At 43.8% G+C, this 70911-nt stretch overlaps 3 protein-coding genes across 4 annotated transcripts in view; 2 read left to right on the top strand and 1 right to left on the bottom strand.

Annotated features, from left to right (window-relative positions):
* DNAJC8 (DnaJ heat shock protein family (Hsp40) member C8) overlaps nucleotides 1-21030 on the bottom strand; it is a 29009-nt gene extending 7979 nt beyond the window's left edge. The window contains exons 1-4 of the mRNA XM_069078839.1: nucleotides 20877-21030; nucleotides 16234-16335; nucleotides 6176-6232; nucleotides 309-375 (exon numbers count right to left, since the gene is read on the bottom strand). Of these exons, the coding sequence (XP_068934940.1) occupies nucleotides 309-375; nucleotides 6176-6232; nucleotides 16234-16335; nucleotides 20877-20960 (310 nt within the window). The 5' untranslated portion in view covers nucleotides 20961-21030. The remainder of the gene's footprint in view (nucleotides 1-308; nucleotides 376-6175; nucleotides 6233-16233; nucleotides 16336-20876) is intronic.
* A 6685-nt stretch (nucleotides 21031-27715) lies between these two features.
* Nucleotides 27716-31357, top strand: ATP5IF1 (ATP synthase inhibitory factor subunit 1). Its single transcript, XM_069078840.1, has 3 exons — nucleotides 27716-27965; nucleotides 28057-28163; nucleotides 31069-31357. Exons 1-3 carry the CDS (start codon nucleotides 27867-27869, stop codon nucleotides 31211-31213), a joined length of 351 nt encoding a protein of 116 aa, XP_068934941.1. The 5' UTR covers nucleotides 27716-27866; the 3' UTR covers nucleotides 31214-31357.
* A 12159-nt stretch (nucleotides 31358-43516) lies between these two features.
* On the top strand, nucleotides 43517-66546 carry SESN2 (sestrin 2). Of its 2 annotated transcripts, none has more exons than XM_069079552.1 (10): nucleotides 43517-43922; nucleotides 56874-56939; nucleotides 58037-58231; nucleotides 59794-59976; nucleotides 60773-60985; nucleotides 61147-61297; nucleotides 62514-62632; nucleotides 63003-63193; nucleotides 63938-64082; nucleotides 64610-66546. In XM_069079552.1, exons 1-10 carry the CDS (start codon nucleotides 43839-43841, stop codon nucleotides 64694-64696), a joined length of 1434 nt encoding a protein of 477 aa, XP_068935653.1. In that variant the 5' UTR covers nucleotides 43517-43838; the 3' UTR covers nucleotides 64697-66546. The 2 variants fall into 2 exon arrangements, with proteins under 2 accessions (XP_068935653.1, XP_068935651.1); XM_069079550.1 differs by having other exon boundaries at nucleotides 64577-66546.
* The last annotated feature ends 4365 nt before the right edge of the window (nucleotides 66547-70911 follow it).

Here is a 70911-nt window from a genome sequence, read left to right as displayed (position 1 = left end):
GGGACTCTTTGACAACAGTCACCTTCCACCTCTGAAGATGATGGCAACCTGAGGGACAACAAATGGAGAGAAGTGGGAGAAGTAACAGAAGACAAAAAGACCCCTGAGAAGCCTGGTATGAAATGCTGCAGGTGAACAAAGGAAATGCCTATCACAAGTTCTACAACTGGGCCCAAGGGCAGCACATGCTGCCCAGAATGTGAGGTAATGCTGGCTGTGTGACTGATGGGCTGACTTGGCTCTCTCCTTCAGAGAGGCACGAATGAGATCTCACTCGATTGCCCAGGGTGGGTGGGGGCCACAAATACCTTCAAAAGCCTTCTGTGCTCTCTCTGCATCATCTTGGTTCTTGTCAGGATGCACCAATATGGATAACTACAAGACAAGGGGAAGAGATCACTAAATTCAGTCAAATACCCGCTGAGCCTTCGCAGCAGCATGCACCCAGCACCAGGGAGGTCTGAAGCCCAATGCCCCAGGACAGGAAACCACAGCAAAGCCAAAGGCCTGCATTCCTGTCTGAGTCCTGCCCCTTCCCAGCTGTGTGGTCTGCTCGGAGCCTAGGTTTCTTTGTCTGTAAAATAAGGTGAATAGCATTTGCACTAGCTACCTGGAAGGCTGCAAAGAGAACCAAAAGCTTTCGGAGACTGCTGGGCAGGATCCAGGTCTGTCTATATCACTCCCTTACTCAGAATATAGGGAGCCACTGGAGTTTACGAATAGGGAAGTGACAGGGACAGACCTGAGTCTTGGGAAATTCACTGACAAATATGAGGATGAATCAGAGAAGGAAGAAACAAGGGAAGAAGACCAATTAGTGAGCTGCTGCAAATGTGGGAGATAGCATGGGCCTGAACAAAGTGGCAGTCTGTGGGTGGAGAGAGGCAGCTGGACACCAAATATATATGGAATCAGAAATGGCAAGATTTGTCACATGATGAGACGGCCAAGTGAGGAGTCAAGAATGACACCAGGATATGAGAACCTAGATGACTGGGGAGATTGTGGTGTCATCAACAGGAATCAGTAACAGGAAGTTCAGTGAAGGATACAGAGGGAGAGATACTATTTTGCACATGTTACATATGAGGAGCCTACGGCATATCTAGCTTGAAATGTCCACTAGGCAATTGGTAATGGGGAACTAGAGCTAAGGAGAGAATGCTATATAAACATTAGCTATTGCTCTTACTATTCTGAGTAAAGACTTGAGTGTGAGCTTGTAAACTGAGAGAAACTGCCAACATCTTAAAAACAGCAATTAAGAAACAAAGCGGTCAGGCAAAAAGAAGTCCAAGTTGGGGCAGAGCCAAGATGGTGGAGAAAAGGCAGCGACTTGCCTGAGCTCTCCTCCAAACCCCTTTAAATACTGCTACAAGACAACTCCTGGAGCAGCAGAACCTACAAAAGGCCAGGATGAAGCAATTTTCCCGCCAAAGACAACTTGGGTCAGCAGGAAAGGTCCGTCACACCTGGCTGAGAATGGAGCACAGTGCAGGGCGGGCTGTGCCAGAACAGCCCCAGTCCCAGGTGAGCGGGGACCCTCCTCACAGTGCCAGGGCACTGTGCTTGTGCTCGTGCTCATGCTCACAGACTAGAGCACAAGCCAGGAAAGTAGCAAATACACCTCTCCTTAGATCATACCATGTTGGAAGAACTGGAAACTTACAGTCCCTAGAAGCACCTCTGAAAACAGCTGTACAAAACCTTTGAAGCTAAGGACAATGCACTCCTCAACTTGGGAAGCAGAGAACTACTTTTAAAAAAGAGTTAAAAGGGGCAGAGCCAAGATGGCGGAGTAGAAGCAAGACCTTCCCGCAGCTCCAGCTTCCTCCCTCCCCAATCCATGTAAAAAGGGGACTCTAAACAAACTTTGGAGCTGCAGAACCCACAAAATGACACAGAGAAACTAACCTCCCGCTGAGGACAGCCCAGCAGGACTGCAGGAATCCAGCACAGTGCTCTGGGAGCCGAGCCCAGCACCACACAAGGCTTTAGCCCCAGGGCAGGCCTGACCAGCCGCTGGCCAGAGGGACTCCAGATCAGCAGCAGCTGTGGCCGTTTCCAGATTTATCAACACATAGACACAAAGGACTAAGTGAGAGGTCAGTACAGTCTGGACTTTGGGACCTATAAGTGGGAGTACATGGCTTTTACCCCCAGGGCGAAAAGAGTTAAAAGTCAAGGAACAGGGTAGGAAAATGAGCAAACAACAGAAAAAAATTCTGACCAGAGAAAGTTATTATGGTGACAAGATCAAAACACACACTGAGAAGAAGATAACAAAGTCAAAGCTCCTACATCCAAAGCTTCCAAAAAAAATATGAATTGGTCTCAGGCTATGAAAGAGCTCAAAAAGGATTTTGAAAATTAGGTAAAGAGAGAAGAAAAATTGGGAAGAAAAATGAGAGTGATGCAAGAAAATCAAGAAAAATGAGTTAACAGTTTGGTAAGGAGTCACAAAAAAAAATACTGAAAATAACACCTTAAAAAACAGACTAGACCAAATGGTAAACAAGGTCTAAAAAAAACGAGAACTTAAAAAGCAGAACTGGCCAAATGAAAAAAGGGACACAGAAATTCACTGAGGGAAAAAACTCCTTAAAAAGGATAACTGACCAAAAGGAAAAGGAGGTACAAAAGCTCACTGAATAAAAAAATTCCCTAAAAATTAGAATTGAGCAAATAAAAGCTAATGACTTTATGAGGAATCAAGAACCAGTAAAACAAAACCAAAAGAATGAAAAAGTATAAGACAATGTGAAATATCTCACTGGAAAAACACCTGATCTGGAAAATAGATCCAGTAAAAAGAATTTTAAAATTACTGGACTACCTGGAAATCGGGATCAAAAAAAAAAAGAGTCTATAAACATCATTCTTGGTCATTCTCACTTATGTAGTAGGTTCTTCATGCTATTACCCTTTCTGGGAAAGTCTTCCTAATATATGCAAGACAAATAAAAAGACCGTATCTAGAATTAAAGGCAATATTGTCCAGGCTTGCAGGAAAGCCAGAACACAACATTTTCAAATGTGTTCTACTTTAGGGTGATGGTGGAGTGCAAACAAACCTCTTGTCACAAGTTCTATAGAGCATACTGCTCATTTTGGTTATAGATATAATTTGTTTATTCTAAAACAGTGAAGTTGCTTACTAGCTGTGTGACCCTGGGTAAGTCACTTAACTCTAATTGCCTTGCCTTCCCCCTTCAAAAAAACAAAAACTTACAGAGCCATAAAACAGTAAAGTTGGCAGATACCCCAGCTAAAATATTCTAGAAATAAAAATAAGATCTCTATAGTAATTTGCTTCTTTCATTTGCTTTGGAATTTACTTTTTAGTTTTCCACATATAGTAATATTACTCACTATTAATTTGTCACAATGACAACTTTATAAATACAGAAATCCTCTTAACTACAGTTGCATAGCTATATTTGCCTAAGGTAAAAAATGCCCAAAGAGATTCATATCTAATAACTATTCTGCTAGTTTAGTGATTAATCTATGAGTTCAACCACAAACATCAGATACAATAAAAATCAGGGAAAAAATAATACTAATTTGATATTTTCCTCACTAAAGTCAAAGACAGCAGGAATTATGTTTACAACAAACAGCTACTATAGATTTATTAAGACATGATTCACATTTCCCTCCTTTTAAGATTTTCATTTCCCTAGACCTTAGCTTGCCATAGGGTAATCTGCAAGTTAATCTTAATGGCATACCCATTAATCTTAACTGGTATTTAAAACCAGCACTGTTTTGACAATGAACCTCTCCCCCATCTTTCTGATCTTTTAGTCTTTCTGACCTAGGATTTCAATCATCCAACCCCTCCTATGTGTCCTTGGGGGTCTACATTTCAGGTTATACTGCTTTTGTGTCAAACAGAAATACTTATTATGAGGGGGGACAAGTTTAATAAAGTGCTGGGTTTCAAAACAAGGACAGAATGGACCACTTAGGAAGGAAAACACACACAGACAGACAAAATGGGAAATAATTGAGTAGGCTCTAAGGAAAAAATTTGGCTTAATCATAAAATGAGTCAGCAACATATTAAAAAAGCAAGAATGAAGCCTGGAGCATGACATCTAAGAGATGGGAAATGCAGTGTGTTGGTCAGGCCTTTGTGAAAGTACTAGATGCACTTAGGAAGAAGTTGGAAAGTGTCCAGAGGAGAAGATGTGTTAAACAGACTGAAAAATGAATTTACAAGAAGAGGTTAGATGGAATGAGATTATTCAGTCTAAAGAAGACAATGATGAGGTAACCACAACCAACCAGGAGGTGCAAGATTTCTGTAAAATAACCTGAAAAGCCATATGTGTGAGAGCAACTGTATATGAGAATAAGTGACCAAAAGGATATGTTTAAGTGAAAAAGGACTAGATAGCTTTCTATAAGGTGCTTTCAGGAAGGACCTCCAAGAAAGGATGTAGATATTTTGCACACACGTGCACGCACAAACACACACACACAAAACTTCCTACATCTATAACATATACAGATACATAAATATTTCCCATATAATACAGAAACTAACATATATGTGGATATGTACAATATCCATATCCTTTCTTGGAGGTTTTCCCCAAAGCACCTTAAGGAAAGCTGCCTAGTCCTTACATTTACACTGGTAAAGGATACAAACAAGAGCCTGGAGGATTAAGAAAGGGAGAAAGAAAGGGGTGGCTAGGTGGCACAGTGAATAGAGCGATGGCTCTGGAGTCAGGAGGACCTGAGTTCAAATCTGGCCTCAGACACTTGACACACTAGCCATGTGACTTTAGGCAAGTCACTTAACCCAGATTGCCCTCCAAAAAGCAAAAAAAAAAGGGGGGGGAGAACTTAGAGGGGGGGAAACCGTCACATTTGATATATGGAAGCATGTTAAAAAAAAAACCTCAGTAACACTGGAATTATTAAGAAACAATATTCCTCTGCCCACAGGAAGGTAGGAGTCAGATCTAGCTAGACTAGGAGGAGGAGAGGATGTATCCCAGGGAGTCCGTCAGGCTTTTGAGTAAATACTGGTTAGTAGGAAGGCTAAAGGATGGTGTGGTTCTCTATGCTGTTGCAGTTTATTAACTTCTTTGCTATTATGATGGAACCAGCTTACTGGGTTTGGGAATTGGTTTTCTGGTGTCTGAATAAATGTTTTGCTTCTGTCTTCTAAAATAATAACAGGGGCGGCTAGGTGGCACAGTGAATAGAGCACCAGCCAGTCAATGAATAGAGCACCAGTCAGGAGGACCTAAGTTCAAATCTGGCCTCAGACACTTAACACAGAAACTAGTCATGTGACCTTGGGCAAGTCTCTTAACCCCAATTGCCCTCCCAAAAGAAAAAGCAAATAAAATAAAATAATAATAATATTTCTCTGGACTAAAAAAAACTCTAATCCAGTTTTCTGAGAAAAGCTATTTCCCAAAGGGAGAAGTTTGGGAACAAGGTGATGCCCCAAACTGAACTCATGTCCAGAGAAGATCTTCACCTCCATGGTCCAGAAGTGTCTGGCACGAGGACCCACTGAAGTGAAGTGCCCTGCCTCCTCATCAGTAAAGATCTCCAATACTGATCCCCCCTTCTCCCTTGAGGAGAAAAGCCCAGGAGGGAATGGTGTGGTGACTTGATTGCCTCATTATTCTGGAACATTAATTAACCCAACTTGCATTTTCACATATTGGGAATTATTCTTCTTCAGGATACCTCTAAATGCTACTGAAAATTGTCTTGGGGCAGTCACATCAGAGGCACGAGGGACCAGGCCAGGTTAAACATCTATCTCTCCCAGCTAGAAATGCTTAAGATTTCAGATTAATCTTAAGTTAAACAAAATTGTTTCTGGAAGATGTGAGTCTAAAATACATGGTACAGTATACAGCATTTTTTCAACAAACAAACTCCCACTGAAGTTCAACCACAAGGAAACCTTGAGTCCTGTGGCTCTAATGACTTCCATGTGAACCTTTCAGCTGGCAGGGGTGAAGCAAGGCTTATCAAGGGTGCTTTATCAGATGCCCACATTTTGGCTTTACAAGGCTTCATACACCCCTGAAGTGATGCATCCCTAAGCCCATCATGGCAAACAGGGCTATGCCATGCATCTGGGACTCTCATCCAGACCTCATGTGCCACTGACAGCACGTAAATGGTAGCTTACCTGCCTGAACCGCTTCTTGATTTCTTCATCTGTCACTTCTGGGTCTATCTGGAGAACCTATAAGCACCAACAATGATCAGGTTAAAGCAACAAAAAAGGATTTCTGAAAATAAGAAATCCATTACCATGTGGTTTCTCTGAGCAAACTGGTCAGTGGGGGCACCCAACCAGGCCGCAGCTACCCTTTCTCCTAGGTCATTTCATCTCCAGTGGCTTATTTTACCAGGAGAAGGCACTCACCTTGCACCCAGAGCCTGGCTTCCAACCAACCCCCTCAAAGTTACTTTTTTTTCCCTTCCTCCATTTATATAGAAAAATTCTTCTGCCCCATAGATGTTTAAGCTGCTGTGCAAATAGAGAGGTGTGTTCTTAGGCATCACTGAGACCCCAACTCCCTCCCCAGTGGCAACACTGACCAGGCCAAGAGCTGGGACTGGACCTCAAGGCTTCACTTCAGCAGTAAAGACAGCAGCAGCAATTGTGGCCAAGTGTCTCACCAGCATGCTGGTCTCACTATCCCAAACCAGAGGTCCAGACAGTGCAAATCCTGACCTTGTGAACTTTAGTTTCCTTAGGTTCCCTAAGAACAATAGTTTTGTGAGGATCAGAAAATGTCCGCCAAGGTCGACAATGATCAGCATCACCAAAATGATGGTGTTTTCTAAGTGGTCAAGCCTGAAATAAGGAAGATTTCTGTTGTGCAGTCCAATGTCTTCAGCAGAGCCCTGGTGGTTACCTCATCCTCGAGGCCAGGAAATGGCACTGGATGAGAAAAGATCAAAAGGAAGGGTGGCATTTGGGTGGAGGAGAGGCAGACTCCAAGTGGAGGGTCACAGGACCACAGGTGCAGTCAGATGGCACCTCAGAGATCATCAGTCCAAGCCCCAATCTTTACAGATGAGAAAACTGAGGCCAAGACAAGATAAAGGATGGACCCAAGGTCAAGCAGGTCGTAAGAGACAGATCTGAGGTTTGCATCCAAGTGATCTGCTCTTTCCACTGTACCAGGGTACTTAGGCCTATGAGAAAGGACTAGTTTTTTTATGGGAGCTAAGGAAGTCACATGAGGAATGAGTCTGAGAAGGAAAAGAAATAATGGTTATGGAAGGAGGAAAGGAAAGGGATAAAAATGAATCTGCAAAACTTCCCCAGGTTCCAACAGAGACTGACACAGCCCTGGCATGGGCCTATGCTCATGCTCCTAACAAGTCCCCCTCCAAGAGGAGGGGCTGTTGCAGGCCAGAGAACCCAGGAAGGGTGGGGGGACGCATCATCAGCAGAGTCAATAGCAACTAGATGGCTATGATGGACCCACATCCTAACAAAGCACTTCAAAGCACAACCTATTTGAAGAAGCTCAGGACCTCTGACAGAGGAAAGGAGCGGCAAACACAAGTTCAAAAAGTAAGGATGGGCTAGGTCACAGAACAATATCTCCTGAGCCAAGAGCTGAGTGAAGGTATGAAGGTCCAGCCTAGGCCTACAAAACAATATGCAATAAAATTATTGATCCAGGGAAATCAGCACAACCGTAATCAACTAACAAGCTAGAAAACTCAGTAACTATGATGCCAACGAAAAAATGACCAACAAAGACAAGCTCTGAGGAGCTGAAAACTCAACAGTGGTCCCCAATACTGACACAGAACTCCCACCTATCAGCAGAAAGGTGTGATATCACTAAGGCAGAAGCTTGTATCCATTATCTGATGTGGTCGTTTTCTAGTGTTTTTTACTGAACTGCTCTATTTGGAGACATGTTAGATTTTGAGACATGACAGTGATATAAAAACATCAATAAAACACTTTTAAAAAATCTTTAAAGAATTAATGATTATGGCAATAATGTCCAGAAGTAATGGGGTATAATGGAAAGGATACTGAGTCTGGAAGACCTGGATTCATGTCCCTGTTCTGACATTAGTTGTGCAACTATGAACACCACCTCTGGACATTTCTGAGTGTCAGTTTTCCAATACGGAAAACAGGAATACTACTTTTAGTATCTACCTACCACAGTTGTTGCAGAGAAATTACTTTGTAAGCCACAAATTACTATATAAATTAATTACAATGTAACATTACCAGGGCAAATTAGAGTCCATCTAGTCATAAAAAAGGGACTCCCAATAAAAAAGGACTCTTTAATGATATGAAAATTTAAGGCCAAAGAGAAGGTCCTCTGACATTCAGAAAGATATCTAATGAGAAGGTTTCCCCTGACAGTCTCCAAGACCAGATTAAATGACTACTTGTTTTGTTGTTAAATTAAATTTTTTTTCAATCTGCAAAAATCTGCCTTCTCACCCTCCCACACCCAGCCCCCCACCGAGAAAGAAAAACAAAACTCCTGTTACAGTCAAACAAATTTCTACATTAGACCTATTTTTAAAAAGTCTCCTTCCAAACTAAATCTCTCACTTCTCCACCAGAAGGTGGGTAGTATATTTCATCATCAGTCCTCTAGATTCAGGGTTGGTCATTGTACTGATTAGAATTTCTAAGTCTTTCAAAGCTGTATTTACGATACTGCCGTCAACTTACATAAATTGTTGTGGTTCAACCAGCTCACTTCTTACTACTGAAATTCTTATAAGGCTCCCCAGACTCCTCTGAAACTACACCCTTCATCATTTCTTAGAGTACAACAGCATTCCATCCCATTTATAAGCAAGAACTTTTTCAGCCATTCTCCAATTGATGGGTACCCCCTTGGTTTCCAACTCCTTGCAACCCCTAAAAGAATGATATGCTTGGGGGCGGCCAGGTAGCACAGCAAGTAAGAGCACCGGCTCCAGTGTTGAGACGACCTGGAGATCGAATCCCGGCCTCAGGCGCTCAGCACCACACCCAGAAATAACTGGCCGTGTAACCTTGAGCAAGTTACTTAACCCTGATTGCTTAAAAAAAAAAAAAGAATGATATGCTTGTACAGTTTGTTTTGCTTAGGATTATTCCTGGCCTTAATCTACTCTCTGTATTCCCTTCTCTTCCTCCAGTATTCCTGTTTAATGAAATGTACTTATGTACCCCAATGTGTATATCTTCCCTTCTCTGACAAGTTATGAGTGAGGTTCAAACGTCGGTCACTCCCCTACCCTTTAGTCCTTATTTGTACAGACTTCAATCTGTGCACCCCAATTAAGTGAGATAATTTTCCCTCACCTTCCTCTCCCTTTCCTCATCCCCCTTGTGCATTCCTCTTTTCCTCCCTTCTATTCTTCTTTTAAGATCATCAAAACTAATACAATTACTCCTAGGCTCTCTCTCTTTCTATAAGCCCTAATGATAATACAGTGCAGAGCAGACACATGTATCATCTTCCTATATTAGAATGTCAACAGTTTATCCTTGTTTTAATTTTTTAAGATTTTTCACTCACTTTTAGCCGCCTTTTATGTTTCTCTTAACTCCTGTGTTTACACTTCAAAGTTCCTATAAAATTCTGGTCTTTTCATCAGAAATGTGAAGAAAATCCTCTATTTCTTCCCCCTGTAGGATTATATTTAGTTTTGCTGGTAAGTTATCTTGGTTGTAAGCCTATAACTTTGCCTTTTGGAATATCACATTCCATGATCTTTGCTCTTTCACAGTGCTGACTGCTAAATCATGTGTGATCCTGACCGTGACTCCTCTGTACTTGAATCCTTTCTTCCTGAATGCTTGAAGTAGTTTTTTCTTTGACCTGAAAACTCTGGATTTTGCTATGATGTTCTTGGCAATTTTCATTTTGGGGTTCTTTCAGGAAGTGATAAGCGGATTTTTTTTTTCTATGCTACTTTGCCCTCTGGTTCTAAAAGATCTGGCCAATTTTCTTCTATGATTTCTTGAGATATGATGTCTAGGCTTTTTTTTTTTGGGGGGGGGGTCACGTGTTCAAGTACTCCAGTGATTCTTAAATGTTCTCTCCTTGGTCTATTTTCCAAGTCAGTTGTTTTTGCTATGTATGAACTGCCTTATATTTTCTTCTATTTCTTCATACTTTTAACTTTAATATTTCTGGTTATATCACGGCATCATTAACTTCCATTTATTCCATTCTAATTTTCAGGTGATCTGTTGCTGAGGCACCATTTTGTACCTCTTGTACTAAGCTGTTGATTCCCCTTCCAATTCTTTCTTCTATAGCTCTCATTTCTTTTCCATTTTTTTCCTCTAGAATTCTCATTTCATTTATGAAAATATTTAAACTTTTTTAAACTCTTGTTTCATCTCTTCCATGAATTATAGCTGAATTTGTGCCCCAGCTCTGCTTTTCTTCAAGATTTTGCTTGTAAATGTTTTGGCATCATTCTCTTCTTCTGGGTTCAAGCCTTAAGCATCCTCATCGGCATAATAGCTTTGTATTGTTGGATCTTTTTTTTTGTTTGCCCATTCTCCCAGACTACTTCTTAACTTTGCACTTAACAATATTAAGTCTGGCATTTCTGGAAGGGATGCTAGGCTGGTCTCTCAGTTACTTTCTTTGGGTATTAAATATTATGTTACTCCAGAATCTCAGGGACAGCTCAAGCTGGGGTCAAGAAAGTTTTCAGTGCTCCCAAAGTGGTCTGATCCAGGGCAAGTCTAATAATCACTTCCCCCTAGATCTGAGCTTTGCAATTTCCTAACTTGGGTTTAGGTCTGAGTGTTGCCTGTGGGCTTACCTCATTTGGAGTTCCAGTAGACTGTTGCTGGATTCAGCCAAAATCAGACATCTGGAAAGCACTGTTGATTCAGAGTGATGAAACTGTAGGATTCCCTTTGGTCTGGGATTCCTGCCCTGGTTATTCCTCCGCATGCTTCAGACAGGGCTGGGGACTGGAACTTAGACCCCGCTCTACTCCTGGGATCTGAGCCACAGCTGCTGACTGCTTCTGAACTTGTTCTTTGCTCATGATACAGTCTAGGGCCTGCAACCCTGGAATGCCACCCTGGCAGGAAGGTCCTCTCCTCAATCCACCCTGGATCTGTGACCTGGAACTGGGAAGTGAACAGTAAAGCCACCAGTTGGCACCTGTTCCTGCATCCTACACCAGGGAAATGCCCTCTATGCTGTATCTGGGACCTCGTCTTGCCCTGGTGCACAGCCTCTCCCTGTGCTAGAGGCTCTACAAAGGGCGATCCTGGCTGAACTGTGTCACTGATCTCCACAGATCAGTCCGTCTGTCTCCCTATGCTGACTTGAGCTGGAAAAATGATCCACTGTGATTTTTTCCCCCCTAGATTTCCCAATTAGGATTCAATGTGGTGCACTTTTTAAATGTACCTGGAAAATCGGGGGTTGATATAAGCAAGCTCACTGTCCTTTTTTCTGATATTCCACCATCTTGAGGCAGTTAGGTGATACAGTGGATAGAGCACCAGGCCTGGTATCTGGAAGACTCATCTTTCTGAGTTCAAATCTGGCTTCAGACACTAACTGTGTAACCCTGGGCAAGTCACTTCACCTTGGTTGCCTCAGTTTCCTCATCTGTAAAATGAGCTGGAGAAGGAATAGCAAACCACTCCAATATCTCTGCTCCAAAGGAGTCAGGAAGAATCAGACGCAACTGAAATGCATGAATAACACCACTACCATTATCTTGGCTCTGCCTGTCCACTTTGAAAATTTTAAAGTCTGGATGACCCTTTGTTGAAAGTCAAACACAAAAGGTCATGGTGAGGTCTAAGTTTGATTAGATCCCTTACTGGGTTCCTTCCAATTCTAATTATGTGATTCTATAAGATTCTGAAACTTGGGGACTCAAGTTTCTAAAGATGAATAGGAGGGAATCTAAGATATGTAATTTATGTAATTCAATTTCAATTCAAGTCAATGAATATTTATGGAGTACCTATCATCCCAACAAGGAAAAAGTCAACCATTAATTAAGATTAGACTGGTGACAGCAAACTGGGAAAGATAGCAAAAGATGGGACAGTCAATGATAGAGCACTTGTGGAAAGCTAAGTACACAATTGCATTTTTGGTGAAGCTGTGAAGTGATAAATCCATTCTGGTAAGTAAATAAAGTAATGTATATGTAAATAAAGTAACTAAAATGCTCACATCCTTTGATTCAGCAATTACACTTCTAGGAATGGAGGTCTTTGTTTAAAAAAGCTCTCTATATACCAAAACATTTATAGCAGAACTTTTTGTGGTAGCAAAGAATCAGAAACAACTGACTGGAGAATGGCTAAACAAACTATAGTACATAAATGTAAAGGAATATTACTGTAATGCAAGAAAGGACAAACATGATAAATACAGAAGTATGAAAGATTTATACGAACTGATGGAAAATAAAGTAGTTAGAAAAACAACATACACAATGACTACCACAACATAAATGGAAAGAACAATCCACAGAACAATCAAAACTGAAGGTTGTAAAATCATAAAGAAAAAGCTTGGCCCCCAAAAAAGAGATATAAGGCACCTTCCCCCACTCCGCCTCTGCAAAGGGTGAGGCACATGGAAAATGCCAAATATTTTTCAATGTACCAAGTGATTTAATTGAACTTTTTTCTCTTCTTCCTTTCTTTTTTTCTTTTAAAAAATTATGTTATAAGGGATGGCTGTCCAGGGCAGGGAGGAATACAGAAAGAAATCTAGGTGACATAAAAATTAACTATAGTAAATATAATCTATTCTTAAAAAGAAACATTTTAAAAATTATAAGATTGGGGCGACTAGGTGGCACAATGAATAGAGCACCAGCCCTGGAGTCAGGAGGACCTGTGTTCAAATCAGGCCTCAGACACCTAACACTTACTAACCATGTGACCTTGGGCAAGTCACTTAACCCCAACTGCCTCTATGAAAAGCAAAAAAAAAAAAAATATATATATATATATATATATATATATAATAAGATTGTATCACTGACTATAATAATGAAGAGAAACCAAACTTTAAATAACTGTCAGTGATCAATCTTAACCCCCAAAAAGATATAATACACCTCATTCCATCTGGTAGAGAAGTGGGGCAGGAAGGTAGGGAGAGAATATGGATGTGGAACATTGTATATATGATCAGTTTTGCTTCACTGTTTTTCACTATCAGAAGTGAAGGCTTATCTGGAAATGACTAGTGTTAAAACAAAAGATACCAATTATATTTTTAAGGCTTTATCAGAAGAGCTATGGTTTCAGGAAACATTCAATAATGGAAGAAGTGTAAGGAATAAAGTGCTGTACTGGAAGTCAGAGGACTCAGTATCAGAGAAGCAAAGAGAAATTGTTTCTATCCCTGAATAAACCCCTTCCTTACTCATAGCCTCAGTTCCTTCATCTCTCATACTGTAGATCATACTTCCCCCTTAACCCTCCACCCAGGGACCTCGGTCCCCTAACATTTCTGTAATTCTATGAAGCTCAGAATAATAATAAAGAGAATACCGTTTTATAGGATGTCTTAAATGTCTCGTGTTGTCTACCTCAGGGATACCTCAAGTCAAATATCTTTGAGTCCCTCTAATGTGTGGCACACCCCACTAAGCAGTAGAGGAAATTCCTCTACAAAGAGTAGAAGAATCCTGTGCTTTGTATACAAAGAGAAAACTATTGCCCAACTCATATCCAGGCTGATGTTCTAAGTTTCCCCAACATCAGTGAATAATGGAATTCTATAGATCAGTGGCAGTAGCAAATGTTTAACACACACCATAGACCATACAAATCTTCTGGCCCAGTCTCTGCCTGCATTTGAAGGATTTTTGGCCCAGGTTATAGTCTTTAGGTAGTGGTCACAATGAAGGCAACCTCATGAGCTCCTAATAATCTCCTAGAAATGTAGAAACTATCTTTTCTCTCTTTCCCTTTCCACCAGACTCCTAGAAAAAGTACCTATGGATGCTGACTGACTTACCACCCATCACTCATTACAACCACAACCTAGGAGTTGAAAGGAACTTCAGCCTCCAGGTAGAGTAAGCCATACCTAAAACAGAATACCATTTATAACATGCCCATTTATAACATTCAGCCTTTGCTTGGAGAAGTCTAGTAAAGGGGAACCCACTACTTCAAGAGGAAGTCCAATACACTTTTGGACAACTCTAAGAATTTTACCCTACATCTATCCTGGATCTGCCTCTTCGCAAGCTTCTATCCATTGGTCTTCACCGTCCTCTAGGGCCAAGCAAAACAAGTCCTATACTTCTCCCACATAAGAGACCTTCAAATATTTGAAGACAGCCATTGTGTCTCTCCCCCCACTTAAAGTCCTCTCTTCTCTAAGCTAAAGAGTTCCAATTCCTTCAAATGAACCTACTACAGCATGATCTAAAGACACTACCACCATACTTACCACATCTCTAAATGTGGCACACAGAATGGAAAGCAATGCTCCAGCCCTGGTATATACAAGGTAGATGACAACAAGGCTATCACTGTTCTCACTCAAGACAATCTCCAAGTGTTCAACAAATCTATAATTTTGCTGGTGTGTGTGCTCCTTCCCATGAGCACTGACCCAGCCATGCCTGTGACCCTTATCTAGATTCTCCTTTTACTCATACGGTCTGTTATACCACACTGTATCTCCAGGAATATGCTTAGTAGCCCTGTGGCAATGAAGAAGTCACTTTAATTCTCCAACCTTCAAGATTCTCATCTAGAAAGTATAAATATTCATATTTAAACTACTATGTTTTGAGGAAAGGGCTTTTTATAAACACTGATTTGCAGTTCTGATATTATTATTGTAAAAGATTAAAATATATGTTTCACCTATGAATTTAGCCAAGGTAGTTTATTTCCCTTATTCCAAGCGGAAAAAACAGATTCTATTTTAACATCAAAAAATTAGATGGAAATACTGACTTTGCTTGGATTATCTTACTTCAGGCAGCTTAAGATCTCAACCCCTTGTAATCCAGCTTCCCTCCCCACCACTGGACAGAAACAATTCTCTCCAAAGTCATTAATGACCACCACATTACATAATTTCTTTCCCGCCCCCAGCCTCTTTAGCACATAACACAATGAATTTCTACTCTATCCTCCTACCCTTTCTTGGCACCTTTCTTACCAACTGGCTTCAATAATATCATTGCCTCATGATTCTCAACCTACTTCTCTTTATCCATTCCTAGATTTTCACCCTTCTCCTGAACCTTAAACATGGATATTCCCCAAGGTTCTCCTCCAGGTCTTTTCTTCCCTCTCTACAAACTCCCCCTGTATATAAATATCAGCTATAATTTTTTTCATTAAATTTATAGACAGCATGAAAACTGTACGACAATACCCCTTGAGGATTCTTCTCCTCCCAGGATTTCAATTATCATCTCCACGTAGGTAATTTAAGAATAAAACATTAATCATTATTAGTAATGCCATTTATACCCTACCCCTCCTCAATAAAAATGTAACATAAGAAGCACAGAAGCAGCTCTCCTAAAACATTTTAAAAAATATAATTAGTATAAAATTACACTAAATTTTTTTAAAATAAACAGAACAATGAAGACACCAGGAAAGCATCTCAATTGCAAGATGTCTACAGTATCCTTTCCACACTGTGGAGTTGGGGGTATAACTTCCTGCAATTTGGAAAATCCATATAAAATTTTCTGGCCCTCCCTCTGTACCAGAGAAGAAGTCCAAATTATCATGGTATTAAAAGATAAAATATGTTGATATTATACAATAACTTACATATATTTTATACATCTTTGAGTTTCTAAATTTTTTCTGTGTCACCTGCAGCTTCTGCAAAACTCTCAAAAAATTTCCATGATTAATTTCTTATGCCAATCCATGATATATTGAAACCACAATGGAGAAAGTCACAACTTGGAAGGGATAACTATACGCTGAAAGTTCTGGTTGACAAAAAATAGCGGCAAATACTAAATGGAAGGAACCTAGGATTTCAGAGTATTGCCTTCAACCAAACCACCTAAGGTGAATGACAAATTATCTCCTGATCTAGTGCCACCCATTTTTCAAGCAAGTCCAATTAGGTTTTTAAAATTCTACTTACAAAGTAAATCTTCTGTATGTTCTTCTGTAAAAGTGCTTGATGTGAGGGGGTGGTGAAAAAACAGGCCAGGGCTACTCCAACAATCAGAAGACAAACTCACCTCAAATGGGTTCAAGTTAAAATAAGATGATCCAGGCCGGGTCAGTCTTTCGATCTGATTTTTTGACGTTAAAACTGAATCTCTTTTTTCTATTTGTTTCACCTGAAATAAGGGAAAGAAATTTCATTAGCTATATTCAATAACTGAAATGTATATTTTAATCCTTTACAATAATATCTAGATGCAAATTAATGTTTATAAAAAGTCCTTTCCTCACAATATAGTAGTTTAAATATGAGTATTTATACTTTATAGATAAGGATCTTGAAGGTCAAAGAATTGAAGTGACTTCCCTATAGCCAGAGGCCTAAGTATTAAAAGTTAGGTCAATTACAATAAAGTGATGAAACCAGTATATCCCTGGAGAGACAGCAGGGTATAATACAATTTGTACTAGAGACACAGCAATACCACAACTAAGTCTATACTCCAATAAAGAAAGAAGGAAAAGTACAAAAATAGTTATTAGCTGCTCTTCCTATTGGAGCAAAGAAATGAAAAACAGAGGGAGGTGCCTCCGTTAATTAACTGAAGAATTACCAAACAAGTTATACTATAAAAATATAATGGAATGTTATTTAGAAATAAGAAGTTATGACAGATGGTTTCAGAGAAACTTGGTAAGATAAGCAAAATAACATTTTTGTATATTTTGAAGTAACAAGAACTAGGAGAACAATTTATATAGTAATTACACTCCAAAGAAAAACAACTTTGAAAGACTTAGGAATTGTTCAGTACAGTGACAAGTACAGAGGATTTGTGAGGAATTATGCTACTATAGGAGAAGCAGATCCTGAGAAAGGGGATGGACAAAAGACATAGTTTTTGGACATGATAAACTTGCATGATTATTTGCTTAACTATGCTTATCTGTTAAAAGAATTGGTTTTCTTTTTTCTCCTCACTGGACAGAAGACTGGCTTGGGAGGAGAGGGAAGTAGAAATGGTAAAGCCAAAAAGAAAAAAAAGAAGAGAGAGGTTCATTGAAGCATTTAAAATACACAGAAGAAAAACAATTTTAGAAGGAAAAAGACAAGCAGGACAACTTTGAAATGAATATGTTGAATTTATCATTAACAATTATTTAAGAAGCAAAATGCACAATAAGAAGCAAATATGAATATTTGATATGAAAATATGAAAATAAGAAGCAAAATGCACAATAAATTTTTGGTTTTACATGCAATCTCTTCTGTTCTACTTTGTGAATGGAAATGTTAGTTTTTTAGAGTTTAGATTCAGAATTTTAAGGTGACAGAAAAAAAGACAGAGAGAAAGAGGGACAGAAGTAAACACTGCACTAGACTTTAAGAGAGATCTGTATTCAAAGACCCGATGACATTTACTCATTGTGTGATATTATGTCAATTTCTTACCATCTTGGGGGCTTCATTTATAAATGGAGATAATATTTGTAATGCTTACCTCACCGGGCTGTTATAGGGATCAAATGACACAATGTATATAGTAACATACAAATTCCAGCTTTCATAATTACTCTTATTATCCCTAACTTGAAGGCAAGTATTGGAAAGCAACTACCAAGTCAACCTATGAAACATCCCTCTCATAAAAGACATCCTCAGAAATAGAACTCTGTAGCCCACCTGGAGAACTGTTCTAAACCCAGATGTTATTTATCATCTCAACCCTTTGCAAAACCTAGACCAAAAGGACTTTAGGAATGTAAAATCCCGATCAACATGGAGGATCTTTCCTCCTATAAATCCTATAGTTTATAGTTCATAAAAGTATGGGGTGCTATTTCTCCAGTCAATGCCTAGATAATCAAGTCCTCGTGAGGAAGTAGAATAAAATTCAGTACCAAGGCAGGCCCTTTTATGTAAAAGAACACTTGAGAAAGTGAAGGAAAACTATGTTTGATGTCTCCAGAGTAATTTTGCTCCTTAGGTCAAAGTCACTCTTAAAGGAATAGAATTTAGGGCTGGAATCAATTTCAAAGATCCTTTAGTCAAACCCCTCCATTTTTTGAAGCTAAGGAAGCAGAGGCTGGTTAAGTAATTTTAATTACAGATGTAACAGTGATAAGATCTGAACTCTGTTCAGCTCACTCCAAGACTGGCAGTCTTTACACTATCCTGCCTCCCATTTGAGATCAAGCTAAGTCACTTCAAAGAATTTTGAGCTAAAGTACTTTAGTGAGCACCTAGACCAAAGGTTCTTAACATTTTTTCTAACGTGGATCCTCTTGGTCCCACCTGACAATAAAGTTTTTAAAATTACTGAAGGAAAAAGTAAATTTTGGTTAGAGGTTAAGTGAAAATAAAGATGTAGTTATTTTCCCTATGCGAGTTCACAAATTTCTTGACATTTATCTACTATTAAGAGCCCCTGATCTAGTCCAATCCCCTCATTTTAGGGGAAAGAAATCTATGACCAGAAAGGTTAACAAGATCATATATGGAGAAAGGAAAAGCACTGGGATCTGAGCCCAAGTCTTCTCCGTCTCTGTACACTGCTTCTCTTCAACTGTTCCTTTGGAATTCAATGCTACTACCAATGTCAATTGCCATGGAAACAATTTCTCCTAAGTAATTTTAATGGCTTTAATCTCCACTGAAGGATTCCACTGTGGCCTCCAAACCTCTACCTTTCCTTCTCTCTTGCTGCAGGAATTTTCCTGCTCCCCTCCTCTTCCTCTTCTCCCTTACAAAAATTCCTTAGACCAGGAGCCAGTGTTTGTAACTGAGGAAGCAAGTCTCTATGATATCAGAACTGGGGAGGCAAAGAGGGTTGTTAAAAGAGTGTTGGGTAGTAAGCATAGGACATGGGAACACCCAATGCCTGGGCGACTTTGAAAAAAATCACTTGCATTTGTTTAGCCTGTTTCCTTTTCTGTAAAATGGGGACAATACTACAATATAGTCAACCTCACAGAAATGTTAATGTGCATTTGAAAATAGAAGTATACAAGTTAGTACAGTGTTGAGAATTCTGTTCTCTGAAACATGTAAGTTAAGGAGAATCCTTAACCTTTGTAGGATAAATGGTACTAAAAAAAAAAATGTTTCATTCAATTCTGAAAAGACTGCTCTAAGGAACCCTGAACTTTTCTTCTTTTAGGACAGAGAAAAAATTCAAAAAGCTTACCAAGATTTGGTCTTAAGTTCCTTCCATAGTGAAATGAGGGGATTGTGCCAAATAGTATTTTTCAGATCTAAAACTGTGATACTGTGTTGTCAGACTGCACCTCACCCCCACTACAAAAAGGGAGCTATAACTTAATCTGTGACATGTAGCGAACAGAAAAGAGTGAAGGTCAAATTCCTCCTTCTCCCTCCCAAAAAATATCCCAACAACCTCTGCAAACTTGGTGTAATGCTCAGACTCTTTGACTTCTTTTATGTCTGGACCCTTGAGGCAGACTGGTGAAGACTGTCTGTTCCCCCCTTCTCAGAATAAAATAAATGCATACAGTAAAATTATTAAGATTACAAAGGAAGTCAGTTTTTTAAAATAGTTGTTACCAAAATAAATTTTTTCTTGTTTAAAGTTCATGGACACTAGGTTGCTAAGAACCCCTGGAGTAGGAGATACAACTCTGAACCTAGAGTCAGGAAGAACTGGGCTTTAAATTCCACCCCAAACGTTTATGGGAAGTGCAACTATGGGCAAGTCACTTTACCTTCAGTTTCCCTGATCTGTAAAATTCAGAGCACCTGAGAGGGTCAAATGAGATCAACCAATCAACAAGATGCCTTACCACGTGCCAGGCACTGCGCTAAATGCTAGGAATATAAAGACAAGCCTAAGGCAGGGCTTGCCCTCAAGAAACTGACATTCTACCATTAGGAGGAGCCCAGAGACTTCACTACCATAAAGCTCTTCACGAGTGTCTATTACTATTCCTTCCTCCTCTGTCAAAACAAGGTGAATGTGGAAGCTACTGAGGGTCAATGGCAAACCCGAGGGCCTCAGCCTGAGGCCCTGCTCCCCAACCTCCAGCTTGGCACCCCTGCTTTCAGGGAGAAGGGCTTGAGGGGCTCCCTGAGATGAAGGAGGACGAAAACCACGTAGGAGCTGCTTCCTTCCCACAGCAAGAGGAGAAGAAAGCAGATGGATAGGGGAGGCAGCCTGAGGAGGGGGAATAGCAAGAGGGGGGCAAGAAGAAATGAGCAGGATCATGAGGAAGGAAGGAGGTGGCGGGAGGGAAAGGGGGGGCAACAGCTGGGAGGAAGCAAGTGGAGCAGCCAGAGAAAGGGAGGGGTGCAGCAAGAGAGAATGAAGGAGTAACAGAAGGGACGGGGCAGCAACATGGGGCGGGAAGGCGACAGGAGGGAGGGAACGGAGTAACAAGAGGCGGGAAAGGGGGAGGGAGGGAGCAGAAACCCAGAGACAGAAGAGTGGGACGAAGAACCCGAGGGAGAGCAGAAAGGGAGACTGGGAGAGGAGAGAGCCGAGAAGGGCGGGGGCAAGCCTGGGAAGGAGCTGAAGGGAAAAGGGGTACCCGGGGAGGGAGGCCCCAGGCCCGGGCAGGAGGCGGCGACGCCAGGCTTGGCACCGCTAGCGGACCCCAAGAGGGCCTCAGGCCCTCGCCGGGTGGCCAGGACCGTCACTGCCGCCATGGGCCTAGCTCTGGACGCAGCTACCGCCGCTGCCGGGGCCGCTGCCTGACTCACCTCGCTGTAGAAGGTCATAAACGCCTCTTCGGTGCTGCCGCCACCGCCGCCGCCCGAGGCCCCACTTTCCCCAGAAGCCGCCATTTTCCCCAACACAGCCACCACGTGACCCCCGAGGCCTCGGACGCTGACCACGTGACGGCGGCCTAGCGTCGGATCAGGCTCCGCCCCCCGGCGCTCCGGGGTGTCCTCTTAAAGGGCTAGTTCACACTGCTAGTATAGTCTCCACTTCTTAGTGCCCAGGCAGCTTCCCAGTGCGCAGGCAGGGTTTGAGAGCGCGCCTGCCTGCCTGGGTCACCGCAAAGCTTTCGTGGGACGGGGCTGAACAGCCAGTGGATCTGTGAATAGCAAAAACATCATGGTCCGTCCTTTATCTGTATTCTTAGCTGTGGACCGTATGCACACCTTAGTCCCCTTATAGGTGTGTGTGTGTATGTAATGCCGCAGGCAAGGTTACAGTTTACATCTGTATCTGTGACCCTCAGAAAATATTGTGTAATCTACCCTGTTAGCTTCTTAGTCCCTACTAAGGTTTTGATGCATGAGTCCTGAAGTCAGGAAGACCAGAGTTCAAATTCTAATTTAGCTACTTAGTAGTGTGTGATTCTGAAAAAGATAAACTTAACTTCTCTCTGCCTCTGTTTCCTCAAATCTAAAATGGTGAAAATAATAGCATCTACCTCCCCGCGCTGTGAGAATCAAATGATCGTATTTGTAAAGAGCTGTGTAAAATACAAATTGCTACATAAATGTCAACTATGATTATCTAACTATAACAATATTGTAGAACATATAAAGTGCTTTGCAAATCTTTAAATGTTATATAAATGCTAGCTAGAGGAAATGTTAGTATAGTGAAGTCTGGAAATCCTGGGTGTGAGTCCCCACTTCAGACACTTGGTAGCTAAGTGACCCTGGATAAGTCACTTAACCTGTGCTAGCCAGAACTTAACACATCTATAAAAAGAGAAAAACCTGTAGTACCTCACACATGACCAGCTAGGTAGCAAAGAGGAAAGAGTATCTCATTTGAAATCAGGAGTCACATCTTCCTGAGTTCAAATATGATCTCAGAGCCTTACTAGATGTGTGACCCTAAGCAAGTCACTGAACCCTGTTTGCCTTAGTTGCTCATCTGTAAAATGAACTGGAGAAAGAGATGACAAACCACTCCAGGATTTGCCAAGAAAGTCCCAAATGGCGTCACAAAGAATCAGACACAACTAAACAGCACTTACTTCATAGAATTATTAAGAAGCTGAAATGAGATAAGGGATATAATGTTTGCAAATTTTTCATTGCTTTATAAATATCAGCTATTATTACCTAAGTTACATTTACTAAGTGCCTAACATGTTCAAGACCCTAGGCTAGGTTCTGGTGATACTAAGAGGAACATAAAGGTTTCTGAAGTCTTCCCTGTTGCAAACTGCCCCCCCCCCTTAAAGTACTATTGTGTGCAATCTTCTCCAGAGAAAAAACTGGAATATGAATGCAGATCGAAACATAACTTTTCTTTACTTCATTTTCTTTTGTCTGTTTGCTTTCACAGCATGACTTACATGAAAATATATTTTGCATGACTGCAAATGTGTAAAACCTATGGCAGATTGTTTGCCATCACAGTGAGGGAGGTAAAGAATTTGGAACTCAAAATATGAAAAAAAAAGTTTGTTTTTACATATAATTGGGGAAAAATAAAAATTTCAAGATACTGTGGTGATGACGTATTGTTTTCTACAGTTGTAAGGATTACTCTTATGTAATATTATTCATCATAGTTACCTATGTTAATGTTTTCTATTTTACTCTACTTCCTATGAGGTTTCATATCTTACGATATTTACTTGGTCTCCCTGCCCCAAGTCTGTCTGCATTCCATCTGCCCTTCAGCTATCAGTAATTAGTGACAGGTCTGACCACTTCATTCCTCCCCATCCAACCCCCACAGATTCAGTCAATTCCAGTAGCTTCCTAGGACCTCTGCCATCACATACAAAATCTTCTGTTTGGCTCCTAAGACCTTTTGTAGCCTGATCCCTTCCTGCCTTTCCAGGCTCCCTCCCCTTCCTTCATCCCCTCCACATACTTGGTGGTACAGTAACCCTAGCCTCCTAGCTGGACAAAACAACAACAACAAAACCATCCCTCAGCCCCAGGCATTTTCACTAAATGTCGGTCTTGCCTGGAATGCTCTCCCTCCTCATCTCGGCCTCCTGGCTTCCTTCAAGCCCAGCTAAAACCACCTTTTGCAAGAAAGCTGTCCTAATCCTCCTCTAAACTAATCCCTTCCCTCTGAGATCACCTCCAATTTATCCTTTCTATGCCTTGTTTATAAATAGACTGGTGTATTCGGTCTCCCTCATTAATTAGAATGAGAGCTTCTACTGAGCAGGGTCTGTCTTTTACCTTTATCCCCAGCACTTAGTGGGGATCAAGTAGCTGGCACATAGTAAGAGCTTGATAAATGCTTGTTGATCATTATATACTGTAAATTCCATGAGGGACTGTGTCTTATCTAAACTTTTTATCTCGCCTTCCTCTGGCTCAGTGCTATGCACACAGTAAAAATTTGTTTTGATAAATATTAATTGTTATGGAAACTATGAAGTCTTAATTCCAAAAGACTAGTGATGGAAAATGCTATCCATATCCAGAGAAAGAACTATGCAATCTAAATGCTGATTCTTTCTCATGGTTTTTCCCTTTTGTTCTGATTCTTCTTTCACAACATGACTAATATCAAAACATGTTTAACACGATTGTACATGTATAACCTGTACCAGATTGCTTGCTGTCTTTGAGAAAGGGGAAAGAAAGAGAGGGAAGGAGAAAAATTTGGAACTCAAAATCTTAGAAAAATGAATGTTAAAAACTATCTTTACATATAATTGAAAAAAAAAAGTACTATTAAATGAGGAAAAGAAAAGAAACTGTGGAGTCTTGCACATGGTGAAGCTTGATATAGTGGTTAGAACACTAGTATAAGAGTCCAGGATACTTGGGCTGAGACCCATCTCTAGAACTGACTTGAGTTTGGACAAATCATTTGCCTCTCACTGCCTCCAGGCAACTCTAGAAGACTAAAAGTTGAAAACAGTTGCAAATTTGTGTGATCCAGCTTCCTCACCAGAAAGTTTGCTATGTGGATAAAGTTACAGGTTTGAAACCAAAAAAAATCATCCCAAAAAAGCGCATCAAGATGGTCCCACTGGAGGCATTGAGAATAAAAAGATGAAAAATGATACTGTCCCTGCCTTTGTAATAATGGGGATTCCTTTGCTTTCGATTTTGCTCATACACAACTTTCCAAACTTCTTGTACCTTACAACCTCCTCTCCCACATATTCTTTGATCCAAGAACATTGGCCTTGTATTTCCTCAAACAAGACATATCCCTACTTTGGGCATTTTCATTGGTTGTCCTCCATGTCTAGAACACTCCACCTTCTCACCTCCACCTGAAGTTCCAGTTAAAATACTACCTCACACTCATCAGGCTGGCAAAGTTGATGAAAAAGAAAATGACATATGCTAGAGGCGCTGGGTAAACAGGTGCATTAATGCACTGCCAGTGGAGCTGTGAAAGTGGTTCATTCATTATAGAAAGCAATTTAGTACTATGTCCAAAAAGTCATTAAGCTATGCATAGCCATTGACCAATCAATGCAGCTACTAATTCCATACCCCAAAGAGACCAAAGGCAGAGGAAAAGGACCCATACGGACAAATGGTGGCAACTGGAAATTAGGAAGATGCCCATCAATTGAGGAGTGGCTGAACAAGTTATGTATATGAATGTGATGGATTATGAGTGTACTGTAAGAAATGATGAAAGGGGATGGTTTCAGAGAACCCTGGGAAAACTTGTATGAACTAATTAATGCAGAGTGAACTGAGCAGATTGTTGTTCATTTATTCTGACTTTTCATGACCCATTGCACCATAGCACTCGAGGTTTTACTATCTTCCACTATCTCCTGAAGTCTGTCCAAGTTCACGTTCATTGCTTCCACGACACTATCTATCCATCTTATCCTCTGCTGTTCCCTTCTCCTTTTGCCTTCAATCTTCCCCCAACATATGGGTCTTTTCCAATGAGCCCTGTTCTCCTTATGTTGCCTAAGTATTTAGGCATCAGCTTCAGTATTTGACCTTCCTGTGAATAGTCTGAATTAATTTCTTTAACCATTGACTGATTTTATCTCCTTGCTGTCCAAGAGATCTCAAAAGTTTTCTTTTTCAAAAGTACCACAATTCAAAAGCATTGATTCTGTGGTACTCAGCTTATAATTCACCTCTCACAGCCATACATTACTACTGGAAAAACCATAGCTTTGATCATACAGACCAGGAAATCAATTTATACAATAACAACAACATTGTAAAGATAAAGAATTTTCAAAGACTCAGGAATTCTGATCAAGGCAATAACTGACAAGGGTGAAACATGATGAAACATGGTGCCCACCTCCAGAAAGAGAGATGATGGACTCAGTGCAGATCAAAGCATATGTTCTTTTCTTTATTTTTTTGAACATATCTAAAACAGAAATTATTTTATTTGACTCTATATTTATGACGTCTTTTTTGGAATTTTTGTTTTTGTCTTCTCAGTGGATAGGGGAGGGAGAGTCGAGAGGGAGAGAAATCAGAACTGAAAATAAAACTGAATTTAAAAAAAATTCCACCTTCTATGTGAAACCTTTCCCAATCCCTTTAATGCTAGTGCTTTACCTCTACTATTTCCAGTTTATTCCATATATAGTCTATTTTTACATAGTCATTATCCTGTTGTCTGGCCCTTCAGACTACTCTCCTCAAAAGCAGAAATTGTATTTTACCTTTCTTTGTATCTCTAGTGATTAGTGCAGTGCCTGGTTCAGGAAAAGTGGTTAATCAATGTTTATTGACAAACATTCCCTTGTTTTCTTCAAGACTTAGCTCCAGTACTACTTCCTGTGTGAAACGTTTCTGCTTCCACCCTCCCCCAATAATCCTTTATTTTGGATATGTTCTCTATTTATTAGTGTGTATTTCTCCCCTCAAAAAACATGTAAGCTCCTTGGAGGTTGAGACTGGCTTATTTTTCATCTTTGTATCCCTACTACCAAGTATAGCATCTTGCCCAGAAACACATTAATCATTTTTTTTAGATGAATTAAGGGTGGGATTCAATTAAGAATTTCCAGTTTTCCTATCAATTTGTATAAAAGTTTTGCATTGAAAATCATAGATTTGGAGCGGCCAGGTAGCACCCCAGTGTCGGGATGACCTGGGGATCGAATCCAGGCTCAGACACTTAGCACCCACCCAGAAACACCTGGCCATGTAACCTTGAGCAAGTTACTTAACCCTGATTGCTTAAAAAAAAAAATCATAGATTGAAGAGATATCAGAGGCCTTCTAATCCAGCCCTTCAGTTTATTAAAAAACAAAAACTGGAATTGAGACACAGAGCAGTTAAGTGACTTGCAAAGGGTCACACAGCTAGTAAGTATCGAAAGCAAGAAATTAGAACCAGGTCTATACACACACACACACACACACACACACACACACACGAGACCAAGGATAATTCCCCAATGGGTAAATATTTGGTTAAAGGGTATAATCGAGCATTTTCCAAAAAGTGATTGTAAACTATTAATAAACACATGAAAGATTCTTTTTAAATCTCTAATAATAAGGGAAATGCAAATAAACTATCCTGAAGTTTAACCTCACAATCAACAAATTAGCAATGACCGAGGATGGAAGTGGGGAAGCTAAGTGGCACAGCAGATGAATGTGCCAGGCCTGGAATCAGGAAGACTCATCTTCCTGAGTTCAAATCTGACCTCAGAATCTTACTAGCTGTGTGACCCTGGGCAAGTCCCTTAACCTTGTTTCCTTCAGTTTCCTCATCTGTAAAATGAGCTGGGTAAGAAAATGTCAAACCACTCCAGTATCTTTACCAAGAAAACCTCAAAATGGTCTTATGAAGAGTTAGACTCTATTGAAAACAACTGAACAACTATCACAAAAATGGAAACAGTATTGGAGGGTTTGGAGAAAGGCACTACCCTGATGATCAATATTTGAATGGAAAACCCATTTTGGAAAGCAATTTGGAGTTTTCAAAGCCTTCGATCCTGAGGTCCACTATTATGCATATATGACGAGAGAGAAGAAAAAGAAGGACGGGGAGGAGGGAGAGAGGGAGGGAAAGCAGGGAAGGGTTGTTCATCTGTGTCCAAGTCTTTGTGACCCTGTGGTCACAAGCCAGTGTTGTCCATAGGATTTTCTTGGGAAAGACACTGCAATGGTTTGCCATTTCCTTCCCCAGAGGATTAAGGCTACCAAGAGATTAAGTGACTTGTCCAAGGTCACAGTACTAGTCAGTGTCTGAGGTTGGATTTGAACTCAGGTACTGCTGAATCCGGGCACAGCTCACTGTCCACTGAACCACCCATTGGAAGGAAGGGTGGAACGGAGACAGCCTTTCTTTCTTGAGACAACAGATGGTTCTCTGGGATGGTGAGAAGGAAAGGAATGTTCGGAAATAAGGAAAATATTAAAACAAAAGGTATCAGTAATTTTTTTTAATTAAAAGAATGCCCACCTTCCAACTCCTCCCAGAGCTTTCACCGGCCAGGATCCCACCGGGTTCTGATTGGTGCAAACGCCGAGCCCTGCCTCTCCTAGACTAGCCCTGCCTCGTCCCGCCCCTCCCCCGCTCATCAACAACCCCAGAGCGCTGTCCGCAGGGCCCTTGTTCGTGATTGGCTGTGGCTTGGCTCCACCCCTCATTCCGGAGTCGTCGTTACCGACTTGGACCCCGCCCCTTCCCGATCCAGATTCGCGGTCCTCCTGCGCATTTCGGGCCCCGAGCATGGGATTGGCTACGCCGGTGGCGCCGGGACGTTGATGTCAACGCGTAGGCCCGACATCGCCTGAAGGTCTCAAGGCTGCGGAGAGGTGGGGGCTGCGGTAGCCGGAGCAGTGAGCATGGCGTGTACGGCTGTGGCGGCGACAAGACTTGGACTCGGCCTGTGGGGCGCCAGAACTATGCAGGCCCGGGGCTACAATCTGGACTACCCCCGCCAGGTACTGAGAGCCTTCCCCACCCGCCTGGCCCTGCCGGACCGTACCGGCCCAGCCTCGCTCACTCCCCTCTCCACGCCTCTTGTCTCCGCAGTTCAGCAGTAACCCTGTCGACGACTCCAGCAGCAGTTCCGGGGCCATCCGGGAAGCTGGTGGGGCTTTCGGCCAGAGGGAGAAGGCCGAGGAGGACCGGTACTTCCGGTGAGGGCCGAGCCCATTTCCCCTTACTTCCCTGGGCCAGCCCATCCTGGTAACCCCAGCTCCCCTAGATCCTTGGCCACCAAACCCAGCCAGTTCCCCTCTGGGCCCCTCTTATCCCCCCCATCTTTTCAATTCGACACGCCCTGGGATGCTTCCCGTGGGACCCACACCTGTAAGAAGAGACCCCCCAAACCGGGCTAGGTGGGATTGGACACTGTGTTCCTAACCGTGGATACAAAGTAACCACCACGAGGACTAATCTGGGAGGGGGAGGGAGGGGAGCACGTGGGGACTCAGCCGCCCAAGCCTCTCCCCTTTGGCTTTTCTAGGAGTCTGACTTTTGGCCTCCAGATTCCTCAGCTCCGCCCATCTGGAGGCTAAGCCTATCTGATTTTGGTGGGCAGGGCTGTCAAGATCACAGGCCTCCCTTCCCATAGGCCTCCCGGTCTTCCTCTTGGTGGGCACAGCTTTTGGGTCTCTAACATCTCTACCCAGCTGGAGAAGTCCCTAGGTTCAGTTTGGGAGGTGGTTTGGTGAGGATGAAAAGGCAGTGGAGTTAGAATCAAAGGATCAGCTTTTGAATCTTGGCCCTGCTGCTTCCTATGCGTGTGACCTTGAACAAATTACCTTCCTTTCTGGGTTTCTTCATCTCTAAAGATGAGAGGGTTGAACAAATGAGTTTAAAATTCCTTCTCAACTTTCAGTTTTGTCGTTCTTCCCACTGCCACACCCTTTTGACAAATTTCTTACAAGCCTTATCAGCCACCACCACATAAGTTGTGAAAAGATAGCACTGCAGACAAACAACAGTATTCTGCAGCAGCTTCCCAAGCAAGGCCCATCACAGAAATGGAGAATTGGGCAGGACTAGTCATTTTATTTTGCAGACAAAGAAACAGGCCCGTAAAGGTTAAAGCTAACCAAGGTTACATGCATGGCCTTTTCTCCTCAAAATGTTTTCCTGAGTTCATTCCTTAACTGTGCCCACAGTACCTCCTCACTGTTCAGTTAGGCCTGTGTTCTTTAACTAGAACAGGTTCTGAGCCAGAATCAAGTAGGCAGCCTCCCAAGCTGATTGAGGCTACAGTTAAGAATATTATTCCGTTTTTTATAAAAGTTCATTTTTAAAGCCATAAGAGCCCATTCCACATGGCATGCAGGCATTTATTTTGTGATGAACTGAATTTCTTGGGCTTAAATTTAAATTAAAATTAAATTGGGCTTAAAGCGTATAGTAGACAATGGTACAATTTTAAACACTTACGTGGAGCTTTGTGACATGATGGATAAGGAACTCCCCTCAGATCGAGGGGCTCATGTCATGCTTCTAATACATATTGCTAGTGTATGACCCCAGCAGCTCTCTGTAACAGATTCTGAGACCCAGCATTCGAGAACTTATTTTTTAAATATTTTGGTAACTAAATTGGTTTCTTTTTAAGCCTGTGTATTTCATGCACTAAAAAGTATTCTGAGAACAGGGTCTGTAGGCTTCACCAGATTCCTAGAGGAGTCCTGACCAAAAAAAGGTGAAGAATCCCTGCTCCAACACTATAAATTGCAGGACAGTTGCCATTATGCATTGGTAGAGAGAGTCTCCTTACCTGGAGTTCCTAAACACCCAAATCCTGAGGCACACAAATATTTCTTGTTCTGTGTTAGGAATAAAATTGTCAAGGAGAGGCTTACATTTCCACTCTAGCATATGCTAAGATTTAGAAGGGGCAGCTAGGCAGCACAGTGGATAGACTGCTGGGCCTGGAATCCAAAGACTCATCCGAGTCAGACTGTGGGCAAATCACTTAACCCTGTTTACCTCAGTTTCCTTATCTGTAAAATGAGCTGGAGAAGGAAATGGCAAACCAATGGGGTCAGAGAGTCAGACATGACTGAAAAAAATGACTAAGCAAAAAGGTTTAGAGACCCCTTTTCTCCTAAGCCTATGAAGATTGTATAGTGCATCCCTTATTTGTCTATAACTCCCACCAAAGTCCTCTGATAACTGGTCATCAGGGTACTGGAGTGATTCTAAGGCTGTGACAGGCACAACAAGCTCTGGCTACAACATCTTTTGAGTTTGAACTCCCCTGGATCTAGTGCCCTTGATCTCACTTTTCAGAGTGTTTTATTGATGCTATTTTACTCACTTTCCAGTAATCCTCCCCTCCCCTTCTAGCCCACTCAGAGGTTCTTTACTTCAAAGCTGATTGACACTAAGGTTTAGTGATTGGTCACTCTTCTCAGGTTACTAATATTTTAATAGAGAACACTAAAAGGAATGAAACCCTAATGGTAGGTAGTAGAAAAGGATGCCCTGTGCATTAATAGAATCTTCTTCTCTGTTCTGGTAAGGATATGACACTGAGTTCTTGAAGGCTTTTCTAGTAGTGCTTAATTTTGGGTAGGTCATTCCAAGCTAGAGAGGTGTTTAAAGGTTGTACTTCATGACAGACTGTCTGCCCAAGGACTAGTAACAGAGTTCATCATTAGGAGATTGGCCATCAGGTGATAAATTTTGTAGGGTACCATAAATCATGAAGACCATCTGTTAAGACATAGACTCTGATTTACATGGGTGAAGGAATTACCCACACCAGTGCAATCAATAAAGGTTCTTTAAGTGACACCCAGGTAAGGAAAATGCTTGAGACAGCTCTTAAGCCCTTCAAATCACAGGGTAAAGCCACCTTTAACATACATGCAGTGTGTTCGTAACACCTCACTGGGAGAGCCATAGTATTTTAGAGTTTGGAGAGACCTTTGGAATAAAGAAAGACTAGTCAACAGGAGGATCCAAGAAAGAGACAGACCTGCTCCTGCTGTGTAAGTATTTGAGGCTACATACAGGTGTGGAGCCCTGGGGTGGCGATTGTGGGTCCAACATAGAGGTGGTGTATCATTGTAGAGAGAAGAGCCAAGAGCAACTGGCTTCCCTGAGGAAACACCATCAGGAAGAAATTATGCACCATGAGAAGGAAATACAACGGCTGCAGAAAGAAATTGAGCGTCATAAGAACAAAATGAAAAAGCTGAAACAGGATCATGATTAAGCTGATTTTCTTGTTCAGTGATCAACCTTAATCTATGTATGGAATCATTGTCCACTACTTGTGTGCCCGATGTGACATACTCTCTAGCATGATGTACTTTTTGCTGTGTATTGCAACCAAATGGTAATAAACTGTGATCACTGATTTCTTCTAGGTGCCTTCTTATGCTACAGAGAATGGGGACGGGGTCATAAATACTTTTAGGTGGTTTGGATGAGAATTAGTGATCTGTGGTGCTGATAATCAGTGCCCAGTTTCTTTAATCCATAGTTCCTTTCTAAATTGACTATTAAGGGAAGGAGCAATTATTGAGCACCTGCTGGGGGTCAGGCATTCTGCTGAGTGCTGACAGTACAAAGTAATGTTAGTCCCTGCCCTCAAGCTTACATTCTGACATAGTAACTCCAATTTCTCTTCCTTTATATCCTGTCTTCATGTTTCGCTCCTTGTGACTGGGGACTGGTTTTTTCCCTCTCTTTGGTATCCTTGGCCTTCAGCATGGTGCCCAGCCCATAGTTGGCACGTAATGCTTGTTGCATTGGTTTGTCCAGGGAGACATACATATAGATAGGAGGATATATAAAATGTATGCAGAATTGGCACAAGACAGTTTGGGAGGTAACCACCGCATCTGAGGGATCAGGGAGGTGGTTCCTGAGCTGAGTTTTAAAGGAAAGTAGGCATTACAAGAGGCAGAGATGAAGAAGAGTGGGTCACGTCCAGGGGGCCAATAGTGGGGAAAGCATGGAGATGAGATGAATGGTTGTGCAAGGAGCAGCAGATAGGCCAGGATAGCTGGGCTTGAACCAAAAACTAGACTGCAGATGTGACAGGCAGGTTGTGAAAAGCCAGAGGAGCTTATGTTTGATCCTGGTAATAGATACTAGAGTTTATTGAGCAGAGGTGGGACACGGTCAGATCTGTGCTTTAGTAGAATCACCAGCTGCTGTGTGGAGGTTACTTTGGAGTGTGCAGAGACAAGACAGACCATTCAGAAGGCTATTGAAAGTTGTCCAGGCGGTAGAGGAAATATTGGATGTGGTATGTGTGTGGTGAGGATAGTGGTATCCTCCAGTAATTTAGAAGAGTGGAGGGTTAGGGAAAAGGAAAGACTTGTCTTAGCCATGTTGAGTTTGAGATGTTCCTCTCTTGAATGTGTAGTGTTAACTGGGAAGTAGTTCAAGGAGGCTGATGCCTGAGATGTGGAAGTAGATGCTCAAGATGGGAGGAGGCTATGGAACAGTCAGTTTAAAATACCTGAAGATGTGGAACTATAGGAAACTGACTAGGGCCAATTTCGTGGGAGAACCTGTGGGAGCAGATGAAGTCACCAAAAGAGGGAAGGCCCAGGACAGAACCTTGAGGTATACCCACAGGCAGTGCATGGGAATGAGTTAACCAAGGCAACAGATGGGTAGGAGGAGAGCTAAGGAAACAAGAGAGGAGCCAGGTGGAGGACCCAGAAAAGATTGAGAGATGACTCACCTTTTCAGAATGTCTGAAAGGGTCCAGGTGGAGAAGCAGGCAAGCTTTTTTCAAGAAGTTTCAGGGAGAAAAAAAGGACTTTTCATTTCCCTTTTTGGCCTGTTTTCCAACACATACTATATTTGAAGTAAGTAAAATATCCAAATCTTCCTGATCCTGGATTGCACAGTCCTCTACCACCTCCGTTTAGTAACTCCTGGAGGAGGGGAACAACGCCGGAGTAGGGGAGTCGGGGTTTTTAATTGATGAGCACTAAGATGTAATAAAATGCTCAAGTCTTTTGGCAAAGTATTTTGAAAAAGATCTTCAAACACATAAATCATTTGACTTGTTTCTGATACAAAAAAGGTCCTTTGGTGTCATGGAATAGTTAAAAGTTTGACCAAGTCAACAGTCCTACCACAAACTACTATGAATACATTTTCTGCCACCTCCCAGTTCCCTATTTACTAGGAGCCATTGAACTCAACGTCTGAGGTATAGTTTTAGTCTTCCTCCCAAGGAGCCAATTTGTCTTTCCAGTAGATAACAAGTAGTTTCCTAACCAATCAGCCAAGGTATTTGCCTCAGTTTTACCGAAAGAACCTAGAGAGGTAGACAGGAGGAAGGTAAGCTAGGTAAACCAGTGTCTTGAGAGTCTGCAACAGAAATTATGGAGCTAAAAGAGTTTGTGTCAACACCTGGAAGGAAGAAGGTAATGGCATACATTTGTATAGCTCTTTTAAAATGTACAGAAGTATTTATCAAATGCATTCTCATTTGATCCTCCAAATGACCTTGTGGGTTGCACAGATCTTATCCCTGTAGTAGAGAAAGGGACCTCTGGGAGACAGTGACTTTACCAAGATCAGACCTCTGGTAAATAGTGAAATTAGAGGAACTAGTCTCAAAGAGCAGCAGACTTGAAGTCGGGAAAGACCTGACCAGCAAGTGGCAGAGCCAGGATTAAAACCATGAGCCTTGGACTTTACAGACCAGTGCTTTTCCCATTACACACACACATTAAAGTACAAAGTTCTTGGATGTTATTTGTGACTAAGGTGATCAGAGAAGGTAGCATTTAATCATAGCTGTGAAGAATGGCTAAAACACCAAGGAGAGTTATCCAAACGCTGAGGTTCCCCCCCTGCATCCTAGGCCATCTCCAATTGTCCTGATCAAGGAGGGTTGGAGGATAAGCATAGAACAGACCACTGGGCACAGGGAATTCTGTAGACAAAGGTACAGAATCCCTTCCCTCTCCTTTGAGTTCATTCAGTCCTTAATTATCACCCAATCAAGACTACTGTGGCTGTTGTCTCCAGACCTCCAGGACACTTCTCCCTCAGTGAGTTCAGTTCCTATCATGGTCTTTCCTCTCCAGCTCCTGCCCTTATCTAAAGGGCCTCAACATACATATTGTTACTCCCATAAATAACCCTACCTAACTTGCCAGCTCATCAATAACTCTACCTGTTCTGCCCCACAAACAAAAATGATCATACCTTTGATCTTATTATTCTCAAGTGTTCCATGTGCACTGTTATGAATTCTGAAATTCTCTTAACTGATCAGTTCTACCTTGCAACCCCAAACCCTGTTTTTCATTCTCACTGATTTCCAAATCTACTCCCTCAGTTCTTTCCCACACCATTGACCTTGCACTGGTTACTCTCTCTTCCTTTGCTCTTCTGGCCCCTCAATGAAATAGTTTAATGCTATGTTGTCCTCTCAAACCCCTTGCCCCTTTATCCTATCAAAAATCTTGCCCTGCCAAACCCCAACCTTGGATTACTTCTACTGTCTCTGCCTTCACTCCTACTCACTGAACAAAGCTGGAGAAAATCATCATACTGATAATGACTGATTTCATTACAAATTATGTTACATAATTTTGACTGGGCCCTCAAGTGGCAAGGCACTATTACACTTCCCTAATCAATTCACCATCCCACAATGATTTTTTTCCAAACCTTGACTTCTCAAACTTCCCATGGCTCCCTCTTCATTTTCCCAGCTGAGAACCTTGCCTCACTTCCCTGAAAAGACTGAAGCCATTCATGGATCGATCCTCCCCTTTTCCTCATCTCACATAGATGCCTTCTTCGACTATCATCTCCACCCATTTTCACGTGAAGAGATGGTTCCTCTTACCCAGGAAAACTACATGCCCAAGGTATTACATTCCATCCAGCCTTCTGTAGCAGATCACCCCCTCTACAATCCCTACTTCTCTCACTAATCTTCAGTGGCTTTCATGGCTACTGGCTGCTTTCCTACTTCCTCTATCCTCCAAAAATGCTCATTAATTGCACTATCATCCCATATAGGTCCCTTTTGTGGTTAACCTCATTAAGATGGCCCAATTCCTTTCCTCTCACTCTCTTCTAACTTGACAGTCTTTCTTCCCACCTCAGTATTCCACACTGTTCTCTAGAGTCACTAATGATCTCTTCATCGCCAATCCTCATCCTTCCTGATCTCTCAGCAACCACTGACATTGTCAATCATCCTTTGCTCCTTGATATCATTCTCTAGGTTTTCATGATGCTTCTCTATCCTGGTGCCCCTTCTATGTGTCTTTCTTCTCCTCTGTCTCCTTTAGATCTACATCCAGGTCATGCCTTCTAACTGTGGGTTCCCCCTGAGGCTCTGTCTTGGGCCCTTTTCTTCATCTATACTATCATTTGATTTTCTTGTCTGCTCCTAGCTTAATTCATCTCTATGCTGACGATTTATCAGATCCACTTGTCCAGCCCCAAACCTGCCAGACTCGAATTCCAGTTGCCTGTTAGACACCTTAAACTGGATATTGAGTAAACATTTGAAACTCAACATGTCCAAAATTGAACTTATTATCTTTCCCACTAAACCCAATTCTCTTCCTAACTTCACAATTACTGTTGAGTGTACCACTATCCTCTCAGTCATCCAGGTTCCAACCTAGTTCTCTTGGGGGACTTTGCATTTTCACACACACACACACACACACACACACACACACGAACACACCCTTTGTCCAGTCAGTTAAAATCTCTGACATATACCCCCTCTCACCTCTGACACTGTCACTACTCTAGTGCGGGCTTTCATCACTGCTAATTGGACTCTCTGTGGAAAATCTCTTCCTACTCCAAACCACCTTCCAGTCAGTTGTCAAAAATCATCTTTCTAAAATGCAGGCTGACTGAGTCACCCTCTTACTCAGTATAACCCTATTGCCTCTAGGATCAAATCTAAATTTTTTGGTTTGGTTTTTAAATCCCCTCATAACCTGACTCCTTCCTACCTTGCCAGTGTCCTTACTCCTTACCACCATCACCATTGCCACCCACATACCTTATAAGCTAGTGACACTGGCCAGCTTGCAGTTTCTTAAACAAGACACTCCATCTGCTGTTTCACTGGTTGTCTCCCATGCCTGGAACTCTCTCCACCTTTCCTGACTTTATTCAAGTCTCAGCTAAAGTACCACCTTCCTCCAGAAGACTTTCACAGTGTTCCTTAATCTCAGTTCCTTCTGAGACTACTCCTAATTTATCTTCTATAACTTTGTACATAATTGTTTACAAGCTGTCTTCTGCCATTTGACTGAACTCCTTTAGAAGATGTATTTGTCAGCCTTTCTTTGCCTCCCCAGCACTTGGAACTATGCCAGGCACAGAGTAGGCACTTGGTAGATACTATCTGGCTGACTAACTTTAAGAAAGGTGAGTAGTGAATAGAGCGCTGGCCCTGGAATCAGGAGGACCTGAGTTCAAATTCGGCCTCAGATACTTAACACAAAAAACTAACCGTGTGACCTTGGGCAAGTCACTTACCCCCCATTGCCCTCCCCCCCCCCCAAAAAAAGGTGAGTAGTCCAGTTAATGATGTATGCCATGAGGAAGTAAGACATCAACTGAAAAATAGGCAGAATCATTTTCTCTCTCATTCTGCTCTGTCCAATTTGTCTCTTACTTTTTTCCCTTTCCTTTCTATTTCATTTCCTTTGCCTTCAAGTTTCCATCTCATCGAATTCAGTCCCAGCCTTATTAAAGCTCAGAAGTTATTGTAAGTGGAAACAGAGGAATAAGTTGTCCCCAGGAAAGCAATCTTGCAAAGTCCAGGAGCTGAAGGCACCAAGCTGGGGGGGGGGGGGAGCGGTGCAGATTAGAAGGAAAAAGGAAGGGAATATAAAGATAGAGGAAGCAATTGTCATAGACAGGTGCCAAGAATTCGTTCCTTAGCGCAGTGCCAACAAGAAAAGAGCCCAGTGTGCAGTCATCCAGCTGCCTTCCACCGTATTGTAGTTCAGTTCTGGTTCACTTTGAGACCCCATTTGGAGTTTTCTTGGCAAAGATACTGGAGGGGTTTGCCATTTCCTTCTCCAACTCATTTTACAGATCAGGAAACTGAGGCAAACAGGGCTAAGTGACTTGCCCAGTGTCACACAACCAGTAAATATTTGAGACTGGATTTGAACTTTCTCACTCCAAGCCCAGCGCTCTATCCCCTGGCACCTAACTGCCTGGAATGCACTTACTGGAGAGTGGGATGGGAGGCTGGAGGGCCAGCTGTTGCCAGTGCTCCTCTTAGCCCACTGCTGCTCACTTGTGGCTGGCCAGAGAGAAGCGCAGAAGGGTCTGTGGGAAGAGGGCTTTCTCAGAAATACTTCTGCTTCGGGCCATCTGCATTGCTCCTCCAGTCAGGAAGTAAGTGAAGAACTTGTTTTTCAGTTTGAAGCCCTGGTCTGAGAAGAGGGCTCCACATCTTTTCTGCAAGTTATCATGGGCATGGTCAGTGAAACTCATTTTTGTCGTTGAGACCAGGCTAAATCTTCTGGAGTCCCCAGGTCCTTAAAAACTTTTGTTGACCTGGTCAACCTTTGATTTCCCTGGAAACAGGTGTTTCTAAGTTAACAGCTCTGCAAATATACAGCCCACTGACTGCATGTCTGTTGCAGTGAATTATTCCTTAGCTCCTAGTAACAGCTCTAGAGCCTGGTACCACAGGGTCACCACCATCAGAGTGGATGCTTTTAATGGGGAGCTATATTCTCTGGCCAGCTTCAAATCACCAACTTTTAAAATGCCCAGTGAGGAACAGGTTGGAGGTCTTTAGGTCCTGGTCTACGGGTACTTGATTCCATTGGCTTATTAGCAAGTTACCATGTTCCAAAGATTCTACTACTGTTTGTTGTCACATAAATTGACTAACTCAGGCTGTGTCTTGACAATGAGAAGCCATAAGGCAATGGGAAGCACCCAGAACTGGGAACCAGGAGACCTGTCCTCAGATCTAGCCCTACCAGCTATGTGACCTTGGAAAAGGCTTCAGTGTCCTCAATTGCAAAATGAGTGGGACGAGGGAATATCCTACATTTGAAAATACTTAAGTTGAGCTAATTTCATGGATTTGGAGAATTGGTTTTTTCCCTGCCCTGTTATAGCTTCCTGCCCATCCATGCCTCTCTGTCTGTCCTCTGCCTATATCCTCCCATAGAGTCAACCACAGGAAGCCACCCAACAGCTCCAATGACTTTATTGATTTCTCCTGATGTTGGAAAGATAGGGTTAGAGTTAACTGTCAGTTACAAGGTGTTTTGAATGATCTCATTTGTTTCTCAGAACATCCTTGTGAAATTAATGCAACTTTTATCTCAGTTTTACCAAGAAGGAACCAGGTCCAGAGTAAATAAGTGACTTGCTTCCCTTTACACAGTTCATAAGAGCAAAGATTATCTAAGTCTTCTCCAAATCTACTTTCTTTACTTTCTTTCTCTCAATGACAGAATGATTAAAATTATTTCCCAAGTCTTCAGCCCTATTGCTTCTAGGAAGGCTAGGTGGTGCAGTGGATGAAGCGCCAGGCCTGAGTCAGGAAGACCTGAGTTCAAATCTGGCCTCAGATACTAGCTTGTCTGACCCTAGGCAAGTCACTTCAACCTGCTTGCCAGTGTTTCTTCATCAGTAAAATGGACTGGAGAAGGAAATGGCAAACCTCTCCAGTATCTCTGCCAAGAAAACCCAATTTAAAAACAACTGAATAACAACAAGAAATGGCTATTAAAGCTGAAATCTCTGTCGAACATCACCTTATTGTCATCTAGGGGCTGGTTGGCCAAATTAGACAATTTCCCACTTGATAACAAAAACCAGTATAGTTCGGCACTGCATTGACTGATGGATGGAGCACCAGTCAACAGCCTAGCCCCTTTAATCTTTCTCAGCTGTCCCCTCACCCCACTTCTATCCCCCTCCCATGAATGGAGAGAGAAAGAGCTGCTCATTGTCTTGTCTGCTGTGGGTAGGCTACCGAAGCCCATACCTAGCAGAAAACAATAAAAGCCAGAACCCCAAGGACATCAAGATCATCCTTTCACCACCCTTCTAAGAAGCCCTTGGTTTAGCCCCTGTAACCAAGTCAGAAATTGGCCTAGACCTATCAGCTTCCTGGAGCTATTCCCAGAGGTTAGCTATTGGCTGCCGGACAAATCCCACCCATCTCCCTTTTAATTGGCCACTAGTCAACATATAAAAGGGAGCCTGTTGCTGAGCAAAAAAAGAAAAAAGGTAGCAAAAGGAATGGCTTAAGGTAGTATTCTTCATCAGTTCGGGTCTACCTGACACTTCGTCTGCCAAGGCCAAGAGGAAGGTGTGATGGAGCTGTTCTGAAGACTTACGGAGATGCTTGCAATGGTACTGATACTCCCCTAGGGTTTCCCCCCCTTGAAAAGTTCCCTGTTTCTGGGTTTAATTAGAAAGAGAGCTGTTCACATCTCTGAACCTCGGTTTTTCTTATCTGTCAAATGAGGGGTAGGGACTAGATGACCCCAAAGGAGGGATCAGACCTACCATGAACAGGGAAAGCCAAAGGAGTTCAGCAGAGGGCAGAGGGCAGAGGGGAGGCAGCCCAGCGTCTGAGGCTATGGAGGGAATGTTCTTGCCTTGGGAGTATCCAGCCTGGGAAAAGGGGATCCTGCTGGGGAGGAGGACTCTTCATGGGGATTAACAGGAGGGCTGTTGTCTTTGGAAGGAGAAAGAGTGCAGGGAAGTTTTGTTCGTTGTTTTTAATTAAGGGAATGTGGGGGCATGTCTTGGGAATTAGAAAATGTTGATAGAGGGGGAGGCACCCAAAGGGACAAAGGACACTGACCTTGGGGAGAGATGTCAGGCTGTTGGGGCATTGTGTTACAGGGGCCACAACCCTGAATCAGGAGTCTAGACATTGGGATTCCAGTCTGCTCTCTTACCAATAATGCTTTGTGTGACTTGGGGAAAGTCTGCCCCCACCCCATCCCCTTCTCTGTTCCTCAGGTACCCTAGGGAGTTGCCCTAGATGACCTCTCAGGCCACCTTGAAGCTTGGCCATATTTTGCCCAGAAGCAGGAACCATCCTCAGAGTTAATGGTTGGATTTCACAGCTGGTTACCTTTGACAGACAGGCTGATCCAATCAATCCCTGCGGATCAGGCTGTTTGGGAAGAGAGGTGCTGTGGCTGGAATGCCTGGCCTCTGACCAGAGGAGCTGGGTTCAAATTCTAGTTATGCCATTCCTGGCTCTGTGACCTGGTGCAAATCGCAACCCCTTTCGAGGGCTCCACTTTCGTACTCTGTAACGTTAGGATGCGCAAGAGAAAGGTTCTTTTCTCTGGTACTACCTTGAGCTATAGCAGCATGTTCCCAGCAGAGGGCACTGTCAGCTTGTACAGATTCAAACAGGTCTTCTCCCTTCCTGGTGTCTGTTTTAGACTCATTGGAGCGGCTTCGGCTGGGCTTGAACCTTTTGCCATCTTACGGCCCTCACTGTGTGGAAGGAAACACAATTCCCTTTAGCATACATACCTCTGCACAGCTCTAGTTCTTCTCTTAGATCTCTGGGTCTAGTATATTTCTCCAACTGGCGTCCCCCTGACTTTTTGGGACTCTTATTGCTTGGAAAAGGGAAGGAGTGAAGACTGTAAAGTCAGACTGAGAGCTTCAAACAGGCTTGAAGAGGCACACCTAGATTTCTTTATGTGAGCTTTTCCAAATCAAAATGTCCATTTAATTCAAAGATTATTTATTGAGTTCCTATTATGTATAAAGTACAGAGAAGCATGTAGTGAAATCAGAAAGAGAACTAAACTGGGGAGTCAGGCAGCCTACATTCTTATCCCAGCTCTGGTATTTCCTATGTGACCTTGGGCCAACTACTTTATCTCTGAATCTTAGTATACTGACCTATAAAAGGGGCATAATATTTGCACTACCAACCTAAGGCTTTTGTGTGAGCAAAAAAAAAATGAGATTTTGATCACAAAGCACTTTAGTTATATAGTAAGTGCTATATGAATATTATTTGTTCCTATTGTATATTGGAGATGAATGAAGCACAATCCCTGCCATGGAGTTTATTGTGGGGGGGAGGGAAGATGTTGATACTAAGAACTGCAAATACAAGGCAGTAGGCAATAAATACCGTGGTAACAGTAAATGGTGCTGTGGGGGTTACAGAGGGAGTGAGAAAAAGATTGAGATTACTTGCCTGGGGGTGAAGTGCCATTGGAGTTGACCCTTAAAGGATAGTGAGATTTCAACAGACCACTCTAGGGGATGAAGGGAGGGAGGAGGGAAGGAGAGAATGAGAAAAGGAGAGAAGGGGACAGAGAGGGATTGCTAACTGTTGTAGGGAAATGGGAAAGTGCATTTGGACAGTTTGACTGAAGTGCAGGGCACAAAGGGAAGCAGTATGATTTGAAATACCAATATCATATATAATGTAATACGGTAGCAGAAATATCAATGCATCTGTAGTCAGAGGACCTGGGTTCAAATCCTAACTCTGTTACTTTCAGTGGGTGACTTGGACAAATCACTTAATCTCCCTCTTTCTAAGTTCCCTTATCAGAAAATGAGAGAGATTAAATGACCACTTAGGTCTCTTGGAGCTCTCAATGCATTGTATAAGATTGGAAAGGAAGTTTAGAGCCATTTGTGGAGAGTCTTAAATGTTAGGTTTAGGAGATTAGACTTGATTACTTTTAAACCATGGGGAATCATTGAAGACCTCCCAACAGCTGAGCAACCTTTGCTTTAAGAAGATTCTTCTGGGGGGGGAGGAGGGGGGAGGGACAGCAAAGTGATACAGTGAATAAAGCAGCCAGGATGACAGGAGTTAAAATTGGGCCACTTAATGGCAGTGTGACCCTGGGCAAGTCACTTACCCCCTATTGCCTCCAAAAAAAAAAGAAAAATTCTTCTGGCAGGTGTGTAGCATGGAGGGAGGCAGGAAAAGAAAAAGAGACCAGTTAGGCAGAGGCTAATACTATAATCGAAGTGAGAGGTGATCACCATTACCATTAAGGACTGGGACTCTGGAAGTAGAAAGGAAGAATGAACAAGGTTTGGTGACTGATGGGATCTAGGGAGAAAGAAGAGTCAGAGTTGAGTCAAGTTAGTGGATTTTGGGGGTCATTAACAGAAATGGGAGAATCAAGGGGAAGTAACTGCCTTTAGGAAAATGAGTTCAACTTTCAGGGTTTTTTTTTTTTTAATTCCCAGGGATACATTTTCATGGAAATGTCCAGCAAGTAGTTGAAAATTTTGAACTGGAAAAGAGATCAAAGATTAAAAGACAAACTTGAGAGAAGTCCATGAAGAAGGTGCTAGGAATACCCAAACTGAAACTGGGGAGGTGTCTGGGACCTAGTCGCTTTCCCTGCTCCCCCAAGGTCATCCAAAGCCCTTGAAGAGAGCATTCCTGCCTAGACTCCTTCTGTCTCCATCTGTGCTAAGATTAAAGAGCTAGCTGCCATTTCATATCTCAGCTCCTGAGTTGGGGTGGTAGGTGCCTGTGAGAGAGAGTTGGGGAACATGTAACTCAGGAATGGCATTGCATCATTGCCCTCCCTGACCTTACCCACCTCTATGGTCCCCTACCCTCCCTTCGCTAGAGAGAGAAGGGTCATGACCAGAAGTTTGGGGAAAATGCCCCTTTTAATGGGGAAGGAGTGAATCAAAGAGGGAAATCTATGTAAGGAGACTGAAGGGGTCATCAGTTTGGTAGGTGGGAAAACTAAGATAGTTCCATGTCTTGAATAAGGGAGGAGAGTTTCAGACTTGGTGCCTGGCACTTAAGAAGAGTTTAGCAAATATTTGTTGATTGATTGAGTGATTAAAGGAGTGATGGGTGATTAAATACTGTTAAATATAGTGTCAAATAGTGCAGACTGGTAAAAGAGAAAAAAGGAATGGGGAAAGAGTGAAATTCCAGTGAGAAAAGTTAGACACCATTATGAATTTCTTAAGAAAGTTATGAATTCCATTCTGCAGAACTTCAGATTTAGGCTGGATTCTCTTTTGTCTGGTATGTTTGAAGGTGCAGGCCTGCTTGAGGGCAAAGTGAATATATTAAAAAACCTTTTCAGACTCCCTCGGGTTCAGACCTATGATTAGCTCCAGCAATGTTCAATATACACAGTTACCACTAAAACCCATCCTGGGACCCGAAAAAATTTCACCAGAAACTTAAAATCTGCAGCATGAACTGGCTTCAAATTCTAAACCGAGATGCCCTGCCCAGTCCCTAAAAAGTTGCATTTCATCATACGGTCCGAATGACTATCTGGGACTGTCACTCTCGGTCTCCCGTTTCTCATTTACTTGTTTATGAGTAACCCTCTTGCAAAAGTTTGCACCATCCTCCAGGGTAGAACTACAATTCCCAGATAACCCAGCGCTTCCCCGAGCCCATTGGAAGATCATTGAGAGAAGCTGTTCGAGGAGGGAAGGCGTCTCCGCCTTCTGCCCGATTAGGGAGGAGGTGATTGGCCGGAAGCCTGAGGCTTTTGTGTCCCCGCCCTCCCCCTACCCCACTCCCCCGACCTGCGGCTGGGTAGGTCCCTGTTGCTGAGGTCGGATCCAGAGAATCTAAAAGCAGTGGAGCTTGGGGATGTCTGTGAGCTGTGGCAGCCAAGACGTTCTTCACTCTACAATTCTAAGACCCCCCGGGGCCTCGGTAGAAACTGGGGCACCCCTTGGGTAGCCACGGACCCTTCCCGTGCAGAACCGTGGGTCTGCGGACAGGTGCAGAGCCCCGCCTCGCCGGGAGCGTCTGCGACCCCAGGACCCGCTAGCACGCTGCGCCCCCGAGGCCGTCCCCGCGGGCCCCTCAGGGAAGGTGCGAGCCGGCTGGCACCATGATAGTTGCCGACTCGGAGAACTGCGCCGGAATCCAAGGCTATATCCCCTACGCCCAGTGCGGTGGCGCAGGGACCGCGGAGGTGAGTGACCAGGACCCTTCCCCAGCTGTTCCCCTCCCCCTTCCCCAGCTGTTTCCCTCCCCCAGCCGACCCCCCAAGTCCTGGAGAGGGCGCGGTCCCGTGTCCGGTCCTCCTTGGCAACGGGACAGGCTCGACGGCTGGCTCAGCATTGGGATTGGGATCCGGAGCTAAGAACTGCGGGCAGACTGTAACCTGGCTCTGGGATTGCATCAACTGGCCGCCACTGCCTTCCTCCTCCTCCTCTGCCCTCATTCTCAGGGGAAGAGCCCTGGACGGCTTCTTAGGGACGCAGTGGGGGTTGGGGTAAAGGAGGGGCTTCACGGGCTGGCTCGAGGCTTGCCCAGTAAGCGCAGTCTTCAAGCCTAGGCATGCCTGGGCCCGTTCGAGCCGACCTTGTCCGCTTCCTTCCCGGTTTTCCACTGGGGAAAACCCGTGAGGGTCTTGGAGCTATGCCTTTGGGCAGGTGGTCGCAGAATCCTTCACTCTTGGGGCGGAGGAGGGAGCTTTCGGGGCACTCGGCGATGCTCCCGGGTCCTGCCCCGTTGCACTACCCGCCGTCATCCTTACTTTCCCTCCCCGGGAAGGGAAGACCTCGTACCCTAGTGTAGGGGGAGGGGAAGAGCGGAAAAGAGTGAATGGAAACCTCGACCGCCAGGAGCGAGGTGCTACATGTCCTGGAGTGGACAAGTGACTGCAGTAACTCGGTGGGATCTCCTACGAGGATTTAGGATCTATGTTCCTACAGGCAAGGGGAGGCTGAGGAAGAGAACCTTGCATCCCCAAACTCGATAAGCCCAGCCACTTGTTAGCTGTGTGATTTAGGGCCCTTCCAGAGCCTTCTTTCCTCATCCGTGACTGCATCTAAATGCTTGTCCGACCTACCTTACTCACCTTGTTGTCATGAGGAAAGAGCTTTGTAAGCTGGAATACGTTGAAGTGTGAGCTATTCAGGAGTCTCCTCCTCCAGGAAGCCTTCCTTGACCAAGCTCACCTGATTCAGATCAGACTATTCTCCTGACAGAGTCTCCATCCAGGATTTACAAACATTGTATTTTGGAAAATTTGCCCTGAAACTTGGCCTGAAGTTTCAGTTCTATCTGTCTGAAGTCCTGTAGGGGGGGGGGGGGGGGAAAGGTGCCTCCCATCCATTACGTTACATACTCCTCATTTACGGGCCGACTTCTTTATATTCTGGAGGGATTTTAAGAACTGCCTGGATGGTCCTGGAAGGGACCTCAGGGTTAAGCCCCTGGATTTCACAGAGGGAAAAATTGAAGTTGTAGAGATTTAAAATGACATCATAAAGTTGTATGGATAGTAATAGTGGAGACTAGATTTGAACCCCTGCCCCCAGAGATCTTCCTCTTTTCCCTTGTACCATCTTACTTCCCTAATAAGGGAGGACCTACAATGACCTCACCGACCTCCGAGGGCTAGTGTGATAGAGACTATATGGTTCCTTCCGGAGGTGAAAAAGAGAAAGCTTCAGCCTTCTCTCCCTTGACGGTAGCACTCCCCGCCCCACCCCCCCAGGTGTGTCTGCTAGGAACTCTCGGGAGGCCATGCCCCCTCACCTGATAGAATTATTCCTCAGTGGAAAATGTAGAAATCCCGGGGTCAGCGAGAGATGTCTCTGTGGTGACGGAGAAGTTAATGAGTATTCCTACTGTCTTGAGAAAGCTGGAAGGACAAGGAAGTCCGTTCCCCTTCGGAGAGCAGGCTTTTTCATGAGAGCAGTTGGCAGCTATGGAGTCCTGACAAGAGAACATTCCTAGACAAACCTTGAACCCCATATCCCCCAGTCAGTCGTTTGGGGGCTTCAACAACTAGATTAATCTGACCTACGATGATGCCACACCTATTATGTTCGGGGTTAAAGGACAGGGACCTGATTTAGATTGGAGGTGTTCACCTGCAAGGCTTCCCAGTTGCAGCTCAAGCCAGATTAAAATATAATTGGGAAATATTTAACAAAACATATGAAAACATAGGTAATATTACATTTTAAAACTGAGTCAATATGGCCTGCAGGCATCCTTATGTACTGATTAGTGTACTGGGTTTCAATTTGAGGTCTACATCACTGATTTAGATAACCAAGTCCCCAGCCTTCAGCACTTAACTCTTACAAAGGAGTTTGAAGAAAGGATTAATTTGGGCTCCAAGGAAGAAAGAGCATTTTTGATTATAGGAATCAGAGAAGACCCTAGGGAGGCAGTAACATCAGAGATTGAGATAGAGGTGAGGTCCAAGCATTCCAGATACTGGGACTGGGGACCCAAAACCATATAATTGGTAGGCTAATTTGGTTGGAATACATGATTAGGAATAATCAGAACTGAGAGGAAAAAGGTAGGTTGGCACTGAAGAGTGGCAAGCCTGGAATGCCAGGCCAAGCCTTTGGAACGTTACTTCATAGACCATAGGAAACCATTAAAGGGTTTTAACCCAGGTAAGCAAGAGGCCCCTGACCCTTTGGTTACCGGCTAACGAGAGTCTGTAGACTCCTTCACTACTAAGTGCTGACTAAGTGGTATTTATAACCATTAGAGAGAAACGAACCTCAGAGCTGGAGGGGGGGGAAGGGAAAGACAGAGTCTCTGACTTATACTCTGCAAATCACTTAACCTCTCCGTACCCCAGGTAACTCTAAAACTGCTAGCTAGTCAGTCTACAAGCATTATCTCTTAAGCATTTATCCTCCTCCAGGTCTTATGCTAAGTGCTAACCTATAAAGAAAATGCAAAAACCATCCCTGCCTTCTTGAGCTCCCTTTCTAAAGGAAGAATAACAAAGACACATCTGCCAAATCTCTGAGGGAAGGTACTAGCCACTGGGGGCACTGAGAAAGGCCCTCTGAAGAAGGTAGCATCTAAAGTTATATCTTATAGGGAATGGGGGAAGCTAAGGATGCATACATAGGTAAGGTGGAAGGGCATTTGAGGCATGAGGTATAGCCAGGGCAAAGGCCTGGAGATGGTAAATGGAGTGTCATGTGCTAGAATTGTAAAGTGCTTATAAATTGCCAAACAGTGTCTGATATTCAGTAATAGGAGTAATTTCCTCATGGGGAAAAAAAAAGACAGAAACAGAGAAGATAAAGATTTCTGATTTTCTCTTGTTCTCAGTTGCATTTGACTCTTTTTTTTCCAGAACCTGCTGAGTAGAGCTCTGCATGAGACCTGGGACCTAGTCTTGGCTTGATACTAAAGCACCTTGTAATTTTGATCAAGTCATTTTGCTTTTCTGAGCTCAGTTTTCTTTTTCTTTTCTTTTTTTTTTTTTGGAGGGGGGAAGGCTAGGCAGTTGGGGTTGACTTGCCCAAGGTCACATGGCTAGTAAGTGTTAAGTGTCTGAGTCTGGATTTGAACTCGGGTCCTCCTGACTCCAGGGCCAGTGCTCTATTCACTGCCCAACCTAGCCACCCCTGAGCTCAGTTTTTTGTTTTGTTTTGCCTTTTGGAGGGCAATTGGGGCTAAATAACTTGCCCAAGGTTATGAGGCTGGTTTTTTTGTGTGGGTTTTAAGTGTCTGAGGCCTGAAGCAAACTCGAGTCTTCCTGACTCCAGGCCAGCACTTTACTCATTTCGCCACCTAGCTGCCCCTAAGCTCAGTTTTCTTATCAGTAAAGGGGGAGGGGAGGAGGTTTTAAAAATGTCCTCAAAGATCTTTTTCTGCCCTAAATCCTAATGAAGGATTGTTCTTCAATGAATGTGTCTTGATTTAAATTTGGAGGGTTGAGCTGAAGGGCTTATAATAAATGGGAGAGTTTTCTGGAGGCTTGAGAGAGCTTTGTAAATATCCTGTTATATCCCTGCCTGACAGACATTGGGCCTACCTCCAAGTCTGCTACCATTACTACTCTGGGATTCTTGTAGCTGCCTGCTGCAAGTGGCTGCCTGAGCCCACTGTAGTCTCTGACACCTGGAGGAGATCTCAGATCAGAAATTGTGGCCTAGAGAGGTTAAAGTCATTGCCTGAAGTCATTCAGGCTAGAAGTGTAGGGCTGGAGTTCAAATCCAGGTCCTTGGAAGCCAAGTCCTGTATTTTACCACTGAATCACAGCTGTCTTATATTTCTCTTTCCTGAAATACTTATCAGACATCCAGGGACAGGACATTGTGCTTCAGAAGGGGTGGTATGAGAGGGGAAGCTCTCTCTGTGTACCCCCTGAGAAGATGCAGTGGGAAGAATGAATGGAAAAGTATTCATTAAGTACTTTAGGGAAGGAAGAAACTTTAGATTTGGAGTCTGGTGTTGTTGAGGTTGAGCTGTGTCTGACTCTTTGTGAGCCCATTTGGGGTTTTCTTGGCAAAGAACGGTTTGCCATTTCCTTGTCCAGCTCATTTTACAGATGAGGAAACTGAGGGAAACGGGGTTAAATGAGTTGCCTAGGGTCACCCAGCCAGTAAGTGACTGAGGTCAGATTTGAACTCTGGGCTTCCTGACTCCAGACCTAGCACTCTATCCACTGAACCACCCAGCTGAGATCAGATGGGATCACTTAGGATTATAGATTCAAAGTCAAAAGGAGGCTTGAGATCATCTATTCCAACCTCTTCATTTTGCAGAAGAAGAAACTAAAATCCAGAGAAGCCAGGACTTGCCTGTGGGCACACAGGTGATAACTGCATGGATTCATAGACTCCAATCTGAGTTCATTTTCCTCCTTTGTAAAATGAGGCTGCCAGAAGAGACAAGACCTGGTTGCACATCCAGGAAGGTTTTGGAGGGAGGCATGTTAGCTAAGCAAGACAGTCAACTCCCCCTGTACCCCTAGCAACTCCTTATGTACCCATCAGTATCCCTGAGAGAGTTTCCCTGTAGTAATGGGAGTTTCCTCTAGTGATGAAATCACAGGTCTGGTTAAATCGGATCATTAAGAAATGTCACCTGCCCTTTTAGACTGTACAGTCCAGGAACAGAATAGGACATGTAAGGGTTAGGGACTAGAATGTGTTCTTTTTATCCCCAGCACAATGTCTGTCGGACTCTTAGTAAGTGTGTATCACAGAATTTGAGAGATGGAAGGACCCTCAGAGACCATCTAGTCCAATCCATTGACATGAAGGCTGTAATATACCCAACAAGTAGATACCCAACAATATGGAGTCTCTGGTTGAGGACCTCCAAGGAGGCAGGGAGCAGCCTTCCACCTCCGTAGACAGCCCATTCCTCTCATTGACTCTCTGTGGTCCCATTTGGAGTTTCCTTGGCAAAGATACTAGAATGGTTTGCCATTTCCTTCTCCAGTTCTTTTTACAGATATGGAAACTGAGGCAAACACGGTTAATCGACTTGCCCAGGGTCCCACATCTACTAAGTGTCTGAGGCTAGATATGAATTTGGGTCCTTCTGACTCCAGGGCAGGCGTTCTATCCACTTTTGAGCAGCTATAATTGGTAGAATTTTTTTTTCTCCATATCAAGCCTAAATTGGTGTCTTTATAACTTCCTCTCATTGCTTCTGGCTTGCCTCTCTGGGGCTAAACAGCAGTCTGATCTCTCCTCTGAGTGACATCTCTTCAGAGAATTCAAGACAATTATCACTTCCTGCCTGAATTTTCTCTCCTCCAGTCTAAGTAAGCTTAGTTACTTTAGCTGATCCTTGTAAGATATGGACTCAGGACCCTTCCCAGGAAGGATAATGATGGAGCCAGCTCCTAGCTCATGAAATTTTTAGTGTGAGCATTTACAGTCAGCAAGCATCAGAAATCAAAGCTTGGTTTGTTGTTTTGTTGATTGTCTGGGCTTAAGAAAGTGATGGAGAAAAAAAACAAACGTAAAAGAATGTTGTTGAGGGACGGCTAGGTGGCACAGTGAATAGAGCACTGGCCCTGGAGTCAGGAGGACCTGAGTTCAAATCTACCCTCAGAAACAAATTAAAAATTGTTTGGTTTATTGTTTTTGGTTGTTTTTAGTTGTTTTTTTTTAACACAAGTTCAAGGCTTTACATGCGTACCATTTGAATTTGGTCTTAATAGATCCAACCTATGAAAATCCTCTTGGATCTTGACATTGTTGGCTTTTCCTCTCAGCTTTGTATCAGTTGCAAATTTGATGACCTTATCCACTGAGGCAAGCATTGTTCATCCTGTCCCGGCTCCTCCCTCCCCCATTGACATTGAGCCATTAAACCCCATTGGTTTCTTTTCCAGTCCATCCATCTGATCATTTGGAGAATCCTTCTGATTGCAGCATTGTCAGGTCCAGAACAGTATGATATATATCAACAGCTCTACTAAAATCGAGTTAGACTATGTCTATAGTTTTCCCTCCATCTGCTAATTTAGCAGGTATGCCAGGAAAAGGACTTGAAGTCACTCTGGCATGACTTGTTCTTGATGAAGCCGTGTTGGTTCTTAGTCATCAAAGCTTCCTTTTTGCAGATGTTCACCTACCATCTCTTTAATCTATTCTCAATTTCCCAGGAATAAAAGTCAAGCTCACTGGCCTAGAATTTGCAGACTGTAGTTTGGAAGTGGGTGCAACAGTTGCTTTTCTCCATTTGTGACACTTCCCCCATTTTGTGTGACCTTTGAAATAACACTAACTCAGCAATCCCATCGACCAGTTCTTTGGGACCCAAGGCTGTAGTTCATCTGGGCTGAGGGACTTGGCTTTGTCAAGGGCCAAGTCCTCTCATTATCTCCTTACCCGACTATTGAATTCCCTGTTCTTTCCTTTCCAATGTAAAGGTCATTCCCCTTTTTTGTGGCGAACAGAAAAAAAAGAGAATTAAACAATTTTACCTTCTCTCTTTTATCACTTTGTCTCCTCCATCCCAACCAAAGCTCCTATCCCTTCTTTGATTTTCCTTCTCCTAATGTAACTTTAAAAAATAATGCCACCTTTTTCTTGTTTTCTGAAACAAGAAATTTCTAACTTCAGACTTCCCGAAGCATTCTTTTGTCTCCTGGCCTCAATTTCATCCATCTTCTATACATTTTTAAAAATCTAAGCAATCTAAGTTGGTAGTTGTTCAGTTACACAGATATGTTTCAACAAATCCCATTATTCTTTCATTAGAACCATTCCCTTTTTCATCTTGTTTGTATCCCATATTCCTCCTGGGGAATGACTTCACCGAAGCTCCATGGGATCTTCCCTATTTTTTCTGAATCTTTGAAATCTGTTTTCCTCAAATAGAAGGTGCATGTCAGACAGTTATGGAGTGATCACTGACTTCCTTCTACCTCAAGGACTCTCATCACCATACCAGCAACTAATTTGTGGGAATCAGATCCAGAATAAAACTTCCCCTTGTTGAGTCCTCCATGTTTTAAAAGATGAGATTAACATTAAGGCAAGTCAAGAAATTATTAGCTACTCTACTTTTTGCAGAGAGAGAAAGAGTAGGAGGAAGAGACAGAGAGAGGAAGACAGACCAGAGATAGGGGCAGAGAGAGAACAGGGAGGAGGCAAAGAGACAGCAAGCCCTCTAGCAGATGTCTGGATGATGGAAGTACCTTATCACTCCTATATCATGGTGCCTTTATGCCAGGCTTGTGATTTGTTTCTCACACGAATCTATTAACTCTTTCTATCCAGGTGATCTGTAGTAAGGGATGTGCTGGTGTCAGCATTAGCTTGAATCATTACATATCAGGGCTTTAAGAAATCAGATCTTGATTGATTATTTTGTTGATAGTCTAGACTTTAAAAAGTGCTAATAATGCAGTGTAATTTGAAAGCATAAGTGCATAATTTACACACACACTCACACTCCTCCAGAGAACTGGAGTGTTAAACATTTACCAGCACAACCCTCTATTACTCTATAAATTTTGCCCAAGCTCAACAGGAGTGTACTGGACACACAGACATCAGGGAATGAAGTTATCCCCTCAGTGGAGACCTGGTAACTCCAATCAGAATTATGCTAATGATAACAATAAAGACAGTCATCTCTTTTAACAACTCAACATATCTAAACAACACATCAAGAAAGTGGGACATCATCTACAATGCTCTACCCAGAATCCTTTAGGGCTCCCCCCCACCTCCCCTCCCGCCCATGAGGCAATCAGGGTTAAGTGACTTGCCCAGGGTCACACAGATAGTAAATATCTAAAGCCAGATTTGAATTCGGGTCCTCCTGACTCCAGGGCCAGTGCTCTACCCACTTTAGTACCTAGCTACCTCCCTTTCCCCTCCCAATCCATTCTTCAAAGAAGGGAGGGAAGAACCTTCTAATATCTTTACTTGAGATCAAGCTTGGTCATCATAGTACCAAGGCATTCCATTTGTATTGTTTTGCTATCGTTCTTTCCACTTATGTTGTTGGAGTCATTGTGTCTCTTGTTTTCCTGTGTCCACTTGCTTTATAGCTATTCATATAAGTCTTCCCATGCTTCTCTTTATTATAGTTATTTCACACTCCCTAGTAAGTACACATTCAGGCACCACAACTTTGTTTTTGTAGTTGAGTCATTTCAGTCCTGTCTGTCTCTTTGAGACCCCCTTTGGGGTTTTCTTGGCAGAGACACTGGAGTGGTTTGCCATTTCCCTCTCCAGCACATTTTACAGGTGAGAAAACTGAGGCAAACAGGGTTAAGTGATTCACTCAGGGTCATACAACTAGAGTCTGAGGCTAGATTTGAATTCAGATCTTCCTGATTCTAGGCCTGGCACTCTAATCTACTGTACCACCTAGCTCCCCACGACTTTCTTAGCTGCTCCCAGATGGATGGGCATCTACTATGTTTCCAGTTCTTTGCTATTACAAAAACTTACTGTAATTAATATTACCATATATGGAGCCTTTATTTTTATCATTGAGCTTCTTAGGGTTTATGCTTAACAGGGAGGGTGCTCTCTGGATCAAAATATAAGGGTATCTTAGTCAACTTTCTTGGAATCATTCCAGAATGGTTGGGCCAGTTGCCCAGCTGTGCATTAGTGTGTCTTTCTTTTCATATACAACCTATCCAATGTGGACTCTTCCTATCTTTTATCTTTTTTGCTGATTTGCAGGATATAAGGTGAAATCTCAAGAGTTCCAACAAGCATTGTTTAAAAAGCATTTACCATATGCTAGGCACTAGAAATACGTAAATATATACGTATACTGCCTTCAAGGAATTTACCTTGTTTGAGGGAGACATGTACTCATAGAGAAAAGGTAAATTATCGATAGGGAGAAACAAAGAGCTAGGGGATTTGATCCCTGGATCTCTGCTTGAGCTGAGCTCTGAAGGGAGTCACAAAAAGAAATCTACTCTGAGAGGAACAGGAGAGAAATCTGACTGTGGAGCAGGTGGAGGGAGGCACTGGAATAGATTTTCGTCTGCAATTCTGGTTGGGATGTTTTGGGAAGAACATGGACAAGCTGGATTGTAAACAGAGGGATGACCATGATGAAGAGGGGATCTGAAAACCATACTCTGAAGATAGGTTGAAGAAACTAGGGGTGTTAAGCCTTAAAAAGAGAAGACTTAAGAGGGGAATGGTTTGTTTCAATTCTATCCGACTCTTCATGTGACCCCATTTGGGCTTTTCTTGGCAGAGATACTGGAGTGGTTTACCATTGCCTTCTCCAGCTTGTTTTACAGGTGAGGAAACTGAGGCATATGGGGTTGAGTGACTTGCCCTAGGTCACCAGACAGTGTCTGAGGTAAGATTTGAACTCAGGTCTTCCTGATTCCCAAGGTGGCGCTCTATTGACTGTGCCACCTAACAGGGTACATGATAGCTGACTTCAAGTCTTTGAAAGGTTCTCATGTGGAAGACTGACCAAAGTTGTTCTGTGTAGCCCCCAAAAGCAGAACAAGATCCCATGGGTGGGCATTCCAGGAAGGCAGATTTTTGACTCAACATAAGAAGTGGTGGTCTTCCCTTCAAATAAATAGGTTGTCTCTTGGGATAGTGAATTCCCCATCACAAGGAGGAACTGAAATGGAGACTGGATGGCCACTTTCAGGGGTCTTATAAATGAGATTAAGGATCTAGGCTTGGAAAACTGCATAAAAGTCTTGGCTGTAAGACAATCATCTACTTTGGCCCTTGCATTGGGATGGGATGGAGGTATGAAGGGCTTCAGGTCCCTGCCACTGAGAGGTTTGAACTTTATCCTGTAGGTGGTAATAGAGAACAATTAAGGGTCTCTTTGCTGGATAATGAAGTGATAAAACCTGTTCTTTAGCAAGATTACCAGGGTGGATTGAAAGGGGCAAAGAAAATCACTTGGCAAGGGGTAGTTGCCTAGGCTGGCTTGGAAGGATAGAGGGATGGTACTCCTAGGGAATGACTGTGGGTGTTTTCAGCCTGGGAGCCTATGGTGATTGATGGTGGTGGTACTTTTAATAGAAATAGAGAAGGAAAGGAAAGGAGAAAGAATGGCGGTGGTGGTACCTTTAACAAAAATAGAGAAGTGAAGAAAGGGAGAAAGAATTAAAGGCCCAAGTTCCCTTTTAGGTGAGTTGAATTTTGCCCGTCAAAGCACTAGTTTCAGAGTCTGGGGTGGGGTCCCAGGGCTGTTATAGAGTAACTGGACTTGGAAAGATTTGAGGGGCTGTTGTCATTCTCTTTATATCCCTTCATTCTCCTGGTCAGCTGAGTTTTGAGATACCTCATGACAGACCTTTGCCTGACTGAAGGTGTGGGGTGTGGGAAGCCAGGGCCCAAGAAAAGGTGGAGGGTTCGTGGAGCAGAGGTCGGGGTAAAAAGGATAAACTAATTCTTACCTTAACATAATAGGACAAGCTGTAGAAGACATGTCTCTGGAAAACCCATCCTATGCCCTTTCTTCCCCTGCCCTGCCTTGAATTTACCCCAGATTGAGCATGGTATATAATGGAAAGAGCACAGGACTTGGGACAGAGAACCTGGGTTCGAATCCTAATTCTGTTACAGAAACCTGGGTCAGGTTTCTGGACCTCACTTTCTTCCTCTGTAAAATGAGGGGAGTTAGGTTAAATGTTTTCTAGTTCAGAATCTTATTTTATCAAAGTAACCCAGGACTGCAGAATTGGAGGAGAAGGAGGAGATTGCCTAGTGGGAGATGGGGCAGTGTTATGATAATGGAGAAACAAGCATTTATTAAGTGCCTACTGTATGCCTGGCACTATGCACTTTACAACTATTATCTCATTTGACCCTAAGTGATCCTGAAGAGAACTAGACTAGGAGTCCTGGCTTCAGGTCCTGGGCAGGTCTCTCTGTGTCCCCTCGCACAAGACACATGGATCCATCTCTAGACTCCCAGGCATGCTCAGTGATGTCCCCCACGCCTGAAATGTTCTCTGCCTGCTGGCCTTCCTGGCTTCCTTCTACAAAAAGCCCTCCTGATCCCCTACAGAGCCAATGCCTTCCTTCTGTTTACCTCCAATTTACCCTGTATGTGTTTTGTCTGTACATCATTGTCTTCTTGTTGTTTCCCCCATTAGACTAGGAGCTTCTTGAGGGCAGAATTGTCTTTTTCCTTTCTTTGTATTCCCAGCACTTAATACAGTCCAGGCACATAGTAGGCACTTAATAAATGCTTGTTGGCTGACAGACTTCTCAGAACCTCTGTCTCTTCATCCATAAATGCTACACATCTTCATATTTGCACTGTCCACCCTAACAAGCTGTTGTAAAGAAAGCTCTTTGTAGTTACTAGGGGGAACTGGGGGGTTGGGGGGGAGGTCTCTACCTTCCCAAGGAAGCCTGTGGGGGAGCTGCAGGAAGCCTTTGAAAAACTCAGGCCCCCAGTTGCTTATCTCCTATCCTGGGATCTTACAGCTGGGTGATCTCAGTGGCAGGCTAACCCTGCAAGCTATACAAGATGGGGGACAGAGGGAAGAGATTAGAGGTACTTGCCAGGTGAGCTTGCCTTCCCTGCCCTCCCCCCTTCCCAGGGGTTGAGAGATTCCTGAGGCCAGTTTGACCTGTCTCCCCATCTTTCTCCTGGAAACCTTCCTGGCTCAGTTCCCCAGCTGGCCAGGGCTGGTTCCACCCCCTAGAGAGCTGTTTCCATCTGTCCTCAGCTTGGGAGGGATGAGGAAGGGGATTTGCCTAGTCAGCGGCTCCTTATCTTCCAGACTGAGTTGTTTATTTTGGAGGAGGGGAAGGGAGGGAGATTAGGTCTCTGAGGACTGAGGAGATGAGGGAGGCTGAAGCCAAAGCTGGCACCTGCAGGGAAGTTCCCATATGGGAGATACTAGGGTTCTGAAAGATTCCTGGCCAAGGTCTCTCTTTTTGTGGTTGAGAAAACTGAGGTCCCCCAAAGGGGAAGTGACTGACCCAAAGCCACACCCTACAAATTGAGTGACTAAACTGGTGTTTTACCTGGGGCTAGGGAGGGGCTGGAGTTTTTGTCCCCACTGGGGATCCACTCTCTAAATCTCTATGGACTTTTTAGCTGGGAGTGAATGGTGAATGAAGGCAGATGGAGACCTTTATTCTTTTCCAATTTTTCTAAAAATGAGATTTTTTTTTTTATGGAAGATGCTAAAGAATGATATTCCTTCTCCCTACTCTCACCTTCCTTTCTTTTACATATAGTATTTTCCTGTTGTCTCTACCTTCTTGGCTGTCAACTCCTTGAGGGCTGTTTCTATTTCACTCTTGTCTTTGTATTCTCTAGGCTGCTTAATGGATGTTTTGTCTCTTAATTTGAATTTGGTCCGGTCCTTTTACCTCCCTGGGCCTTCCTCTAAAATGAGAGTTAACATTGGAGAATCTTGTGAAACCCAAAGGAAAAGGGGACACTGATCCCTGCCTGCCAAGTGGTTCAGAAAACCCTATGCTGACATTGTTATATATTTATTTGGTTAAATATTTTCCAACTACATTTTCATCTGGTTTAGACCCTGCAGGCCATGTGTTTGGACAGCTCTGGTACCTAAGGTTTCTGCCAGCTCTGGGTTCCAAGGATTTCTTCCAAATGTAGGCCTGTGCCCTAGACCAGAAGAGGGAGCCAGGCATTCCAGCCTCTCACCACCATTGATGGGAATATTTTTTTCCCTTAGGAGCAGAAGGTAGTCCCTACTCGGAGGCTCCCCCGGGGTCCTAGTGCCTTCATCCCAGTGGAAGAGGTGAGCAAGGGGTATTTGGCTGGCTGGGGTTGGGGGAGAAGGGTGGAGAGGGACATCCCAATCTAAGCACCTAGAAAGGAAATCAGGGAAGGTCAAGGAAACTTGGGAGAAAGGGACGAAGTAGAAGAGATTTTAAATAATTAAGGGTCTATAAACATACTTAACAAGCTAGACTGGGTAAGTAAATCATTTCTCTGTAATATGAATCACTGCCCTAGCTTGCTTGTGTTAGGAGTCTGGATTTTTAAATATTAGGTTTCCCTGGATCAGCCCTGGCCCTGATTGGGGGCAGGGAGTTACAGGGCTTGGGGAGCCCTTGGGCTGGGGAATCTGACTGTATCTCTTGCTTCTCTGCCTGGATTTCTTTGCCCTGAAAGGGCCCAGAAATTCAGTTCAGGGGTTGGTGACTTGCAATATTTATCCCTTACCAAGTACTTGGATGGATTCTTGGTTCAGTGAACAACTTGGGGGTTATGTTCTGCCAGGGGGCTCTGGGCAATTCTGACATATTTCCTTTCTCATCTTGTCTGGGTCAGATCCCAGAGGATCTTTAGCTGCTGGGAAGAATTAGAGACCAGGAACTGATGAGGTTTAGAGGGTATGTCAGACCCTGGCCAGCTACAGTGCCTGGAGAGGAATTCTGTACTGGACGAGTGTGGAAGTTAAATTGAAGGGAGGAAGATGAGAGAGCAGCAGACATTCATTGCTCATTTTACTTAATATAGGGCATCCTGGAAATCAACTCCAAATGAATGCTGCCAATCAGATCTCTTTCTCCCTAAGACCCATTACTATGTTGGCCATAGTTTCTTAAGGTCATTGCCTAATGATTCTTGATGTTTCTGCCTTGTTTCCCATCTTTTTTTTTGGGGGGGGGAGTTCTATCAACTTGTTAATGATCCATAGGTACCTGATTTCATCAAGTGAGACATTCTTCAGGAATATGAATGACCATTCCCTAATTGACCAGTGTTGCATCTGGCCTGTTAATGGTGGAATTTTCTTAAATCAGCCCTGGCCTTAGGCCTAACTCTGGTTTGGAGGTGTCAAGCGGTCCAGAGAAGGCTCAGAGCATAACCCCTCCCTCTCCTTGGCAGATCCTGCAGCAGGGGCCAGAAGCCATTGAGCATCAGCTGGGTCTGGAGGTCTTGGCCTCTGGACGGCCAGACAATGTCATGCTGGTGATGGGCTTGCACCCTGACTACCTCAGCAGCTTCTGGAAGATGCAGGGCCTGCTGTTGAGAGTGGATGGACCCCTGCCCTGCCCCTGGAGGCACTACATTGCCATCATGGTGAGCCCCCGGGTGTGGCCTTTGGGGTTGGGAATTGAAGCACCCCAGAGCACTGGGTTCTAGTCTCAGCTACTAAACTTGCTGTATGACTTGGGCTTCCCTAAAACTGTTTCCTCATCCATAACGAGTATAATACTTCACTTCCTAATTTACAGGGGTGAGAGCTATTGTTCTCTGTTTTCTGGTATATCAGGTAAAAGATCATTGATGAACATCATAAATGAACAAATGAATAAGAAAAAAACATAAATGGAGAAGTCCACAAGTCCCAGGGTACAGTGGCAGGGGTGTGGTAAGGACCAGAGGGCCTTGAGATGTTTTGGCAGGGAAAAGTCAAAAGGACTGGTGGTCCTAGTAGGATTATAATTGTTGACAATTGGTGTGGTGTGAATAGTCTACACTGAGGGGAGGGGAACAGGGAAAAGTAAAAGGGCTACAATGCTGTGAAGTTAGAAATGGGGGAGGGGGGATTGACATGTAACCGAGGTGAGGAGAGAGGAAGGAGACATTGGAAGGAAGGTTGGGGACAAAGGGCCCCAGTGTAGGGGCAGAGTTGCTGTTCCTGTCCTGGATTCTCTGGGCATTTGGTGAGGGCTAGAGAGGAATTCATGAAAAGCAGGTTGTCTACAGGAATACAAAAGGAAGACAGTCCCTGCCCTCCAAGAATTCATACTCTGATTTGTTGTTTGGTCATGTCAGGCTCTTCATGACCCCATTTGGGGTTTTTCTTGACAAAGATACTGGAGTGGTTTGGCATTTACTTTTCTAGCTCGTTTGACAGATGAGGAAACGGAGGCAAACAAGGTGAAGTGACTTACGCAGGGTCACTCAGCTAGTAAGTATCTGAGCTGGCATTTGAATTCAGGTTTTCCTGACTCCAGGCCTGATGCTCTATCCACTCCACCATATAGCTGCCTACATTCTAAAGGAAGAGATGATACATTTAGAGTGGTGGCCAGGGAAAGTACTTTGGTGTAGACTATCCACAGGATTGTGAAAGGAGCTTAAGGGTGTTGATTACTTTGCCCTCCCCAGAATTTATGGCACATAATGTTGATTTCATTAATGTGCTTGGTTCAGGGGCACATGATACACATGGGCTCAGGCAAAAAGATGACTAGGAGATAGTTATTAATCACCTCCTGTGTGCTAGGTGCTGTGCCAAGTTCTAAGGATTCCAAGATGGGCAAAAAACAAGCAGGGTCTTCTCTCTGGGAGTTCACAATCTAAGAGGGAGACAACATGCCAACAGTTAGGTACAAACAGGATAAAGTGGGGGCTGGTTTCAGAGGGAAGGCAGAATGAGGTGGGGAAGGGGAAGCAGAGAGTCAAAGGGAAGGCTCTGGACACAGGGGAGCAATCTGACCTTGGATCTCCCCATCACCACCCCTTTGGACCTTTCTACAGTCTGCAGACTCGGGCCCGTGACTGTCCATCCGATACCCTGCAGCAGCCCACCCTGAGTACAAAACCATGGGAATGGCCAAACCAAGAGGGAGGAGCCTGGGAGGCCCGAGCTGCTTCCCAGCCCCTCACCACTGTCTCCCACCACTCTCCTCCAGGCCTCTGCTCGGCACCAGTGTTCCTACCTGATCAGCTTCCATATGGCTGAGTTCCTGCAGGCGGGTGGAGACCCCGAGTGGCTCCTCGGGATCCACCGGATCCCCCAGAAACTCCGAAACCTCAACGAGATCAACAAATTGCTGGCCCATCGGCCCTGGCTAGTCACCAAGGAGCACATCGAGGTAAAAGGAAACCTCATAATAATCATTATTATTAGTAGTATTATAATAGCTAGCATTTATACAGAGATTTAAAGTAGATAAAGGGCTTTACATATATCATCTCATTTGAACCTCTCAGCAACCTTGTGAGGGAGATGCTGCTATTATCCCCTTTTTACAGATGAGGAAACTGAGGCTGGGAGGTGAAGTGACTTTGCCAGGGTCACACAGCTTAGGAAGTAGCTAAGGCAGGATCTGAACTCCAGTCCTTTCTGTCTCCAAGTCCAGCACTCTGCCCTGGACCACTTAGCTACCACATATAAGGCACTTTTTGTTTTCAGGCTTGTTTCCCCCATGAGAGTCAGGCCAGATGATCTCTAAGGCTATTTCCAGTCCATACGTCATCAGGTCTAACATTCTGCATTCTGATCTCTTCAAGTTCTAATAGTCTCTGTGCTAAGGTCCCTAATAGACTTATTCTGTGATAGATACCCTGTGCAGGATGAATTGACAAAACAGGGTGCATATTAGGTGGGAGAGAACTATGTCAAGCAATGGGGGAGAAAGGACAAAGATGGGCTTGATGTCAGGTAGGTTGGGGCCCGAGCTAGAGGGAGTGTCATTGCTGCCTTTCCGTTAATTTGCACAAAAGGTCCCCTTCACTGGGGGACAGCTTTGTCTTCTGATTTTCCCCCACACTAGGACCAGCTTTGCCTGGTCCTTGATATCAGATGACTATCCCTGTGGGTGATATTCGGGGGAAGGGCCTCAAGCCTAGACAGGTGTAATAAGCAGGGGCTTGGGCATTCTTTTCCAGGCTCTTCTGACCACTGGTGAGCACAGCTGGTCCCTGGCAGAGCTCATCCAGGCCGTAGTCTTGCTCACCCATTATCACTCCCTGGCGTCTTTTGTTTTTGGCTGTGGCATCCTCCCTGAGGGTGATCCAGAGAGCAACCCTGTTCTCCAGGCGTCCTCACCATCCAGTGGGCAGAGCAGTCCTCCCAACGGAGACCCCCTTAGCAGTTCTGGGGTAAGTAGCAAGGTCAGGGATCTGAGATAGACCTGGCCTAGGGACTTGGGACCAGAGGCAGGGGAGGCATGGTCAGCCCAACCTGGGTTGGAAAGCTTTTGCTGGAACTACTTTTTGGGTGAATGGCAGTAGTTAACCATTAGTCTCTCCTCTCCACCCAGAGTTTTGATGCTGTTCGAGAGGTAGAGGCCTTGATGGAACGGATGAAGATCCTGCAAGAATGTCAGCTACAAGAAGAGGCAGCGTCCCAAGAGGAGATGGAGAGCCGATTTGAGCTGGAGAAGTCTGAGAGCCTGCTGGTGGCCCCTACAAGTAAAGCCTCTGGGGCCTGGGAGGGGCTGGGGTCTGCCTAACAACCCAAGAACATCTCCTGGGGAAGAAAAAAATTCACCTCCAAAGTATAGATCACTACAAAGGGATATGTGCATTTCTCAGGGTCCTTTACATCTGGGAACAGTAGTTATGGTAGTTTTATCTATGGAGGGTATAACAACCATCTGCTTGGACCTGCTTGGTCAACCTGGGTAGAAGAACATGACCATGTTTCCCCCAATGGGCAAGCAGCCTCTCTTTCCCAACATCTCTGAAGGAATGTTAGCATCCTAGTTAGAGCTAGGGGAGCTAGTTCTAGTTAGAGGAAGGGGACAAGTATGGTGGGAGGGTGCCAAGGAAGGGCTTGCGGTGCTGAGGAGGTTTTCAGCATCTAGGCCTTGCCTTTGGATTCTATAGTCCAGTAGAATGGAGGGAGGGAGGAAGATGAGACGGTCACAAGGGAGAGAGGGAGGGGGCAGAGTGAGATCAGATACGTATAACAACATCAGTTCAAATTAGAACAAAGTTATCTTAATATATGTCAGTATAGGGGCAACTAGGTGGCACAGTGAATAGAGCACTGGCCCTGGAGTCAGTAGGACCTGAGTTCAAAGTTGGCTTTAGATACTTGACACTAGCCATGTGACCTTGGGCAAGTCATTTAACCCCAATAGCCCTGCCTTTTCTGCTTCAACAAAAAAAAGAACAAGTGTCAGTAAAGCAAATATGAGTGCCTTTTTCTGTGAGGACATGCCCTTCACTCATGGCAGTTACAGCATCCCATCCCCCACCCCCTCATACCATAGTAAGCCTCATGAATTTGTAGCTGGGGTGAAAACCATTTCATCACCCCAGGCCACCCCCACTAGGGAGTCTCTCCAAGCTGAGCTCTGCAGGCATTCTGAAGGTACACACAGTCTCTTGGCCCTGATTTGAGGCCCTTTCCAGATTGGTAGAGAAGGACATAACTGAGAAAAATGAAATTGAAGGGTGTGGAAATCAGTGAAGGGAAAGATCCTTCCTGGCCACTGGGATCAAGGAAAGACCCCTTGGTGGAGGGAACTGACATTTTGTGCTGGATCTGGGGTGAGTGGGGGTGCCTGTAGTTGCTTTCCATCATGACTCCCAACCTTCCTCTCACTATATAACAGGGGGGCTGAGGACCAGGTACCCCTACACTGCCTCTGCTCTTACCTTCTTCTGACTCGGTCCGCAGGTGACATCATAGAACTTACTCCATCCCCTGATGTCTTGTGCTTTGTGGAAGATCCCACTTTTGGGTATGAGGACTTCACTCGGCGAGGCACCCAGGCCCCTCCAACCTTCCGAGCCCAGGTAGCTCTCCCTCCCTTGCCTTGGAGAGATCCCTCCAAATTCATCAGGGTTAGGTTGGGCAGGGAGGGAATAATTAGAACTATGGAAATTGTCTCTAGTGTAGAGACCTAGCCCTGGAGACAGTGGTCACTGAAGGTTGGTGAGGAAGTCCCAGCAAGGATGATAGTATTGGAGGAGGGTCAACTCTAGCATGGTGACTCTCCCCCCACCCCTATGGCTCCTTTAGAGCCAGAATTCCTTTTAGGTGAATTAAAATTTAATTTGGGGGAGTGGGCATTGGGAGCCAAAAAGAATTCTGGCAGGCCTGCCCCTGTGCCCCTCACTAGCGTTCACCTGGCCTTCCTCCATCCCCCTCCCCTCTGTTCCTTAGGATTATACCTGGGAAGACCATGGCTACTCCCTAATCCAGCGACTCTACCCAGAGGGGGGCCAGCTGCTAGATGAGAAGTTCCAGGTGGTATACACCCTAACCTACAATACCATCGCCATGCACAGCGGTGTGGACACCTCTATGCTCCGAAGGGCCATCTGGAACTACATCCATTGTGTCTTTGGCATTAGGTGAGAAGTAGCCACCAAACACTAATCCAAGGGCAGTCAACAAGGCTTTGTAGATCGTTTACTACTTAGATGGTGTCCTGACGGGGAAGGAGAGTTTGCTCCAAAAGAGGGGATGCCATGTGCCCTGCCCACAGGGAGGCATCTATGCAGTGAACCATCACCTAAACTTCTAAATTGTTTACATGGGACCTTTTTGTCCCCCTTCAGCAGAGAGAGAAGAGGGGGAGGGAGGGGGAGAGAAAAAAAAAGAAAGAGAGAATGCCAGACCCATCTGGTTCTGTCTCCCACCTTTCCTTCCCTGTCCTGGAGGGTCCCAAGTACTTTACTTTCTTGAAAGGGATCAACTTCCCTCCCTCCACTCTTCCTATCGCCACTAAACAGGCTTGGAGTCATTTCTGCCATTTCCTTGGAAGGTTCCTCTAAATACAGTGATACTCTAATAGAGATGGAGTTTGACACCTCAGCTCCAGTGGGTTCAGGCGGTTCCCAGTGGTCCAGGAGCCTTCCTCCAGGTGACTGCTTAGGGAGGTTGGAGGAATGGACTTAACTGACCTGAACAGTCTCATCGTCTCCCTCACCTTCCCCAGGGTGAGGAACCAGGCAGCAGGCTCCTGCCCCCCAGTTCTTGGGCACTTTCCTTTTGTGGATATCTTGAGAGTGTGTAGAGTTGGGGAGGGGAGCTTATTGTGGGAGAGGGTGATCTGGGAGCAGACGATTGATACCATTTGGGGCCGTCCTCTTTAGATATGACGACTATGATTATGGGGAGGTGAACCAGCTCTTGGAGAGGAGCCTCAAGGTCTATATCAAAACTGTCGCCTGTTATCCAGAGAAGACCACCAAAAGGATGTACAATCATTTTTGGAGGCACTTCCGACATTCTGAGAAGGTAAGGAGCAGGGCAAGGGGGCTCAGGTACTGGCACTTGAGGGGAAACTGGGAGCCTTACTGGCATTCTTTGTTCTGAGCCCCCTTTCGCCACCAAAAGTATGTTCTAAGGTCCCTGCTAGCCCTAACCTTCTCTGTTCTAAGAGAAGGCCCTCCCAGCTCTGACATCCTATGTTCTAAGGGCCCTCCTAGCTCCAACCTTCTCTCAGAGAGTTTGTCCAGTTTTTAAATATCCTGTAGGTCTGGAGATGGGAAGGTGGGAGGCATCTCAGAAACAAAGCAGGGAATGAGGCTGAGACAGCTCTGTTTATGGGGGCAGCCATATTTATCGAGGCCAGGCGCTCATCTGGGCTAAGCATTTGAGACATGGAGTTTCTAGGACTTTGATGGTCATGCTCCTTGACTTCAGGGATGAGATAAGGTGGGAAGGTAAGGCTATTGATAAGTCAGTCCTGGAAAAATGAGAAGGTCAGAGTGTCTCAACTCTACCAACAGGGTCCTCTCTGCACCCCTCCCTCCCTCCTCCAGGTCCATGTGAATCTGCTGCTACTAGAGGCCCGGATGCAAGCAGCCCTCCTCTATGCCCTCCGAGCCATTACTCGCTACATGACCTGATGGTAGGCACCATGGCCCTCCCAGTTCTGGACTGGACACTACTTTTCCTGGGAGGCCAGCTTCCTTTCTGGTAGTCCTTTCTAACCTACGGACTATTGATCTCTGCCCGTATCACGTTCCCTTTCTGTCCCACTGGCTACAGTCTGGTCTTGTCTGTGAAACCTTGGAAATCAAGTGCCTCTGGGCCCCCCACTCTTCTCCATCACTTTCACCCACCCCAGTGGAAACAAAAGGACCTCTTTGTCTGCTCTGGGCACCCAGCCCCGCTGCTGGGAGCTGAAGAAGGAGGCAGGAACCATCCAGGCCATACTCTCATCATTGCTTCCCTCCCTTTGCCTTGGAAACACACAGTCTCCTGCATCACCAAGGTCAGGGGGAAGAAGTCTCTTCAAGGAAGACTCTTCTAAGCCCCAGCTTCCTAAGAGAGAGACCACCCCTACTTTGGCCCCACCTCTCTTACCTGCCGTGGGAAAGTGTGTACTGGGTTCAGTGGACTTGGGCTCCTGGATGACAAGGAAACATCAAAGCCTGGGGTTGTACCTGCACTAAACTGGGCTGACACTCCATGGGGTTGGGGGAACAGGGGCAGTGCCAAGACACCCTGCCCCCAAGCCTGTTTTTCTAGCCCTGTTACCTTGAGGAGCCTGGGCAGTCAGAGAGATTATCTGTGGCTCCCTGGATCCATTTTTTGTGATTTCCTCCCCTCAGCCTTGTTTCCCTTCCCCCACTGCTGGCAGTGGGGATCCCCAGAAGAGATCAAGGAAGGAGGGGGATAGGAAGAAGATTGATGGGGAAATTTGCTTTTGTGAGAGGAGGGAGGGAGTAAGGAGTCTTTCCTTTCTTTCCTGAGACCTGGATGGGGAGGGGTGTGAAGCAAGTCTTCTATAGGATTGGCTTCATCCATCCCTGTTTGACCCATGCCTAAGGAAACTGGACTTAGAATAGGACGTGTTCTGCCCAGAGCAGCCAGGCTCTACCAAAGCTAGCACCTTGACCTCCTGCTTCCTTCCCTCCCCTTGTTGTGTTTACTAAAAGGATGGGTTTGGGGAATAAAGTTGACAGCACAGTAAAAGTGTTGGATGGGAGGAGTCAGAAATCTGAGTTCCCTGGCCCCACTTTGCCACTGGCTGACTCTATACTTTAGGCTTAGGCCATGACCCTGATTTATCAGTTTCCTCATCTACAAAATGGGAACCTTTCTAGTTCCAGACTTTATAATAGACCTACATAGCTTCCAAACAGGATCAAACCCAGAGGTCCTTAGGACCCTAAATTTTCCCTTCTTTATCCAAGGAGGGAGGGAATCTCTCTCCCCTTGACCCCTGCCCCCACCCCATTCCATACCCCTGTGCCCCAGGGTCCAGGAACCCCCAGAAGGGGCAGAGCAATTCTACATTGCACTTTCTCTGATGTGAAAACTGTGAATTCTGTTTGCCATCTTTCCCCAGTCCTTGTGCTCTGTCTCTTACTCCTGGACACTGGGGAGGTATCATCAGTTGCCATCCCTCATGATTAAAGCTGCTGTTTCTGCTCCACTCCCTCAGTGTCCCTCCCCCAGCCCATCGGCAGGACCCCTCATCCATGCTGAGGGGCTGGCTAGGGGGAAGGTGGGGAGACGTGGGCCACCCTCATCATGCAGGTCATGGTGAAATAAATGGCTGGAATGTTGAGGCTGGGCTGGGCTGTAGACTGCCTGGCGCCAAGCCAGGACCCCAAAGATGTGTGCTGTCCCTATGAATTTCACAAAGGGAAAAAGCCGGGGAGGAAAACAGTGTTTCAATGCAGAAATATTTGTTACTTTGCTACATACTCCATATTGACAAATAAAAGATTCACTGGGGTTGTTTTTCTTTTTGGTTTGGTTTGACTTTTAATTAAATCGTATTTTCTTCTGGAGGAGGGGGTGTTCTTCCACCAAGACCTGGGTTAATCCCTTGTGGAATCAGTGTTGGGGACCATGTGGCAGAAGCCAATTACAAGACTCCCATCTCTGCTCCATTCCTGAGAGCTGACACAGGGGTAGGAACCAGGCAAAACTCCTTTTGGCAGTGGGTCTACCATCATTGAAAGAATCTAGCAAACTCCTGCTTCAGGCAGCAGCTAAGGGGAGCCATAGAGAGATTGGCTGGGCCAGGTGACTTCCCTGCCTGCTTCTCTTCCATTCTTGGAGAATTAGTGTCCTCTCTTAAGCCAAACCAGTCCCTTCTGCCTTGGTTCCCATGGTTCTCTCCTGGAACATCTTTGGCTCTTATGTTCTTCATGCCAGGACTAATGCCACTTGAAATCCTCACTCAGCTCTCAGAGCTTCCTTTCTTGTCCTCTACAACCCTGTGGAGCCTCTGGGCGACAGAAGAATAGATTTGTGGAACAGGAGAGATCTGGTGTGGGATATGACCTCCAACATGTAGTCACTCATCCCTGAGCCTCCCTGGTAGAACTAGGTAGTTGCAATAGCTTCCTTCCTATAGGGTTATTGTGAGGATCACGCGAAACTGCAATAAAGATCCATCTTATCAACATTTAAACAACAAACAATAACGATAATCCAAGCCCCTAGCACATAATAGGTGCTTCTCCTTTGGTGGACAGCCAGGTATCACAGTGGATAAAGCATTGGACTTGGAAAGAGGAAGACATCTTCCTGAGTTCAAATCTGGCCTCAGACACTAGTATGACCCTGGGCAAGTCACTTAACCCTGTTTGTCTCAGTTTCTCATCTGTAAAATGACTTGGAGAAGGAAATGGCAAACTGCTCTGGTACCTTTGCCAAGAAAACCTCTAATGGAGTCATGAAGAGTCAGCATGACTGAAAGGATAATATAAAAGGGGGAGTCGATGAGATCAGCTTAAAACTCAGGAGGGAGTAGGTATGACCTCCCAGTGGTAGAGATGACAAGTAGTCATCATTCTGTGTGACTTGTCATTCCCTACATCCTCCATATGTGGCCTTTTGGGAAATCTTTTGACATTACTTGGGTTATTGTGTAACAGTCACTTTCCATCTGTCATTCCTCATTCTCACGTGCCCACTTCTCATCACCCATCCCCCTGAATAGCATATTTCGCATAATTTCTTGCATGCTAATCAACATTGGGAATGTTTTTATAACCACTAATGGAGACCTCCTATACACAGGTGGGAGGGCTATGGGTGTGTTAAATTACATATATTTTCAGACTTTTTCAATGTTTTGATTAGTTTTGCTGATTATTTCTCTTCCTCTGTTTCCTTTCTCTTTAAAAATATACTTTATTAGGATAGCTTTACTGGAGTGGGGAGGGGGAAAATACTGGAAGAAATTTTGGCAACAAAAAGATTAATGAAAATTTATTTTTTAAATTGTACTTGAATTATTGTAAATCAATGTTATACATGGACAATTATGGACAATAATTCAGTGTATGCTCATGCTCCAGGCCCAGTTGATTGGTTGAGTTCACCATGGCCTTCTCCCAGCCCATGAGAAGTAGTGAGCTTCCCATGCATAAAACCATGTGTTGCTAGGTACATAATAGGTGCCAAATATTTACACCCTGCAACAATCTGTTGCACAGCACAGACCCCACCTTGCATGATCTACACTGGTTTCTAAGTCCAAACTCCTTAAGAATAAACTTTCTGTAATTTCTGGTGGCAATGACCTGTCCCTGAATTATCCCCATAAACTCCTCCATTTCTACAAACAAGTTCACATGACTCAGCCATTTGTGGAATACTTCTGGGTCAACATCTTATATTGGCCGTTTGCCCAAGAAAGGCCTTTTTACATTCACATCATCATTACTATCCCCATCCCTATGGCATTACTGGAAGAAGAAGATGAGTTTCCAACTGTGATATTACACCTTACATCTAATATATTATCAAAGATAGGTTTTTTTTTTTAATCACTAGTATTTACATAGTTCTTTAAGGTTTCCAAGGGGCTTTGCACATATTAACTTACTTATTTCTCAAAATGTTATGTCTGGGCAATAGTGTGTGATTGTGCTCTAGGGCCAGTCCAGTTGATTGGTTGAGTTCACCAGGATCTTTTGAGGTCTGTATTCATATTGTGCATGAGACTTCATCTACTGTGAAATCGCATTGTACAAATGAGGAAAGTGAAGTTAAAACATGTCCAGAGTCACATTAATAAGAGCCTGGTCTTCCTGACTCTAAGACCTGCCTCAGAAAAGGAAATACTGTTGGAGGAACTATGGAAAGGCAGGCACATTCAGGTACTATGGGCAGAGCTGTAAATTGGCCCAGCCATTCCGGGAAAGCAATTTAGAGTTATCAAGATAAGTAACTAAATTGTTCATACACTTTGATCCAACAATCCCACTACTGAGAGCATACCAAGGAGGTCAAAGACAAAGAACATTCAGTGCATTGCAAAATAAAAGCACTTTTTGTGGTAGAAAAGAATGAACTGACTGGATGCCATTGATTGGGGAATGGCTAAACAAACTGTAGAATATAAATGTAATGGAATATTATTGCATAGTAGGAAATGATGAGCATGAAAGGTTCAGAGAAACCTTGGAAGGTATATATTAACTGATGCAGAATGAAATAAGCAGAACTAGAATCATTTACATCTATTGACAAGCATTTCCAAGCATTTTGTGTTAAATACTTGAGGTTAATAGTACAAAGAAAAACAGAGTCCTGCCCTCAAAGAATTTAAATTTCATCAGAGGAAGTTTCCCATAGATATATACTATTCTTAGATGGCAGGGTTACTGTGAGGCTTAAATGAGACAAGTGAAGGCTACTTGTGCTAGTAAGGGGTTCACCTTGGAGAGTCAGGCAGACCATTTCAAGTTCTGCCTAGGGAGAGAAGAGGTACTGGCTGTGCTGACTCTGTGACCCTGAGAAAAGTCACCCTTTTAAGCCCCGATCAACTTGGTAAATGAAGTACTCTTATCTGGAAGCTCCCAATAATACAGAAATCACTGGTCTAGTCCATATCCCTAAATGAGAGCTTGGAGATCAACAGTGGGTATGGCCTTTTTGCTGTCAGGTAAAATAGAAAAGTGTTATTTCTTCTCCAGGTGAAAACTGTAAAAAAAAATAAAATCAAATCACCACAGTGCACTTTGGCAACTTTTGTAAAGTCTACAGACTCCTATTTAAACTAATTATAGATTTTTGAGTAAGAGGAATTGAATTTAATTGGACAAATACATTTAATCTGATCATGTCACTCCCCTGCTCCATTAACTCCAGTGGCCCCCTATTACCTATAATTAAATTAAATTATATTATTATATTGTATTAATCACCTATTATATTAATATATTACATAACATTTTATATTATATTATCTACAACATGAATTCTTCTATTTGACATTTAAATCTCTTCATTTCCTAACTTTCTAATCTTTGGATACATTACTCCCTTTTTTACACTCTGTGATGTAACCATACTGACCTAATTGCTGTTCCTCATATAGAATGCTCACTTCCCTCTCTCCATGCCTTTGCAATGACTGTTTTCTCTGCCTGTGCTGTATACAGAGCACACTGATCAGGTGCTGGAAATGCAAAAATGTAGCTAAGATATTGATGCCAGCACTCTGAGGTTTTCTATCAACTCAAATGTTGGCTCTATTTGAAGCTCAATCAGTCAGTAAGCATTTAAGTGCCTACTATGGGCCAGAAACTGTGCTAAATGGTAGAGACCAAAAAGAAAAGAAAGAAGGCACCCCCACTCCCCCCCAAAAAACAAAAACCAAGCTTACAGTCATCTACATTAGTCCATTCCTGAATTCTATTCCCGCAACCCAAATCACCGCTGCCTCCTCTTTTCTTCAAATTATTGTATTTACTTTGTATATATGTTTTGTATATAATTACATGTGTGGGTGGTGTTTTCCTTGATAGAATGTAATCCTCTTGAGAACAACGATTGTTTCAATTTTTCTCTGTTTCCATTGTGCCTAGCTTAGGTCCAGGCCACTTTTGCACGCGAATTCAGCCTCCCCATTCTCCAACTAAGGATCAGACAGGGAAAGTGATTTTAACCAAGTGGGAGTTTCCTAAGAACCCTAAGAATATTGAGTAATATGGTATACTATAGAAGTACAAACTTTTTTCATTCAATCAGCAATTACCTCCCATTTATACTGTAGATCTCTTATATGTAGATAGGTTGTTTGCATACCATCTGCCCCACTGGACTGTGAGCCCCAGAGCAGGGAGTGTATTTATTCTTTAAATCTCAA

This window comes from Petaurus breviceps, unplaced genomic scaffold (assembly GCF_028583685.1).
Source record: "Petaurus breviceps papuanus isolate PSGF00001 unplaced genomic scaffold, PetGlider_PUasm1.0 91041, whole genome shotgun sequence".
Taxonomy (NCBI): domain Eukaryota; kingdom Metazoa; phylum Chordata; class Mammalia; order Diprotodontia; family Petauridae; genus Petaurus; species Petaurus breviceps.
Note: the sequence above shows the minus strand (reverse complement) of the source record. Positions and strands in the feature narration are given on the sequence as shown.

Excerpts from the sequence above, each read along its gene's own strand:
- ATP5IF1 (XM_069078840.1), top strand. The coding sequence starts at position 27,867 with ATGGCGTGTACGGCTGTGGCGGCGACAAGACTTGGACTCGGCCTGTGG. Across the intron at positions 27,966-28,056 it reads ATCTGGACTACCCCCGCCAG|TTCAGCAGTAACCCTGTCGA; the intron begins GTACTGAGAGCC and ends TTGTCTCCGCAG. Across the intron at positions 28,164-31,068 it reads GAGGAGGACCGGTACTTCCG|AGAGAAGAGCCAAGAGCAAC; the intron begins GTGAGGGCCGAG and ends GTATCATTGTAG.
- SESN2 (XM_069079550.1), top strand. The coding sequence starts at position 43,839 with ATGATAGTTGCCGACTCGGAGAACTGCGCCGGAATCCAAGGCTATATC. Across the intron at positions 61,298-62,513 it reads CCTGCTGGTGGCCCCTACAA|GTGACATCATAGAACTTACT; the intron begins GTAAAGCCTCTG and ends CTCGGTCCGCAG. Across the intron at positions 62,633-63,002 it reads CTCCAACCTTCCGAGCCCAG|GATTATACCTGGGAAGACCA; the intron begins GTAGCTCTCCCT and ends TCTGTTCCTTAG.